Source organism: Enoplosus armatus, chromosome 6 (genome assembly GCF_043641665.1).
Source record: "Enoplosus armatus isolate fEnoArm2 chromosome 6, fEnoArm2.hap1, whole genome shotgun sequence".
In the NCBI taxonomy this organism is placed as follows: domain Eukaryota; kingdom Metazoa; phylum Chordata; class Actinopteri; order Centrarchiformes; family Enoplosidae; genus Enoplosus; species Enoplosus armatus.
The window spans coordinates 3,726,324-3,798,412 of NC_092185.1; the positions used below are offsets into that span (position 1 = coordinate 3,726,324).

Sequence of the window (72,089 nt, forward strand, 5' to 3'; positions counted from 1 at the left end):
TAACTGGTCAGCCGGGGGCACATGTGTTGTGCTCTAAAATATGCTTTATTATTGGATTAAAGCTTAAATACATCTCTCAAAACGAATTAGCTTTATGTAAGGCAATATTGAGTTTACACTTAGTATGTACAGAAGAGATAAAGTTAAATGAGGTCATTATACATGAAATAATGCATTAAATGATGTGTTTAGCTTCTTTGAAAATCTAACTGATATTGTTGTAAGTGCCACTTAATCACCAACTAGAGCTCATAGTTTACTGTTTGCTTTCCTCCCGCCTGTGGGCCTGTCTCACCTGAGCTCCGCACCCCGAGGAGCCGCAGCGGCACCTGGACGCGTCACCGGGTTTGGAGAGAAAGGGGCGGAGCTTTACGCGCCACGGAGCTGCGACGTGAGAGCGGCAGCAGCGGCGGCGGCAGCAGCGGCGGCAGCGTGTTCCTGCGGGATGCAGTCCGTCAGTCAGTGTTGAGCCTCACAGGTTTCAGCTGGAGAGCGACGAACTCGAGTTTAACTGCTGGAAAACAAGCGAAGTCAGACTGAGAAAAAAACATCTGACCACTTTTTCTGGGAGTTTTTATTTTCGGAGAGGCGAAGAGAAAATCTACAGCGATCAGTTCTGACTTTGGAAAGTCTAGAAGTCCCGCTCTTGGAGAGACCAGCGGAATATGATTTGAATCAAAGCAACGTACAGCACTGCTGCTCGCTAACAGGTGAGTTTGTTATCGACACATCTTCTCCCAGTTTCTTTACTTTGCTCTTTTATCATTTTACTCGAATTGTATTTTCACGCGTAAAAACGCAGAGACCCTGACCCCGAAACTCCTGACCCTCTCCTCCTCCTCCTCCTCTGGATATCACCGCCTGTTTTGAAATGTTTTTTCTGGCTCCTAACACCATTTCACCAACTTCCCATTTGTGTTTTCTGAGACCTTTCGCCATGAGTCACTTTCCTCTGAAAATGAAAATATTGTCACTGTTTTCCCACCGCCTTTTGTCCTTTGAAGAAAGCAGCCGTGCGATGAGGCTGTAAATGTATTGTGTTTGGTGCAGGTGCGCAATAACGTGTTACTCATAAATTACAACCAAAACAAGACGATACTCATCTCACCATGCTAAAGAAAAGAAAACTGGCTCTTATTCTGTGTAATATTCTATAACAATCTAAACGTGTGTTTTGGGTCCTTTTTCATCTCCATTTTCTACTAAATCGCGATGATCCTCCTTCGGTGTTGCCTCACACTCTTATATTATGTCTTTGGCACTTATTAGTGATGTTTTCTGCTCTTAACTTTCACAGGAGTTTGACTACAAGCACCTGTTAGATCTGTCCGTATTTAAACCTCCCGATAATATGAAAAACTGAGCTTTCTCCCTCAGACTTGCTCTAAAAAAAAGAAAAGAAGAGCTTTTAACAGTGAGACATCAGTCATGATTCAGTCAAAATGTGCACGCAGGGAATCTGAGATACTTTATGCATCACTGTGGGCATGCGTGCAGAAACGAACCTGCTGTTCTGGATGTTATTGCCTTGTTTTGGTTTACATCTGGGGATCGTGTTAAAACCACATCCAGATAGAGAGCATGCAAGTGCGCATTTGGCAAATTCTCTGGTGCTCTCTCTCCACCCCTCCCACCTCTAAATGCATCTCCCAGTGGATTACCACTTAGTTGCTAGGGTTATTTATCATTTTGGAGGATCCCCCCTCCTTGCCTTCTCCCTCCAGCCTCTTTTGTTTTAATTGAGTTTATCTCCGCTCCCTTGGGCCCTTGCTGTCTAAACTTAGGCCCGTGGTTGCATCGCGCTGCAGAGCGGCCTGCTCTCTGGGTGATTCACTGCTTTGCCTTTCGCTGTGGTCACTGGGGAGCAGAGCTGAGCACCACAGAAGTGCTCACCCAGGTCTCACATGCTGGCTTGTCTAAGGTCAGTGGAGTCAGAAGGAGATGATGATTAGAAGGCTGATATTAGAGCTCTGTGTCACCATAAAGCCTCCAGTTACTTCAGTATGAATGGTTTCACTGCTTGTGGTGAAGTGAGTAAACCCTGGTTTTATACCCTGACACTGTTCCATTTATGAGTCTAAAAAGGGATTTCGATGGCCCCCTTGTTTCTCCTCAGCACAGACTGCCCCTTTTTTCACACATTCAGCTCCAAACAATTGAGGCCACCTATTCAAAGATATCTATGATGAATGATTTTGAGTTCTTTGTGTTGCTGCAGGGATGTTTTACCAACTCATTTCTCATGTCTCTTATTTCTGGAACAGGATGAATCTCCACTCGCTTCATGGCATCATGCTGCTGTGGGCTTTGTGTCCCAGCGCGCAGGGCCAGTGTGATAAATCACCCGAGACCAACAAGCTCAACCTCTCAGTCTCCTACAAGCTCCCAACGTTCACTGCAGACTTCCCCATCCAGAACATGGTGACGCTGGACGGGATCATCTACGTCGGGGCTGTAAACAGAATCTACGCCTTGGCCCTGAACCTCACGAAGCTGTCGGAGTACCACACGGGGCCGCTGCTCGCCAACGAGACCTGCGGCCAAAAACCGAGCAGCACGAGCCGCGGCGGCAGGGTGGACAACCACAACATTGCCTTGGTGGTGGAGAACATTTACGATAAGGGGTTGTACAGCTGCGGCTCGGCAGACAACGGTGTCTGCCGCCGTCACGTCCTGGATGACGACATCAGCCCGAAAACCGTAGACGAACAGGTCTACTGCTTCGGTGACAAGGTGAGGCAAGGCAAAGGTCAACCCAGCAACTCGGATGTTGTGGTCAGCCCTTCAGGCTCTCAGGTGCTCAATGTGGAGAGCAACGTCATCAAGTTTTTTGTTGGGAACTCTGAGATCCCAGGCTTCGGAAACATATCAAGCAGTGCAACACACCCCCATACCATCTCTCTGCGGAAGATGAAGACAAGCCAAAACGGATTCACTTTCTTCTCCGACCGCTCATACATGGACCTGATTCCATCTCTACGTGGAAACTACTACCTGCGATATGTTTACTCCTTCCACAGTGGACCTTTCACCTACTTCCTCACAGTGCAGCGGGTGAACAGGGACTCCCAGGCCTACCACACCCGCATAGTGCGCATGTGCTCCTCGGACCCCGTGATCCGCCGTTACGTGGAGATGCCCCTTGAATGCATCAGCACAGATAAAAGGCGACGACGCTCCACGGAAGATGTGAAAGTATTCAACATCCTCCAGGCAGCCCATGTCACCAAGGTGGGCACTGACGTTGAGCTGCAGAAGCAGCTGAAAGTGGAGGAGGGCGACGACGTGCTCTTCGCCGCCTTTGCCCGGGGAAAGCCGAACTCTCCGGAGCCGACCGCTAACTCAGCCGTCTGCATCATGTCCCTGAAACACATCAACAACATGTTCAAGATGTACATGCAGCGGTGCAACACAGTAGACCCGTATCACTTCACTGGATCAGACAAGAAGTCCTGCTACAATGTGGTAAGACCTGGGAGGGGGCTGGGGTCACTGTGTAGAGGAAGCCATTGTACAACTCCTACTTTGCATTTGTATTTTTTGGAGGGAAATGCAAATATTGCTCTTTTCTCAACAGTCAAAAAAGCACAATGAATTTTTAAAGCCATGACTTTATTTAAGAAAGATGGAAAGACATTTGTCCTCCAAATCCAAATCCTTCAAAAATAGGACCAGATTGGTTTAAACTTGTTGCACACTGATAAGTTCCCAGCGTGTCCTTTTAATTAAAACAGAAGTAATTAGTCCAAATTATATCAGTTCTGCAGCTATGTGTCAAGGCAACCTCTACAATGGCTAATGCTGTATTAATATGTACATTTTTACACATTTCATTAGTCAACTGAGAGATTTCTCTTGAAGGAGCTCAGTTAAAAGTGTACAGCCTGCACAAACTTGGTAGGTTTAAAAAAACAAATGTTTTATTTATAATGAATTCCAGGTCAAATATTCATTTATTTGTAGTTTTTTTCTGCACAAGGAAGCTGATGCCAAATCCAGCAGTAAATTGCTAAATGTGTTGCTCAACAACGGTATTTTAGACATTCAAGTCATAACTTTTTATCCCGTGATGTTGATTGAATCCAAAAGACGAAAGATCAGCATCTAAGTTTGAGCATCGCCATGATGTGGTTTTACGATGTCTCTTATAGACACATAAAATAAGCCTCTGTTGTATATGCGTGGCTTGGTTTTTATCTTTTAGAGTTATAGGCCTCGGCTGTTTGTTCACTGCAGGCAGGTTAGCTTGCTGGCTGGAGAGACTGTCTCACTAACTGGGTGGTCTCAGGTTCAGGCAGCCAGTGTGTCTACTGGATCTCTGTCCTTGTGTCATTGTCTTCAAGTGTCCTTGAGCAAGACGTTGAAGCATGACCTGCTCCTGACTTGTCCCTGCTGACCGCTGACCCCTCTGGTTAAGAGCATACATGCGGGTCTGCGTCACACGCACATGCAAAGAAACAAATTCTTGATTATAGTGTGTTTGAGGGCTCACTTCCTTAAAGTGGCACATTCGTCATTGTTTTGGCTCTGAGCTGCAGCACATTGGATTTGACATGAAACGATGACTTTGAGGTTAAAGAGTCGACTCTCAGCTTTAATTTGAGGGCTGTTTACACACATATTTGGCGAACAGTGTGGGACTCTTAGCCAAGTATCAGGACAATGATCCTAAACATACAGACAAGAACAGTGAAAAGGTCTTGACTGGTTGAGTCAGTCACCTGACCCCAGTCCAGCTGATCATGCAGAGCGTCGCCAGGGAGGATACCAAGTGTCTGCTGATGTATTTGAGTTGAAGACTTCAAACTGTTATTGTTGGATAATATAATTATTGTTTGGAATACTGAATGGTGATGATTTTAATGTTGTTCTATACATTTTATACATATGTATAAATAGGGACTACAGTTCCAGATGACTTTCACTGGTCATCTGTTGTCATTGCTTCAATTCATACACATTGTACCCTCATGCTTCTGCAAGCCAGTTGTTACCTTGCCTGTGTTAACTCACCTCCAATCCATCACCATTGATTGAATCAATTGGTTGAATCACCTGATCAATAATGACATGAAGTTAACTGCCGACCACCCAGCCAAAGGGTCTGCCCCCTCTGACTTCCTCTTTACTCAACCTCAGCATCAGTCAGTACTGTATATCACCAGTCAGCCAGTACCTCAGTCTCTGAATAAGTTGTCAAAGGGCAAGCACGTACAGGAGTGATTCCAGAGTTCGTGTGCAAACACCGAGCACGCTCCTGGGGAAGACTTCTGTCAAAACACTGGGCGTGTGCTTCTATGCAGGCTATTTTGTTGTATTATGAACTAGTTGGAACATCGCTGCATGCGTCTTCATTGTAGGAACATTTATTGCTGCTGTTGCTTGGCAGCAAACCACAACCGTGCACCGTAGCGCTGTGGATGAAAAAAACATCTCAGATTGGTTACAACATGTACTATAAACTATATACACTTTACATCCCAGCTAATCATTTTAATTAATTCCAGGCATTCATTGGTTTCCATTCATTTTTCAACTATTGAAACTTTAAGTGGAATAATCAAGCCTGCATTAATGTCCCCTGTTGAGTTTTCTTCTTTATCTCTCGGACACACACTTGTGTTTACATTCAGTCTCATCATTTTGTGTCCTTGAAACCTAACACGCACGTTGAATGCATTTCATAAAAATATTTACATTTACGTGTAACTAGAGCTCCAGATACAAAATAAACGGGGATCTGTGCAAACAAAATATTGCTCCATAGTGCCACTAGGGGTCAAAAACAACAGAGGGTACCTTTAACTTTTGTCAGTTACATCATTGTTAGAAGCTAACGTCAGATTTAAAGAGGTAACCCTTTAAATCCGTCTAGTCAATGATTTTCATTCTGCACAGAAAATGATGGAAACCGAACGCTGCATGGAAAGATGATAAGCATCTAAAACTTCACAGCATGCGTTGCAGATTGGTTGGCAAAAGTGTAACGTGTACAGGATTTGTCCTTTAAGTTCAGAACTGTATGTAGTGACAGGACAAGACAAAGGCTGCAGTGAAGAGATCAGACGGACATGAAGAGTGACGTGTGGTTCAAAGCTCTTAAAACAGATTCAAACCAGCTTTGCAAATACATGCAAATACATGGTGGGTGGGTGTTTGGGTACATCAGCACGGCCCTGACAGCTATCAGCGGCGGAGATCCACGGGGGAAAGTGAGGAATGCTGGGAGCTGGTGGTGGGGGGGGGGGGGGGGGGGGGGGTTCGGGGGCAGCGCATATCTGACTCTCAGCGAGCCGTGATGAATGGCTCGGGGATAACAGGGCATCAGCAGCTGGGCGGAAGATGATCCCCTGACCCGCTGTGGCAGCCGGCCGCTCTGGCGAGGCCTCTTCCCGGCTCCCCTCGACCCCACCCCACCTCTTACCAGCACCTGTGGGAAAGTGGAAGCCGCTTCAGGAACACCAAAGAGCCCTTTTTATCTGGGTTCATGGGTGATAATTTGGTATGATCTTTTATCGACTCTCTGAAGAATCATATCCTGATATGATCACAAAAGTCTTCTGTTTGACAAAATTCTGTGATGCAATTTAGAGCCTAGTGACGCAACCCAGGAGAAACCTTTTCCAACTCAACATATTTCAATGTGGCTAGATTTTGGACACATCTTTGTCATGGAGCTTGATGTAGAAATAAGTTGAAAAGAGTTCAGCATTTGGAGACCTTCTGACAGATCTCCTGGCTCTTTTGCGTCTCTGGTGAGCAGATGTGAAAAGTCCGTTTGTCTGATGTAATGCTCGACACTGAACAAAGTTTGTGCAAAAAGTCAGAAGCAGTCCTCAGCTGTAAACTCACAGAGCCTGTTGAGCTACTGTGCACAGGATCAAAGCAAAAATGATCCTGTTAGAAATCAAACAGCTAACACCTCATGCTACTCTGGCTTCCATTTAACAAGAGTTGTATTGTACCAAGTGATGAACGCTGAGAAAAACCTTCCTTTCCTGAAACCCCAAACAGTAATTGTCTGTTTCCACCTCTTGACAGTGACTGGCGGTATGAAAACTATTGTTTCGATCGCTCCGAGTGAGAGTGTAGACATTCTTTCCTCTTGACTCACTTGATTACGGGGTCGACGTGAGGCATGACATCAGTTTTGCGAGAGGTACAGGAGCATCTCTGTGCTGTACAACTATCACAGAGTCCTTAGTTTTCATATGTCTGGCAAACAATTTGATTTAAAGGTTGAAATTAAATGATGCTGACTTCATTCTTTTGCTGCTGCAATACTTTCCTCACTCAGTCATCCCCTTTTTAGTCTCCCCAACTCAAACACACACACACACACACACACTCAAAACCAGAACATTAACTTTTTTTTTTCTCTCTGCAGAGACAAATGGCACAAAAATCTGCTGTTTCAAAAGTTGTTTGAGTTTGAAACACGCAGACGCAGCAGGTCAAGTGCTGAATCGCTGCAGCCAAAAGAGCTTTTATCTCGTTTTCCTATTCCTCTTTTATTGCTGACAGTCTTGAATCCACTTGTCCTCAGCTGCCAGGTTAAGAAACAAGCTGTAACGACAAAAGACCATTGAACAACTGCCCATCTGATGCTCGTGCTGTAAGCCTGTAGTTGAATGATCTAATCATAGCACTGCTTAATAGATTTATGAGTTGTATTCAGTGGCATATGGCGGGTAGACTCTCTGTTATCATGAGGTTTGGGAGAGATAAGCGTGGCCATAAATTCATAAAAGGTGTAAACACTCAGAGGAGGCATATTTTAGCACAGAGGAGGTTATTTTTGTCGTTTGCTGCACCAAACTGTGTATTTCTGGAGGGAAAACTCCCAATAGGGATCTGGAGGAGGTTTAAAGCTGAGCGTAAGAGCAAGTTTGAAGTTTTTAAGTGGTGGTTGTCAGCTCAGACGTGCCTCTTAACTCCGGTTTAGGCAGAAAGATATGATAAATGTTGTAATGATGAGTGGCTCTCTTTTGGGCTGTCTAAGTGATGGAGCAGATCTGCCGTTCTTGTTTCTGCGGGGCCATTTCTGTCTTCAGGCTGCTCTTAGTTACATGAAGAAATAATTACTATTCTTCACCGAGAGACGTTGAGTATAACTACTGATTACTTTGCTTTAGGACGTTTTTTTTTTTTATTATGCTACTCTTCTAGGTACAGTTTAGAATATAGCAGCAGTTCCTATCAAAAAGGCTTCAGTTGACTCAGTTGTTTTGAGCAAAAGGAGGAATGATATTAAACAGTTGAACTGATAGTGAGTCCATTCTAATATTTACAAAGGCCACACAGAAATGAGTAAGCACTACTCTTGGTGCACACACTACACATTTTTGAGCCAGTGTGATACTTTTAACTCATTATTTTCCAAACATTGAGTAAAGATTTAATGTAATTAACCACATTTTTCTTGCCATTTCAGTGGCTCTCCACCTCTCATATCAAAAGCACTCTTTAAACTATTGATCCGACCCCCAGAATGTGCTGTTCCCTGACAGTATTGCTTTAAAAAAAAGACATGTAAGGCCATTTTGCTGGGTAATGTAGTGTGCCGAGCCATGGCAGGGATTTGGAGCGCCCCCAACACGCCTGGCACCCATTCCCATAAGTCTATTGAGGGAGCAGGAACATTTGAGACTAAAAATAAAGAACAGCCACGGGTCAAAATTATCATCGGATTACTATTGATTCGAGAAAACCCACCAAATGCTGATTGCTTTTAAATTGAATCTTTGGCCTGATTGATTATAGTGTGTGTAATATAATTCCAGCTGGGAGATGCTTTTGACCGACAGTCATTTTAATTAGCCCGTCTGTTTTAATGAGCAAGCTTTAAATGCTGTCTTGAAAAAGTGCCATACGAGCAGCCGCAGAGGCCCATTGATTTTATGTTATTCTGTTAAGGAATTCCTAATAATTTCTGATTATGAAAAAGAATAAAGATCCAGTTATGTCACTTTCAAGATATCCTATAAGGTAGGATTTCATTTTATTTGCACATATGACATTTACACACAACACAGTGTAAAATAATGTAGAGTTGAGCGTGCAGCAGAGGGTTTGCAAGGACAAGAGAGGCTTTGTACAGCATGAATCAAGTCTCAAGTTTTGACCCAAAAAATCCCAAACAATAATAGAGTACCATGTAGGCCTTACACAACCAGGCAGGATGCATTGAAAGGGGCTAAAAATTTCCTTTTTAATGGTCAGAATTCAGGTACCTGCATCTTGACTTGGAATTTGACTTTACTTGTCTTTCCTTGAAGACCTTGAAACTCAACTTAGAAAAGCCTCAAAAACACCTCTGGAAATAGCTGCATCTGTCTCCAAATGTAGCTTTCTGTGGCATACTAAGTGAGTAAACTTTATTAACGTTGCACTTTTCAAAACAACAGTTACAAAGAACTTTACAGAAAGAGAAAGGAGGAAGAAGAGCATGATAAAAACATAAAACTACCAAATATAAAGCTATCATATGAAGAAAACACCACATAGGAAGTATGTAGAAACATTTAGCCTACTCTGCTAGTCTGAAACTATCATATAAAATGTACTATTTACTTTCTCAGACATGTTAAAGTTTGCACCAGATGCCTTACAGCTAAAACACTGCAGACGTCAAAAGCCTTAAAATCTATATGTCCTACTGTGATGTGCTGTAATAACAGTTTAGCATCAGTTTAAGTGTCTCTGATATTTCATGCCTTCATTGTAGTTTTCCAGTGGCAAACGATGAGATCGGCAGCAGCCTGACAATGGATGGACTTAATACTGTGAACCTCTCAGTAATGCTGCTGATTCAATGGGTTCTGTTGTGGATCTCTGTTTTTAGCCCCGCATGCCCGAGCCTGCTCATGCCATCACTAAGCTGGTATTTGTTCGCTTGAACTCTCCCTCTGCATGAGCCAGATGTACAGAACAGTGGGCTTTACTGGAGCTGGTACACACAACAATACCATCATCTAGAAGTAATACTCTGGAGTTACTTCTTTTGCTGCTGGAAAGCAGATGTATAAGATGAATGATAATAATGAGATTTTTATGTTATTGGCAGCCAGAAAATGCATTACCATTTACTGCTGTTTTTAACTCACTGTGGTGGATTAAGCTCTCAAGATATTTTCCATTTCATTTCTAGGACAGACAGACATACAACACACAGAGTAGACAGAAGTAACTGTGGTAGATTTACATTATGGAGGAACATAATAACAATATTTAGTAATCAAAGTACACAACAAAGTGTAAATATGTAAAGACTGTGGATGGAAGAGAAAACAAACTCACATATGAACTTTTCAAAAACGCTTAGAGACTTAATAAAGAATATAAATCTTGATATATAGAAGTCTGTTGTTGAGTGCTATAGTAAGATTCCCTCATTTCCAGACTCGGGATCAGACGCAGTTGTTGATGGATGTAAAGGTTTTGTTTTCCGTGTGATGGGGAAATCATGTGTCACATTTTATGTCCGTGCCATGCCACACAAGAAGCTAATCCCTCCTAAAGTAAGATGAACATAAACATGAAAATGATGAAAATTAGCATAGAGGTTTTTCACCACAGATGTCACAGATTGTGTCCCACATGCCCGAGCCTGTCCATGCCATCGCTAAGGCGGGTGCAGAACCCAGTGGTGCTCTCAGCAGCGTACGGGAATCAGCAAAAGAATGAAAATACTACGTTCTTGTCCTGTCCTGTCCTTCTCATTTTACTCCTCATAAGCCTCGTTTGTTCTGATGAAGAAGATTGTGTGTGTGTTTGTAATGAAAATGAGATTAGATCTGCTGTGTTTTGATGACCTGCATCCCTCTCAAAACACACACTGTCACACAGATCTTCACACAGCAGAGTAAGACAAGTTGTTTACGGGTCAAGCTGTTTTTTTAGGTGTCAGATCAGGAAATATATATATCAGCAAATTTAATTTAAAAATTAGTCAATTAATCTATTAGTCCATCGACTGGAAATTTATCAGACATAAAAATGTCCACTGATTCCAGCCTCTCAAATGTGTATCTTCAGGTTTTTAACTAAACAATTGATTAATTGAGAAAGTAATCAACTGATTATTCAATAATAAATAAAGTTGCAGCCCTAAAATACTAATTTCAGTGTTAATTTCCAGGTTTCATCTGAGAGTTTTACTGTTGAAAAAAGCAACAAAAGAAGTTCAAAATAAAAATACAGTAACTGGCAGCTTCAGTGCAACAATCAGCCATATCAGTGAGTTCAAAACAAGGTTCAGGCCGGTGCGAGCTACTGTTCATATGTCATAACATCATGGAGAACAGTCTTGTGCCCTGACTGGCCATCATGGCGATGTGTTTTCAGTGAGAGCTGCCAGCTGTGTGCCCTCCGCCCCTCCACCCTCAGGTGGGCCGATGCATCACCTGGCAGCCGTGTCCAGGCAGGTCCTTCTGCGTGACGAGAGGCTCGGTCAGCACCCACATACAGCTGCACAGCACATCAGGCTAAAAACACGCATCTTATCCAGTGTAATGTAATGATACAGAAGCCCTTGAAATAGCCTCACCTGAAGCTGTGCCAACCGTGACAAGCCACATGTTGATTCGTGTGACAATAGATCATTAATTCCCATTGATTTTTTTTACTAATGATCACCTTACAGAATAACAGATTGCATAATAGTTTGATGGTAGAAGATGAAACTGCCATGCATGGATTGCAGCAACTTTATTTCAACACTACCCGTCCACCTCGGCAGTATTGGGTCAATGTGAGCCCGTTCGTGTCTGCAGGCATTTCCTGGACGATTTTCTACATGATTTCACATTCACTCAGAGTTAATGATTAGTCCAGGAGTTTGGTTTCTTGTTTTGCTAGAAAGCTGGAAGCATGTGTAAATCCTTTTGCATGGGCTTTTGTATGCACATCTTATCTTTGTTCCCTAGATAAGTAGAGTAGAGTAGTAAATATGCAAACCGCCGGTGCCTGCAAGCTGTCTTCCAATAAGCAGGGTGGGAAATTACCACCAGCCACCATCAGCCAAATACTGTTAAATTTAGGCCACGGCTGATAAGGTTTTTAGTGCTAACCTCCACCCTGTCAGAGAAAGAACCATCCAACCACCAACCAACCACAACCATCATCATCATCAGTTGTTTTTTCTCTTCTCTTCTCTTCTCGGTTGTTGCTTGTTCAGTTTCTCAAATGTGACATTTTGCTGCTTTTCTCCGTTTCATGTCATTGTCAATTGAATATCTTTTTGGATGTTAGTGGGACAAAACCAGCAATTTAACAATGTCAATTAGGCCTCATGTCATCAGTTGCAACTTTACTGCACACTTTTCAAAAATAGCTGGTAAATTTTGAAATCTATCCTTCGCTGTGGTTGGCTGATGGATAAAAGACTCCAGCCAATTACACGCAGTGCCTTGGTGATCATTGAGTCTTGTCATCTTTTTGTTTTGACACCGTCTTGCAAATGAGATACTTTCCTCAAATATCATCCTGCTGACAGACTCAGCTCTGATTGGATTTCTTAAATGCTTTCCTTACCAGCATGGAGGCGTTTGCCAGCAGTGCCAGAAGCCATTCGTGATACACTTGTTTAGTGTCAAATATGGAGGAGCTTTGCTCCGCTGAGCTTATGAGTCAAGGCCCCCGAGCTATTTCCTAATCAGTGGCATGCCTCCTACTCTTCTATTTCACCACATGGTGATATCCTGCTCTCTACTGAAATAAGGCGAGTGGATGCTTATCTGTCAGCCCCCACGCTTTAAATGAGGGACCAAAAGCAATCTCCTTTTCTCCTGCTGCTGTCCTGAGCAGCGGCCTCACCTTGACCCCATTACTCTCATTTCCTTGGCTGTGGATCCTTCAAGCTTTGTCATAAGGTCTGAGTCCGGCCCTTTGAAACGCTCCTAATCGAAAGGCCACTAGAGCAGCAAATGGTCCCGGCAGGCCCGCGGCCACAGACGTTGGGACGGCACATTAAACCTCATCTCCATATTTCTCAAGACTCAGTACTTGAAGTAAGGAGTAGATGAAAAATGCAGTGTGCAGATGGTGTACATGGTCTGGCTGATGACCTGCTCGATACCACAAAGAAACATGGCCAGCTCATACTGGAGATGCATGTTTAATTGTAATTTTATGGGATTTTTAAGCAAAAATCTCAGACACAAAGAGAACCAAAACCATCTGCATGGCTTTGTACCACCACAGGTAAGTAAGAACTGACCCTTTAAGTCTCTTCTGATGTGAGCAATCTGCTCTCCCTCTGTCAACCATTTCAACATACTTTCTAAATACACAGATATCAAACAAGTAACCTACATTTTTTAGCCCAATGGAAGTGGACAACATGTCATTCCAGGGGAGGGTCTCACCTCGGATGAGGACTAATCCCCCCCAATTCCATTCAATCAGTAATCCCCACACAATGCAAGCAAAGGATTGTGCCTGACTGTGTACTCAAGTAATGGAGGCAAATAGAGAAGACACCCTCGTCCCCATCTCTCTTGTATAGCTCTTATCACCCTGCTGCGCTCCCAAACAATGCACCACAAACAGAGAAGCTATCTAGTCAATCCCTGGGACACCGCAGACATTGTCTTTTGCAGACTTTGATCTTATCCTCCTCATCGGTGATCCTGGCTTGAATCATATTGCATGAGGAAGGCAAGCTCACACCTGAGAGGGCTGAGTAGCTTTTCTGGGAACTGAATGATGCGTTTTACGGGTAAACTAACTGACTCTGTCAGCAGCTGGACTCTGCCAAGAGTGTTTTGGTTTAAGGAGAGACAAGAAAGTCTTAAAAATAACTTTAAAATGCAGCAGCTAGTGGCTATTTTTAGTTTTATGGGAAGAAAGAATTAGTTTTTGTTAGGTTTGCAAACCTGACTAAATTGTTGTTTTTATTGTTTTGGGGAAAGTGATTACCAGTTTGCTTTCAGGTCAAGAAACCATTGTTATTGTGAGGTTGCATCACACACCTTCCAGCCTGCACATTTTTCAAAGTAAAACATGGAAATGCGCCCTCATCATGAAGTCAGTACACTGAGCTCCTCCAGTCCTGATCATTTACAATTCTGGCTTCGGGCCTGGCGGCTCAGTAAGTGAGAGCAAGCAGATGCAGCAAAATTATTCAGAGCAGGATCCCCGAAGATCTTTGATATATGTGTACAAGTGTGTGAAAAGGAGGTTGAGCAACACTGCAAAGCCAGATGCCAACTTCCAGGAGAAGTTTGTGGAGTGTGAAAAAGCATCACAGTGATGCATTGTTGCACTCGTGGTCAGCTCTCTGAGGACAGAGGCAATGCTGATTTGTCTTTCGCTTGCTTCGTCATGCAGTATGGAGACTCTGAAGCGCACGAATGGCTGCCACCTGCAAGCTGTCACGACATGCAGTGAAATATTTTATGGTGACTTCATAAAGATCTGCTTCTATAAAAACCACGTCTGTTTTTTTGATGAGGTTTTGGCTGTTTGTGTTTCCATGGGATTTCACGAATATATTTAGCTCTGTCGGTTTCTATGCAAAGCTGCTGGAATATTACATTTGCTTTTCTGTGTCACTTGGTGAAAAGGGACACATATGAAAGACCGTGCAGCTGAGCAATAAAAAGCAGATTCCCTGTGAAGAACATTTTCTTCCACGTCGCTGCATTTCAGATTCCACTGTCGCCGTCGCTCTGCAGTTGTATTTGTTTGGTTTTCTTCATCTGGCTCTGATCTGAGATCTACTATGGCGTTTCTGCCAGCACAACGCCTGCCAGTGATCTCATCCCGTCCGGGGCCGTGCTGAGATGAGGAGGCCCGCGTGTTCAGACCTTGTGTTGACCCTCGGTTGATAAGCTGCCTCGCTGCTGAGGCGCAGGCCAGTGCTGTTTACAACCTGAGGTTATCTGGCTGCTGCTCAACGGCTGCTGTTGGGCTGCAGCTCTCCAGCTGCTGTTTCCCTGCCTTACCTCATGTATGAGCCCCCACAGTTCAATCTGTCTCCAAGATAGAAAATCGCTTCTCAGATTGGAAAAAAAGGAGAAGCAGAGAGAGCCACTTGCAGTCGTGAAGGCAGTATGCTTTAAATGGTAACGAGAAGGCCTGAAGAGCTGTTTTTGGCAATTTCTGCTCGCAGTGAAATCTTCACTGTGAAGATTCTGCCAAGTGTCTGCACCGGTGGATGGATTTGATTATACCAGACTGCTAGGAAGCAGGAATTCTGGGAAAAAAATAAAAGAGATTTGGCTGAATAACTTTGAAAAATGTCAGTTTGTATCTTTAAGCTTATGTGCAAATCAAATGTAGTCCTCCTTAGGAGCATGAAGGGCCAACTATTCTGACGTTTTCAGTGAAGCTGTTATGGCTGTGCACAGCAGAACAGCTGTACTTTTAAGCCCCCCTTTGACTGCAGTAATCAATGGGAGAGGGAAACGCTAATGCTAATAAAGTCATGCAAGTAGATGATTGGTGCTAACTCTCTGAAGCAGCCTCAACAATAAATCCCCCCCCCCCCCGCCTTTTTACATTCATGTGCCTCTATAATGAAGAGCACATGTAGGAATGGCAGCTGCTTTAGTAAATACGACTGATTGCTCCGCTTAGCTGTCAGATGGGAGATTGATCTCACCTCAGAAAGACATTAATGCTCTAAAATAATGTTCTGAGTGAATAATATCCAGGCTGAAAAAGCAAAGCATGGTGATTATTACCCCGTTTCATTTGTCATTTCGTTACAGTCAGAAAGTATTAAGACAGGGTGTTTGGGGCTGTTGACATCCATATTCATCCACATTATACATACAGCCTTTTTCACCCTTGGGGACAATAGATAAAAAGCACTGCAATAAAGACACCGTTCACCTGATGTGAATGTAAACTCCCTAAAATGAAAAGTTTGGGTTCACTCAAATGGCCAAAAACATACTTTCTCACATACCCTTGGTGATGTCTAACCATTCAGGTTGTCCAGGTTTTGAGATTTTTGAATACAATGGAGGCGAATGGAGTTTTGTTCGTGGTTTACTGTCAAAAAATCAACAGCAGCGTGTCATGGGACTACTTTCTACCTCGAAGTTTTCCTTATGAAGTCCTCTCACAGTGAGGACAGTGGATTATTCAGAGTAGCGAGGACACGTTTCCCCAATTTATTGTGCTGAAGGCAGAAATATCAGAGACGTATGTCTCAAAACCTGGACGAATGAATCCAAACTATCTGCATGGCTAGATACCACCAATATAAGCAGGAAAGTATGAGCTTTTCTGGGTGCACTGATCCTTTTAAGGCACTGAAACCTCAAATTCAATCTGCTGGTTCCCAACCCCCGGGCCGTGGACCGCCTTTGGGCTACGGAGCATTTGCTATTGGGCCGTGAGGAAGTTATACGACTCAGCAGAAAAAGATGAGTAACAATTCTGCAACTTTACTTGGCAATTTAGTGCGGAAATTACCTTGAACTTGGAGCAGTCTTTGTGCTGGATCTTTCCTCATCGCTCACAGGATACAAGGCAACTAGCTTGCTATATGAGTGGGAAAAAAACGTCGAAAGAGTGAGAGTCTCTTCGCAGGAGGTAGGGGAGGTAAAATGACTTAGTCTTAATTACAGCCAAACCCTTATTTCAGTAGTTATACCCCAACCCCCTCAACCACACCGCCACCCAGCGTCCGTAACACTGTTGATATAAAAGCAACCTACAAAGCAAAGAAATGGTTGTGAAGCCGTGCGCTGGATAAATGAAGACAAAACAAATCGGATTATCTGATAATACAAATACAAAGAATTCAATTGGTGCTTCTGGGCATCTTAATATAAGTGCGATTGTAGATTAAGCTTACAATCCTGCCTCGCTTACATTACAAGCAGCCAGTAATAACCATCACGAGGGTCCCTGCCACAGCATCCTCACAGCAGATGTCACAAATATCGACGTGACCTCAGTATTTAAACAAATAAAAGTCAGGTAGAAAAGTGTGAGTCCAGTGGGACTGTTTTACTGTATGTTTCATGCGGAAAGTGGAAGCCAAGCATGACAAGGCTGGGTTTATATGGTGTAATGTATCTCATGTGTCAGAAGCTTTTATGAAACACCTAGGATAAGAGCTGCATGGATATAACATCAATCATCAATGGAAAAACGACCCATCTGTTATCTACATACCACAGAAATTGGCCTTATTGAATAATTTTAGAAACGTTCCCATGTGAAAAGTATTCTCTCTTAATATCTCATCTCTATTTGTTAATGTAAGAATGTATTAAGGAGTTGACCTATCGAATTCCCTTTGATCTGCAGGCTGTAACTTTAGCTACTGTGTCAGTCTGACCGAAATGTGGATTTGCAGGGCAACTCTGGAAAGCTCATCTGAAGAATGTGCTGTTGTCGTTTAGCAGAAGTGGAATCAAAGAAGTTCTCAGACAGAGCAGAAATAGTGTCTTTTGGCCCCCGAACATCGAACTCAGCAGTCCGTCATTCTTCCTGTATGTTTTGAATCGCATAAATCCCCGATCTCCGAGAAGAAGAGGAGGAAAATGTGTTGATTCATGCAAGGCAAGAAGTGCGCTGTGTCAAGCAGTAATGAAAAATCATCCCCAACTGTGTTCTCAGAGATGATATTTTAGTCCCTTATTGGAGGCAGAGGAGACGGAGGATGCCGGATCATCATTCACCCAGCCAGGTTTCATACAGTTCTGGTAATTTAGTGGCGCTGAGAGGCCGGGAGCTGCATTGTTCCTCTGTGGGAGAAGCCTGGAGAACACACACAAACAGATTATTTAGCTGTTAGAGTGGACCGTGTGTGTGTGTGTGTGTGTGTGTGCAGGGAGGTAAAGGAAATAGAAAAAAGAGAGGAAGGTGGTTAATCAAGAGAAGAATTGAAGGGGGGTCAGGAGAGTAGGTGTGCGAAAGGGCAAAATTTAACTCAAGGCTGGCTGGAGGACAGACACAGACTTCAAGACACCATTTAAGATTTTCATGAAACAATAAGATCTTATTTTAACAGAATAACAGAATATCCTTCTGACAGCCGTGAAGGGGTCAAAGAAAAAGAAAGAAAAATATTGCGCTGTGATCTGTGAGCTGTTTCGGATGGTTGAAGTTTGTGGTCAACAAATAAAACAAAGTTGAGGATTGAGGAAGATCTTTCCCACTTCTTCCCTGGGAAAGACTTTCTCAACACGGGCTCAAAAATGTTCATGAAGTAAGCGTAAAATCTGAAATGTAAATTACATGTTGTGAGCATGAATAATGTAAAGACTGCATTCCATCACAGGTCAGTATCTCTACATGGACACTATAGTTTTCTTCTGTGTGGAAAGCCAGCTAACGGTTAAAGTTCGGGGACTCTTGAGAAACACATTTTATTTTGACAATAAGTCAAAATCGCGTTATCCTTACTTTTAGTCCCTGGTGATCCAAAAACACTGGAAAGTGCTGCAAAGTGGATAGTTTGCACATCGCAGTTGAGTACAGATGCATGGGAGGAGAAAGCAGGCCTTTTCTTCACATGGATTGGTTTGCCTGATGATGACTTTATAGGTTGAAATGTCACTTTTGGGGAGCGTGCAAAATTCAGTGCCTCGACAGTTGTGGAATTTTACATGAAGGATGTCTTTTGGAAACCAGTGATCCCAGAAACCTCCGGTTTGCTGCATCGCTGCACCGAGACAGCCTGAGTGAGTGACACCATGATGACTGTCATTTCCAGAACAGCGTCTATTTTGGAACATTTTCATACATGCTAACTGAAGTTCCCATTTTTTGGCCACACAGAGTGACCGTTATCTGTGGATGTAACAAGCCGTATGCTGCGAAGCATCAGATGAAACAGAACGTTAAAAAAAATGCCGTTATGAGATGTGTCCCTATCGATCAACCTGAAAAAAAGAGCACGTGTTTTGTCTCTTTCGTTCAAAAGCTGGAGGTCCAAGTTTGGAATTAAATGTGTCAAAGGGTTTTGAAATAGTGTTTCCAAAACTACAGTGTGTCTGAGGAAAATGTCCACGGTCTCGTCTGCAATCTTTATCTATTAGACTAAAAAAATTACAACATCGTGATTACAACATAATAAATCAATATTATCAGTATCAATAATTTTACTACAATCTTCACATATTATTCCCCCTGTTTTCTGTTGGACCTGTTAATGTGTGAGGCCATTTTTCTGCCTTTGCCCACCTCAGGGCCCCATTGTAAACAAAAGTCCTGCCTGGCGTCTGGGGGGGGCCACTCGAGGGCGAGGCCAGCTGCACTGTGAGTGCCTCGCACTATTGTCAGCTTCTCTCACTCCCTTAACTATCCCTAACACCCTGACAGTCCCCTACTGCACACACACACGCAAACACACATTAACACATGACTGCATGTGCTTGGAGCGACCAGCCACCTGTGTACTTAAACATACACACACACACACTCACACGTCACGGTCATTACAGCTACTGAGGGTCAGATTCCAGAGTAACGTGCCCCCGAAATCCAGGTGGAGTACTGTAATGTGTGTCCCAAAATTACGGCAACAATACACTCCCCCCAACACGCACGCATATGCACACACACACACACACACAAACACAGAGACTTATATATGCACTTCACATTCCTTTGCATTTCACTTTCTCTAAAAAATGCATTTCCACACACCCCGACGACAACCAAACCTCTCCGCTGTCTCGAGTGCACAATATCACATGCAATCCGGAGGTCAAAGGTCTGTTATTCCAGTGAGAGAGCCAGCTGAGCGTCCAGCAACGAGACAGACTCCACGGGTTTGTGCATGTGTGCAAGTCTGCTAACTCGGGCTAAGCCTCCGCAACATGGTGTGTATTTTTGTACATTAGCAAGAGCCCTATTTTTACACGACAGTGACAGTGTTTGTATCCAAATCCTCTGTCTCCTGCCAGTAACCCAGTCCATGGTTTATAATTCAGGCATTAGTGTGTCTATTCAAACAGGACCCAGGGGCCACAGTGAGAGTTTGAAAACGACATTAGACCACGCGGATCACCTTTCACCCCCCTCTTGACTCTCCTGAGCAGTGCCGCAGGGTTCAGGAGCTCCAAAACACCGAAACCCTATCGGCATGCTGTTGTTTTGGGGACAATGGCTGCTGGTTAAGTATGGGGCAAAAGGTGTACAATATTTCACATATCTGCCCCACGGTGCCTGTTCTCCGGCTGAAAGACACGTTCACAAAATGGCCTGAAAGATGTAGAACATCAGGAGCACTTGCCAACACCATAAATCTTCCCAAAGATGAATGTAAAAAAAAAAAATGTATTCAGTATTGTAATCAGTATTAATAGACATTTATGGGGTTACTGATTAATTATTCAATGTTTAATCCTCCGTGAGGGCTGAGTATCAAACCTTAAAACTTCTGATAATGTATTGTGGAGGTGGGGCTATGTTCAGGCTGACCTCCACAGTGTGAAATTGTAAAAGTGCAATTTTGACCTGGAAACATGCAGAGAGTACGCAGCGAACACACAGACTTTAGACAACTGTGGATTTTATGGGGGGGGGTTTTGTTGAAGCAGCTGATACCAGCAAATCCTTGAACATGTGGTTTTGGTGACTTGCAGGTGCAAAGATGTCTTGATCTATCAAAACTGGACTGCATTTCAGGAAAGTTGACAAGATTATAAGCTTTTATTTTAATCGCATTAAAAAATGGGGCCTGTTTGCCTCCTCGATACGTGCCTCTTCTCCGTGTCGACCGTTTAAAACTCTTGTAGCTCTGATTTAGAAACTGCTGCCACATTACAAAGTTTTAAGGTCAATAAAACGTTGTCGATAAAGGTTGGTTTAAACTCGTCATTAATTACTTAATTCTTCTTTAATTAAAAAGACTTGACTTTCTTGAGGAACCTGTTTGCCTCCTTGGCAGCGTCAGTCCGACGTCCTCTAAAAGTCTGTCTCCATGCCAAGAAACAGCCAAGGATAACAGCAGCGGAGCTTCAAACAAAGCTTGTCAAAACAGCCTTTCCACTGTCCAATTTCATTGCCTTGATCCTCAGGAATACCTCAGCAGAGGCAGAGGAATGCCTCCAAGACCCTTCAAGTCCCCCCCTCCCATCGTCCAGCTCCGCTTCAACAAACACCCCAAATTCCTGTTTGTTTGCTCTGAAAATAATCAACCCAGGGCCTGTTTTTTGAGCCGCGTGGCATAATCTCTACGGCGATCACGTCTATCTGCTGTAGTTTTGAGGAGAGAGAAGAGTTTTGGCAGAATCCCATGTTTTTTCATATGCGCTCAGTGCTAGCCGGTCTGTCCAAACAGTGCAAACAGGAGTTACAACGGATCATATTTTACACAGAATCTTTGGGTAAATGTAGACATCGCGAAGGTGCACGCGCACAAACACACACAGATTCACACATTAAAGGCAATCTGTCCATCATGTTTGGGGAAGAGGAGATGTTTCTTCTGCCTTAGCTCTCGGACTTTGTCAGACCCTCGTCTTTACCTACGTGGCCATATCTTTATCCAATCTCAAATCAATTTCAGTCCCAAACTGTCGCTTCTTATCTGGGCTGCACTCTCTTTAACACAGAGTAATTCAGTGCAGATCAGCTGGCTGCACCACGTCACAGCTGCGCGTTTGGCATAAAAACATCCAACCGTTCTGCCAGCTTTCAATTTCCTCCACATTTTCCCTGCGTTTGACTTAACCATTGTGTCTCTAACTGCAGCCACTAGCCTTGAGGACATTTCATTTAGCCAAGGTTTGTTGCTGCGTGCTTGTCAGTTCGCCAGGTTTCTCTACTTTCCCCCGCTTTCCTCTTCGTGCGGTCCCGTTCGTCTCAGCTATGTAATGTCACCAAGAAAGAAACGTTCCTGATTTATTACTCCACCATTGTTCTCTTCATCTTCAAAGCTTGCATTTGACATCTACGCTAAACAAATGATGTAGCATGTTTCACACAAACAACAAATAATGGCCTTATGACCCAGGCAGTGCTTTAGGTCGAGGCAGAAGAGATTGTGGGTCTGTAAGTGATTAAAACCAACTTTGTCTGATGCAACAAGTTTTTACCCTTCGAGTCACAATAAAAGGTCAAAACTAAGGTCACAAACATCTTCGTGAGGAATGCAAGGCGTTCAGTTTCCTGCTAAAACTGGATGCATTAATGGCATTGAAGCACTGAAGGCGTCCACAGGATGTCATAACCATTCTACCTGTACCCCCCCCCCCTCCCGCCCCTCCTTGTGACTCCAGTGAAGAGGTCATCATCCACTGAAGCTGAGAAAACAACAGAAAGCTCAGGCCTGGTCAGCCAGCCAGGTCAAGGACCTTAAGAGCCACAAGAGGCCCGCCACCTTCTGGGTCATTAATAATTAATGAAACCTGAGGCTGGGACAGGAGGCCATGACTAAACACAAAAAGAGCCGGATCACTGAGAGAGCAGGGCTGGGCAGTAAGGGGAGAGGAGGGGGGGGGCGGGTATTGATAGAGAAAAGGCCCTGAATCCAACACTGGCTACAGTCTGTGCTTTCACTGTATGCTCCAAAGGCTCCAGACACAACAATCTGCACAAGCCAGCGACGTTTGAAAACCAAAGAGGGGAGCTGGAGTGACAGATTTTGGTCTCAAACTCAAGTGAGGAGACAGAAGAAGAGAAAGAGAAGGGTGGAGAAAAAAGTGGGGGGGGGGGTGTTGCCCAGTTGCCCAGTTGGAGAGGGAAAAAGCAGTTCATGGAATGAAAAACAGCATGAAAGTCTCTTCGCTGTTTCCCATGAAATCCTGCCGTCCCCCAACTTCTATTCAACAAAGCGTGTACTTGCCCTAGAGGTACTATCACGCCGAGACCTCCATTACGAGCACAGCCTGATGAAAGAGTAGCTAAGGGGAGCTTAGGAGGTTTGGCTCTTAACCCTCCCCCATCAGGCCAGATATGAAAGAAGATAGTTCAACATGATATTATATAATGAGTCGTTTTTAGGAGAGCAATGTGTTTGGATAAAGTGATCCAATCTTGTTGACGATTCCCAGGAAGTGTGATACACAGTGCATTAACTAATATTCGTGGCAATCAGCAGTCTTTACTTTTTGCTCCAGGTTTTTATTATTACGCAAGTTTACTTCTTTGAAGTGGATGTTCTTCACTGTTAAACATGACCACAATGATGTTGCTGACATTTCTTGGCTGCGCTTTATGTCATATCAATATCATGCCTGTAACCACATGAAGAAGAACTCTCCCCACTATTATTCTCGCTGTATATTTCGTTATTCTTGGAGCACACCACTGGGGCTTTTTTCTAACTGATGTGTTTGGTTTTCTTGCAGAGTTCATCAGACGACTGCGACCCACATGAGGGAATCCACGAAGGGAAAGAGGGCGAGTATCGCCTCCAGGTGACCCAGTTTGTCCAAAGGTTGGAGTACTGGCACAAAGAGTTGACAAACACCTTGGTTACCTCTATCACTGTGGTGCCAGTCCATGGCCGTGCAGTGGCGTACCTGGGCACCGCCGACGGACGCCACATACAGGTAAAGAAGTCACGTTGTTCTGTCCTTAGTACTTTTTTAGAGTAAATGTCTTTAAAAGACTGGCAGGAACCTAATTTGCATGGAAAATACTCGCAGTTAGGCATAAACAGAGAGCCTGAGGCTACAGTGGCCAGTGTGGTTTCCCTCTCTCATTGCTCATGTAAATGCAGCAGGATGTTGGTGCAGGAGGACCTGAAAGCGTCCCTGCTGGAGAAGACAACACACAGTCAGCTGCAGGTGCTTCTGCTAGAGGCACGTTGGGGGAAGCTATGACCAAGCAACAGGACCTTTCTGTTTGCTCAATTTGCTTACCTTTGACCTGCGCTCAGTGAGCCTCCAAAAAGCCCACGTTCCAGCCTGCCATCTGAGCAAACACAGTCCGTTTTGCCTATCATTGTGCAAACCAACAGTGGATTCCACCCTCCTGATCGTTCGTTAGCTGCTTTCAATGTCTCATGCATGACCTGTCAATACAGCTTGTGGGGGATTTTAGTCATGGGATAACTTGAATTAAGGCAGGACAGGGACTGGAGGCTCCTAGTAGTCTCATTTGCTTTTGCTTTCGCATATGTTGAGGACAGTTTTAGAGAATACTTGGCGGGCTACAATGGAAATCAGACCCGAGCTTTTTGTTAACAACACAGAAAACCTTGGCTGTCACAGTTGAACTACTCACAGGAGGGGATTCATTTTATGACTCTGAATCACGTGGAGCAATAATTAGATTTTGTTTTGAGCTATTTTCATTTGCATTTAAATTAATCATAAAGACTAAAATAGAATCGGACTCACCTCTTCTGTAATCAGAGTCAGCCATTTTTCCTGGTGACACTGGTGGAGTGAAAGTGGAGTTTAGCACATTACGTTTCTCTGGTACACGATACAGGGACAAGACCTCACATACGAGCACATGACATAGACTTTGGACTGTCCCACGCTACTTTGTAACATGGACTAAATAATGGAAACGCTTAACAAGGTCTGAATATCAAATACCACGCACAGCGAAGGGACCACTCCTTAACCCTCTTGCTTTCTTCCAATTCTCTTCCTCCTTCCGTAAAGGTTAAGTGCTATTAAGCCAAGATATGCATCCCGGAGCGCTGGCCCTGATTTGTAGCACCGACATTAATACTTTTCTGAATATGTTTCCATGACTTTCCAGACTAAGACCTGGCACATGAAATGATTTTGTAGCTTTGCAGTGCACCTGCAGTTTAAATATGGATTTGGTCTGTTGGAGGTCCATTAGTTGCATTATTTTGTTTTGGAGAGTCACACAAGTGCTGATCATCAGGATGAACTTAATTAACTCAGTATGACGAGCTGCACATCAGACTGTGACTCAGTGCAGTCACTTTCCCTCCCTTTTCATGTGGCGTTTAAGTTATTTTGTCCATCCACTCTAACAGTGCAACTGAATGCATGCAATGGTTACAGCTGCAGAGTAAAGCGCACCGAGTGACATTGTGTTGGTTCATCAGTCCGGTGCTGAACCAAAAACTATGACGAATGGAATGAAATACATAAAGTAAACGCTGAATTACCTCACGTGTTTTTGAAACACAAGAATGAAAAGACACGCATGGAAAAAAAAAAGGCAAGACAGACGCGGAAAAAAGGGTCGACAGCTGCACGGAAAGGGAGGGAGGGATGGAAGGGGGCTGGGGGGGTAGAGACGGTGGTAGTGGGCTGCGAGGGGGGCTTACAAGCTGAACGGCACGTTAATGGTGAGCGGCGGGCTTCGCTGACACGTTCCCTCGCACGGCATTTTCTACTCACTGAGCGTCCCATGCAGCTGTTGCTGTGTGTTTCTCGACCATCAACCCCCCCCCCCCCCCCCAAGCCCTCCTTCAGTTTTTTTGTTTGTTTTGTTTTTTTGTGGTTGGCTGAATTGGCAGAAGTTCATTGTTTTAGCTGAAGGGTTTAAGAAGGTCTGAAGAGGAGAGCAGCTGTCCTGCCCTGCAAAACTCTCCATTTTATCAACCATCATTGACACGACGGCATGGTGGCGCAGTGGTTAGCACTGTCGCATGGGAGGTAGAGCAGGCTAGAGTGGGTTGGGGATTCGAGCCCTGGTTCCCCCCGTCATGTCGAAGTAAGACACTGAACCCTAAGTTGCTCCCATTGAAAAAAACTTGCTTTCGAAGAAAAGTAAAGCAAGAAGATGACGCCCAGGTCAGCCAAACTTATTGGAAGAGAAAACGAAGGCGAAGATTTTTACAACAAACATCCGTCACAGACCGACTTCCTGGTTCACCTTTCACCTACTATACTTGCCGAAGAGGTGTGACGTGGGCACACAGTTTTCAAGTGAAATGAGGGATTATTACCTACATTTAAAGTGGGCTCACATTTGGTTTTACCTCCAACTAAAGTGGTTTAGATAATCTGGCTAAGCTTGTTTACAACCCGAGTCTGACGCTTTGTGTTTTTTGCCCTGTACTTCCGCCTCGTTCCCAGATCGCAGCACTAACTTTGTTGAGTCAAATGTTATCATAACTGATAGAAATGAGGCCTAAAGAAAATGAAAATAAGACCCAAGTTGTAATAAACTGGAATAATAAGCTAATTCAACGCCTTGCTCAAAGGTATCCGGGTGTGACTGCAGCGTCTCATTCACTTTCCCTGCCCTGATTTTTCAATGCGTGCATTTGAACTGACGACCCTGTGACCACCTGCTCTCACTGAAAGCTCAGCTACAATAAGAATCTGTGAGAGGTGGTCGTCTTTGCTCTCGCAGCTCATTTCATTGTTAGTACGATAAAAAGAACCTGTCAACTTTTCATGTATTTCAGTTTCCTGGTCGCTCCCAGAGGACGGGGCAAGAGGGAACATGGAGTTGAGGCAGTGAAAGAAAAAGAGCGTTGTTCCCCCCAATGGACTCCATTCTGGCTCAGGAAGTGTTTCCCTCGGCTTCAGTTGGGGCACTGTGGGAATAACACAGGGGCCGTGTTTATAGGCCAAACTTCCCCCCGCCTGCTTAATACAATAAGCTGTAATTTACACCGCTATTACCTCCAGAGAGATGCCTGTTGTATGGCCTCGTCCCCAGCGGAAAGCCACCCATTATACTCACTGTTACAAAGCTAACGTTGATCATGAGGCTCAAACAGTGGGAGGAATGATGCTGGAAAACAAGGCATTTCTGAGGGTGAGGCGGGGGCAAGCGGCGCATCGGCCAACCAACGAAATCCCATTTAAAGTGTGTTACAGGACGCTCTGACGCACAGTTATTTATATGAAGGGGATGGAGAAAAAAAAGCTTTAAGTGCATTGTATGGTGTTTTGTCAATCACAATAAATCACACAGATACCATAACTCCCATACCTGCAGTGTGTCGTCAGTGTGTTACAGGCAGCCAGGTGTGTGCTGGACTGTATGTGAGTGTGTGATTTGTGTTAGTTGTTTTCAGTGCTTTGTTTTTGGAGGACACATCGCATTGCAGCTCCATCTTGACATGGCAGAGAGATAGTGTGTCCATGGACTATATCTAGTTGTGTGTGTGTGTGTGTGTGTGTGTGTGTGATAGAAGGAATGGTATAATTTAGAGGGCCTCATGTAACTGGAGCAACCACACACCCCATTAGAGACCCTGTTCTGTTCTGTTTGCTCCCAGGCCTGTAATTGCAGTGTAACCGCAAATGATGAATGCTGTTCCAGGTGTGTTGACTGCATGTGTGTGTGTGTGTGTGTGTGTGTGTGTGTGATAGAGAGAGAACAAGTGGGAACAGTGTGATCGTCACTCTGGGTGTGTGTGTGTGTGTGTGTGTGTGTGTGTGTGTGTGTGTATCTGTGTTTATGGTTGAATATGTGTGTATATGACGTGTGCGTTTTTTATGAAAGTGTGTGCACAGTGAGTCCTGCATGTGCGAGAGTCTGCAGCGACAAAACAGAGTGTGTGTGTGTGTGTGTGTGTGTGTGAAAAAGTGCATGTATGCGCGTTGCATACGTGCAGACTTGTGTGTGAGTGTGTATGCGTGTGTGTGTGTCTGAAACACCTCCCAACATGTCAGACTACACAATGTTTCCACCGGCGGCTGCATCCTCTTCTGTCATCTCTCTCTCAGCTATGCGAGAAGTTAACAGCTAGACTGAAAGTTAGCTACAAATTAGCTCTTAACTTCGTTGTAAGAAGTTGAACTGCAGATATTTAGTGCTTATTAGGATACAGGGAGCGATGTATTTCAAATAAAATACAGTTAATCATCACGATTTCATGACTGCAGGTAGAGTTCAGTTGTAAAGGCTGAAGCTGACCAATTTTATAGCTGTCAAATGCTGCTAGTTGCATGTAATCCAATATGAACCATTAAGAGTGTTTGTAATTGTGATTAAAGGAATACGTCACATCCTTCTTTTGAAAGGTCTTTATTTGCTGTCTTAAATTTATGTTTGTGTGTTGTCATGTTGCATCTTGTTAACTAGAATGTCGTCACAAATACATCCAACAGTCTGCTGAGTCAGAAAAGGTTTGTGAAACCATCAAGTTCATCATGAGAACAGGACTTTAGATATGTTGTGTGCAGAGTCCAGCTGTTGTTGGTCAACTAACATCTTGAAACACCACAATGTCTTGTTTTCTATTTTCTACACATGTTGAATACGCACGGAAACATGTCAGAAAGAGGTTTGGAGTTGTTTGAATTCACCTTCGCTCGCTGGCTGTTTCTGTTTCCAGTGTTTGTTAAGCTAGGGCTTCACAGGTCCTGGACCAGTTTGTTTTACTGAAGACACAGAGATTAAATGAATATTGATCTCTTCATCTAACTCTAGAAAACACTTCTTGGTCCTTGCTTTGGTGACAAATACGTCCAAATGATGGAAACTTTGTAAAAAATGAAACAAATGTCCAAAGCTCAAAAGTTAAGTTTGCCAAGCTGCTGAACATCTGAGCAAAACGTCCTGTTAAGTGACACATAGTCAGGGTTGCTTCTAAACCACCCCTAGATCTTTGATGGGGCGGACATTAAGCTAATGACATTAATAATGGCTGCATTCCAGTTCGGTGTACAAGGGCAAGAGCCCTGATATTGCATATGCAGGCTCACTGGTGTGGAGTACTGACACTTCATTAGTGGTGTTAGTTACACCTGTGATTCTCCTGCTATGCCAGTTCAAAATGTCTTCATTGAGGTCTTTCACACAATGTTTCAAGACTATGACACTTGACTAGACACCACTAAGAGGAAACGTTGTAATGAATGACTTCAATACAACTCGGCTTTAAGACAAACTCCGGTGAAGGCTTTACCCAGAAAAAGACGACACAATCTGGATCATATTCCTCCACCGACTCCCAGTCAAGGTGTGCTGGCGCAACGCCAAAAAACGTTTTCATCCTCGAGGCTTGGCTTGTCTCCAGGTGATGCAGATCTATTGTTATATATCCCAGGCTCCATATCATCTTTCCATCTTATTTAATTTATGGTGTGTATCAGAGTACAACATTGTGAAGCGCTCCAAATAAACACAGCAACAATGAGAAACAGTGATGACGAGTGAACAAAAACCTCCTAACCATGTGTCCTCAGCGGACCTGTGTGCTGGTTGCTTCAAAAAAAAACCTTTAATGGGGAACAAACATTAAATATCTTACAAGCCAGGTGCCTCTTGGCTCTCATTGATTTGATTTGATCATGCTGTATCTTTAGCAACAGATGTAGTCATTGTTTTATGGCTACTGGCATCCACAAGAAGCAGAAGTACTAGCTGGTGGAGAGAAAAATATTGATTATCTGTTGAGAAACTCAAAGGACTGACTGCAGCAGGCCATAGAGTAAAGAACAAATAGGCTTTAATAGATTTCTTTTGGTAGCACAGGTTATGTTTAAATGTATGAATGTTTCTATGATTTCTACCACTATATGTATATATATATGAGATGTTTTGGAGACTAATTATTAAAATTCTGCTGTCAAATATGTCCATAGGAAATGTAGGGCTGTTGATCAGTGCCAAGTAAAGAGTCTGGTGTCTGGTTACCTGTTTGCTTGATGTTTCTGTTGGCTAGCTTCTTGTTCTATTATGACCAAGTGACTTTATTATTCCTCTCAGTCTCATCTAATGATACTGAAAGCTGTGCCAGAGTCACGACAATGTTGTTGCCCCTGTAAGACACTTGCATTGACGTGTCCTCCTTCTTTCAGGTGTTGTTTTCCCGATTTGCCTCTCCTCATGTCAACATCCGCCTGGACTCCAGACCCGTCTCTGCCAGCGTGGCGCTGCTGGACGCTGACCACTCAGGCGGAGCCCTGCTAATGGCTACAGGAAACAAGGTGAGCTTGGAAGCACAGAGATTAAGGACAGAAATGCACCGCTGGTCCTTTTTGGTTCTTTCCTCAGCACAATGGGAAGAGGTTTGAGGAAAAAGTTGTGCCATGTAGAGAACACGTTGCTATTCTTCTGTCCTGTGTTCATCTCTGAACCATAACAAGAACATAATCCTTTCAAATTTGGTGCATTACTGAGATGATAAAAAACACTCTTTCACTGAAAGCAAATAAACAACAGTGGACAAAGACCAGAGCCAACAGATAAAACAGAATAATGTCTCTAGAGGCTTACCGCAAGGGTTCTGCCACCAAACATTTAGGTTTCTTCTCGTAATCTGTTTCTGTCTGACACGCTTTGTTCGCGTGTTAGACTTCTTAGGTGTCACATTATGCTTTCGGCCCTCCTCCTAGATCACTAAGGTCCCTCTGATCGGCCCGGGCTGTGCTCAGCTGACCACCTGTACCTCCTGTTTGCTGTCGTCGCGGGTGACAGAATGTGGCTGGTGCAATGGACGCTGCACCAGAGCCAACCAGTGTCCCCCCTCCTCCCTCTGGACCCAAGACTACTGCACACCAGTCATCACTAAGGTAACTACAGGCATGGGTCACCATGGTGATGATCAGGGCAGGAAGCTCACGTTTTTAGTCGTTCAAAATATATTTTCTGAATACACAACTGGATGTGAGAACTCTGAAACTCCATTTTTAAACCATCCGTGTTTAAACTTATCAGTTCTTCGTTTGCTCAGTTCACTGCTGTTTCAACACAAATGTGCAAATAACCTGAACCTAAAAGTGAACTTAAGTAACTTTGCGCTTCCTGCTGACTCAGTGTACTGGAACACCTATCATGTGACCACATCATGCCGGGTTCAAACTTTGTTCAAACTCTCTCTCTCACTCCTCACCTTCCAAAAACAGCTCACACAACCTGCTGAATCCGTGATCTGTATGTTTGCACTGTATTTGTCACTGCAGCGTGGTGTTTGTGAAGGTCATTGTTAGGGATGTCCCCATCAAGTTATTTTTGGCCCTGATCCAAGTCCTATTATTCCCAACTGATACTTCTATTTACTTAAATGTTAAATGTGCCCAAATACTTTTTCACATTCACACACTCTAATTGTCGCTCGTAAAAATGCAGCGGAAAGCTTGCAGTGCGGGCTGTCGTAAAGCACAGCAGTGTTGCAACACTAGCAGGCTGAGGTGGACAGAAAAAACAGATTGTGATCGGCTTTATTTTAGCAGATTCCGATCCTTTAATATATTCCCCAGATGGACCCTGATACCGGGACATCTCTAGTCATGGCCCTTCCTGAAATAGCAGAACCTTTTGCAGCAGCACCGTCCTATTTAACACTGCTGTGAGATTTTACTGAGCTCAGTGTGGGTGGTATTCATTCTTTCTGACTTTAATGCTGCACCATGCTGGTAGACTGTCTCCATATAAAAAAACAGCCACTTCCCTAAATGCAACAAAATGGGTTAATAGGACAAGAACTTGTAAAAACATCTCTTCCTTTCAGGCTGTTTTGACACGAAGAATTTTGAAAAGAGCTGTAATTCACTGCAGAAAGGTTGCATGCATGTTAATCTCCGGAGTGTCGTAGTTTACTTTTCTTAAATCTCATGACAGGATACTCACATCTGTTTCACTTCCTTGTAGTGTTGTTGGTCTAACAGGTAAATCACTAAATAAAGGTGAAATAAAACCTCTTCATTTAAGTATATATTAGAAATAACAAACTGCACAACACTGCTTTATTTTTAAGAAACAAAATCCATCTCCACCCTAAATCTTGGTGATCAAATGTATTGATTATGGCAGCTGTCAATCTAATTTTATCAGAAAGGGCCCTTGATTTACAGCACAAAACAGGCAGAGAGCACTGGAGTATCAGATCAAACAGGTTCAAAGATCCTTGCCATGGCAGATGGTGGAAGGAGTGAGAGGCTGAGGGAAAAGTCACATCCATAATGTTTAACCTGCCAGTACAAACGACGAGAAAACAAATACACCTGGAACAACAGCAGCGAGAGGCAGGTGGGGCAGCAACAACATCCTTTTCGAAACAGGAAGCAAAGCATTTATAAAAAAAGTTGTATTCATGTGGACAAACATTAGTTCTGCTGCACTGGCGTAGAACAAAATCTTTAGTTTATAGTCCAGAAAGGTCATACATGCTTTCCATTTTATGATTTTATGACTTTTTTTTATCTCAGACTGAGTAAATGTTTAAATTGTAAATGTTCCTTGTGCGTGCATTAGGTTTTCCCGACCTCTGGACCAATACGAGGCTCTACAGCGGTGACAATGTGCGGGCGCAACTTCGGCTTCGACAAGACGGAGAGCTTCAAGGCCTCTCTGGTAACGGTGGAGGTGGCGGGAGCTCCCTGCAAACTGCCCAGACAAGACAATATCAACAGGTTTGTGTGTTTGTTTTTGATTCAGGGAGAACGCAGCTTCCACGTCTGGCTACAGTACATCCCACGCCTGTGTGTGTGTGTGTGTGTGTTTTGTGGAAAGTTGTTGATTTTGTATTTTCGTCAGTGTGCATGTTATACTGGTGTACTTTGTGTGTGCATTTTGAAATGAAACACTGTTCCTGCGCAGTATCTGAGAGGAGTGCGTTAAGTGTTGGGTGTTTACGAGATAAAGGGACCCGTACACTGGCGTCCTATAGGGGCACAGCAGGTTTAATAGGGGTTATTGTGTTGAAGGAAGAATGTTAAGAAGCCCCCCACCCCCTCTCCTGCAGTCTGCCGCATTCAACACATGACTCCACTAACTGAAAAATTGCTGGGAAAAATCGCTGTTTCCAGACTTTCCTCTCTCCCAAGTCCACGGGGGCCCATGTCCCATTCAAAAGTCCCTTTTGCTACAAACAGCCTCCTTACAAATTGGTGAAAAAAATAAAAACACAGCCCACCCAATCCCAGATGAAGATGGCCTTGTGCATCACTGCAGGGCAGTAGATGATCATTGAATTAGGATAAATGCTGGGTGGCTGTGGCAGGGTATAATGCCTAGTCTGTGTGTTGTTTTGGGGGGGGTTGTGTTTAGGTGGACTGAGATGCAGTGTTCCCCAGTTTTCAGTGGGAACTTCACCCCGTCAGGACACACAGTGAAGGTCATCAGTGGCCACAAGGTAGCCAAGATGGAGGGCTTCACCTTTGTGGTAAGAATGGCACCCGTCCGTCTTTTTGGTTGCAGAAATCTGTGTAGTGGTTTATGAATCAATTTGTCTGAGATGATGTTTAAAAAAAGAAAACATAATGGCACACGCTTTACAGTGAGTCAGCGTGTATGCTCAGTTCATTTCAAAGCTGCTGTTGAAAACAGTCTATCCACGATTGATCTGTATTCTTCAATTCATGCTGTATTTGTGGTCAACACAGAGAAATGTCACTTTAACAAATTTAAATGAAGAACTAGTATCTAAACATTAGACACTGTTATTGAAAGTTTCTGGCGGTCTCTGCGTCCAGGACCCTGTGATCTACGAAATCTTCCCGACATTCGGGCCGAAGTCCGGAAACACCATGCTGACCATCAGAGGAGCCTTCCTGGATACTGGAAACAAGCGAGAGGTGACGATAGGGAAAGCAGCCTGTAAGATCCAGAGGTCGGTTCACTTTATTTGTGTTTCTTTTTCTTTTTTCTTCTCATTTTCCTGCACCCCACTGCATGAGAGGAAAAGCTCTTCAAATCACGTTAGCATGTCAAGCCTCTGCACTGGACATATGTACTGGAGAGGGATTGTTTTTGTTACACATTCTCAAACGTCCCATGACATTTCAGTAATTTTACAGAAAATGTTGTCTATGAACTGGAAGATTTGTTCAAGGTCACGGGTCTTTCTTTCTTTCTTTCTTTCTTTCTATCTTTTCCGCTTATTTTTCTCGCTCTTTTCCTCGTTCTGTCTCGTTTCCCGCTCAGGAATAATCAGGAGTCGTCTGCAGGACTAATGCAAGAGAAATGCATGAATAGGGGCTTGGACAATGGCTACCACTGTACATACTAACACAACAATATATCCTGTGTGTTTACTCATTCCCCTCACCACCACCCCCCTCCCCCACCTCCACCATCAGCTTGTCGTCCAGCATGCTGACCTGTAAGACGCCTCCACACGCTGTTCCCTCCGAGCAACCCGTGAAGCTGACGGTGGATTCGGTGGAGCGCCGCGCCCCAGTGCTGTTCACCTACAACCAAGATCCCATCATCAACAGCATCCAGCCTTCACGCTCCTTTGTCAGGTCAGAGTTATATTCACTCAGAACGGGGTTTTCAGTCTAATATTTCAGTGCCGATCCACATCTGCACGGTGGCCAGCACTGAACCGCTGAACTCATTTCCTTCAAATTGGAGCTGTTGCATGTTCCTTCGCCTGAAAAGGATGCACAAGAGAGAGAAAGCGAGGGCGAATTTGACTGAGAATACTTGTGGATGAGCCCAGACAGATTAATGCTTTAGTTTTACAGCAGGAGGAAACGAGTGGGAGGTGACGAGTGGCTAAACTGCTAACGCTAACAGCAGGTCCCTCCCAGCGGGGATCTACTGTGTCTCTGTCTGATGCTGACACCGACATCCGTTCTCATCCCCCTCACTGTAGCGGAGGCTGCACGGTGGCGGCTCATGGCTTCTTCCTCCAGTCCGGCCTCCAGCCCCAGATGGTCCTCACCACCGGTCAGGACGCTGAGGTGTTTCATGTGGTGAGTTCATATTCCAAAATGACATATCCATCATTTGGAATACAACGTTTGCGCCATCTGAGTCTAGTTTAAGCGAAAAACGACCCGTCTACAGTGGTCATGCTTTCTAGGTTAACAGGGAAGAGGCTGATAGGTCAGCCACAAACCTCATCGCCACAACATTGCTTTTAACATTGACACGACATTTGAGAGAGAAATAAGAGCGAGATAAATTATATGAAACTTAATTTGATTCACTAATCAAACCATGAAAAGATCATTTAGACTTTCCTTTCTGGCGTGTCAGTCTGTCTCTTGCATCGCTCCTTTCTAACACCTGTTCAAACATCAAAGCGACATTGTAAATAAAACCATTGTTTTAATCTTTGCGGTTCCTGAAATGCAGTTAAAACACATTATATCCTGGGTCTATATGGTTAAAAACAGACCCATTACAAATATCCCATGATGAACAGCAGGCAAAATGGATTTTTAGGGGGGATTTTTTTTTTTTTTCAAATACCTCGCTGTCCGATGTATGGTATTGTCATTATACATACTAACGCCTCCAAAAACCATCTAAAAGATAAAAGAGCTCTTGACAATGGAAAAGAGCTAAAATGTCAGACAAACATGAGAAGAAAGGAAATGGAAAATCCACAGTCTGATCTGTATGATCCAGCTGTCACCTCTGACACAGTAGCAGAGGCAGAACGAGGTCTTTAGGATGCTCTGGCTCGCCTCACCTCCGTCAGACTTTATTCTACTTATTGCACACACACACACGCATGCATGCTTGAAGCACGTCATCACTCCTTTAGACAGGCTGGCCTTTAAAGCGACGGCTCAGAGGTGTTTTATATTATGCGAACCTGACACTCACCACGCTGTCTGCAGGCCCTTAAAATGTCTGCGATTGATGTAGCTTAATTATAAAGGCCTTAAAAAGGTGTTAAATGCATATAAAATGTCACCCAGGTCATAAGTCAAATGGAACAGCGCTTGCTGTTTTTTGTCATGAAGACATTTTGAGGTTTCATCAGTGCTACTGACTGATCCCAGGCATTAGGACACCTGTAGCTTATATATTGCATTACCTGAACAGAAGGATCACAGAACGCTCCTCACTGCAAAAATCTATCAACTCATTGAGTTTTTAAAGTTTTATTTTCTTAAAACAGGTGATCTGCCAGTGCTTGGCAGAAGAAGACTTGTTTTCGCTGCAAAATGGCGTGTTTCAAGTATTTCAAGTTATATTTTTCTTGATTCTAGCACAGAGATCTCCCTTACACTTCAAATCAAGATACTGTTCACACAAGCTGATTTCTGTTGGCATCGGGTTGAAATAATCTTAATGCATTGTTGTATGAGACGGGGACTTTACCGTGCTTCCCTCTGTCTCTGTTTTTGGAACGACTTCAACAACAGAATATAAAACTTCATGGGACGAGCGAGACGTCCACTTCCTAACACAGACACAACATTCAGGAGAGAAAAACAAAAACAATATTCCTTTGGCCGGTGTTGTGCAACACTACTGACTAGAGTCAACGTCCGTCTGAAGTAATAATACTGACCACAGAAACTACCCACCATGGCTTCCCTCTATGTGAACTTACCTTCTGATCCACTCTTATAGTGCGCTTGGATAACGGTCTCACAGCTTGGGTTTCATTGCAGTTGTTGCTGAAATGATACCACATCCTTTGAAAGAAAAGAGAGAAATGGAGCCTTTTTTTTTATCAGTTGAACTGTACAATTCTCCCTTAAAGAAATCGTTTAACCTCTTATCAAGTCCTGAATATATACGGCAACAGGAAAAGTTGCTAAAACCTTTTCTCACGTGATTTTAAATATTTCCACTATTTTTGTTGGACTTAACAGCTTGTGTATGATTAGAAGTAGCTTCTTAGGAGAATATATTCTTTCATAGTGAAGGTGACATTTCTTAGTGAGTCATAACAAACAAAGTGTGTTGTTCTCCCTGTGTGTGTGTGTGTGTGTGTGTGTGTGTGTGTGTGTGTGTGTGTGTGTGTGTGTGTGTGTGATGTTTGCCTGTGAGGCGGTTTGAGAACAAGCATTGCTTTGTAATGATGTTATCTGTCAGCTCGAAGCACACGCTGCTGCAGGTTCAGTCAGGAGATGATAATAATAAGCTCAGTAAAAACACACACTGATACAGAACATGGAATAATGGAATAGGACTCCCATCTCACATCCCTTCATCGCTGATCTCTTTCTGCCCGTGTTTGTCTCTCTCCTGTCTTTCTCACACACACACACACACACACACACACACACACACACACACACACACACTCCTCGCAGTGTCTCGTCTTTCAGTTTCCCTTTCCCTGGTCATTGACCTGTGTTCAGGTCAGCGCTTGATGGGTCTCTGGGGAGCTCAGGCTTCGTTACGCACAAACAGCGCGAACAGACGCAGCTTGATGGCTCTGGAATCAGCTTTACGATCCAAAAATGTTGCTGTTTCGAATCCCTAGATTCATCTGGCAAGTATCTGGATTTGAATCTACCACCTCCCTTTTCCCTACGCAGCTGCTATCAAGGCATCTTTGAGCGCTTAACTTCCAACTGCTCCAGTGGAAATTCTGGATCAATAGTAGATGATCAACTCTCTCTCTCTGGATGAATAAAAGTAAAAAAGGCCATGCAAACTGCTTATTTTAAAGCTATGTAGTCGTTTATATTACATACAATGCTCTGGAATTGTCCTGATATACAAAAAAGTGAGACTTCTTTTGATATTTTATGTATTTCTTACACCATGGCCACTGAACACCAGCAAAAACAAGTGAAACTGCGTTTGAAGTGAAGTTTGTTCGTAGCAGAAGCACCGTCGCTGTGGTTACCTGCAGTTTGCTCACTGGTTGAGAACACAAGTTAACAGACTGGAACAGTGTTTCAGGTGACACCTGCCAGCCAATCAGAAACAAGTATTTTCTGTGTCAAAGGTATAATATAAGTTAACAAAACACTTTTTTATGGCTTTGAAAAATTACAAAAATTGAAAGTTCTATTGTCAAATTAAAAAATGATCAAAAATACGGTCTTCAGTTTTCGGCTTATTCTGAATTGTGCTTGAAAGTTACGGCTAAACTTACTGGGTGTAATTTCAGCTGTAATCTTAGAGGAGTATGGTCATTCAGTGAATTTTGTGTGTGTCACCTGCTGCTCCAGCGTGGTGAGTTTACTCCAGGGTAGTCAGGGTTTCACTTTCACGTCAATAACACACATGCTGTGACTGTGTTTAAAACCATGCAAACTGGGAGTCTTGAAAATGTTTTTAAACCCTCTTTTTTAAGATGTGATGAACGAACGGCTCCAGGAAGACTGAAATACAGCGTGTTGAAGCAAACCCTGATAGTTTATTGTTCATTTTAAACTGGAGTAACAGACCAGAGAGGAATGGCAAAAACAAATTTCTAGCTTCCTGGAGTGAAAGAAACAGCATGAAGCGAGCAGCCTGTATAAAATAAGGCTATCATTACTAATGATTTAGGATGGGATCATGCCCCGTAGGGCCCCAGCTGTCGCCTGTTAAATTCCTTCCAGTAAACGGGATGAGTTAAGGCTCAGCCTGGGAAGGGACAGTATAAGTGTCTTATTGTCTTAACCCCTCAAAATAGAGGCAAGGATCTTTCACAAACGGACATCCCAGAGGTTTCCAACGCCAGCGGAGCGGCACTCTGGGTAACGTGAGCCAGTCTGTCATGCCTCCAGAGCTGCGTTCATAAAGCTAAACGACGGGCGTGTGATCGGTTTATTCTCTCCGATGAGAAGCCACAGCAGCCGAATGATGTTCAGGTCAGTTGGTGAAATTTGTTCTCCAGTCAGACAAGAATCTATGAGATCTTCACACCAAAGCAGGTTGGGGAGAGGAAGAAACCAAGACTTGCTGAAAGTCAACAGCAGAGGTTCAGGGCTCTCAGCTGGAGCCAGAGGATGAAGAAAAGAAAAAACGCCCCGCATTGACTTGATATCTGCTTCTCAGATCTCCAGTAAAGCCTGGTCTCAGCCAATCTCAGCTTTCCCACAAACATGAAAGAGAGTTTTTTTTACGATCCGTTGTGAAAAGCTGGCATGGTCACAAAGCCAAAGGGGGGCTGCATATACACACAAAACAGCAAAAAAGTGACCTGTGAATTTTCACAGATCACTCACAAAGCTCAGGGAGTTCAGTTCTTCATTCCAGCGCTGCTTTGCCGGGTGGCCGCACCATCACAGATAGTTTGGTTTAACTGGAGGCTTCGCTGTAGCCAGACACCTGTCGCCTGCATTCACAATTTGGCTTGTTTGGTGTCAGAGTCCTCGTCCTATCTCATCCCAGTGGGCTAAGTCCAACCAGCTGACACCTGAACGTCTCATGAAGCCTCTTTTCTTTCCCATACCCACCACAGCTGGGAGGTATCTGAGAGAAGGAAGCGAATGAAAGTGAATAAGTTATGTTTTCCCGTCTGTCAGCAGTCAAGGTGCCTCAAAGCTCCACCTGCTTCCAGTAGAGCTGCTCGTTGGCAGTCAAAAGACAAGAAAATAACTGTATCAGTGTGAAACAGTACAGGTACCTGTTGTCATATTAACACATCAGACTGGCAGTGTTTTGTTGAAAGGTTACTTCTCGCTCTGAGGTTTAAGACATTTCTACCAAGTTTTAAATCCTTTCAAACCTGTTGAATAAATATTGCATAGTGGCATTAATATGAAAAACAAATGAATTACGTAAACTTTAATACGTCTGTCTAATCTAGATAAAAACGTGAAACATCATCACAGTGATGCAAAAATTCAGTGAATTCACTACTGATATAAATCAGTTATACTAAGTGATGTGCAACGTTGACAGCAATTACAAAATGGCAAAAGAGAGCGTTATCTCAGTATAAACGTCACAGCAAAATTCATCAATTTCCCCCCCAACCCTCATGTGCCGTGTAGTATTGTTATGTGCATATCATGAGAAGTCCTCATGGGACATTATTCCAGTTGATGAAAAAGTGGCTGTATGTTGTCAAACAAGGCCAAGCAAAGAATTACAGCTCGGAGATTTTGCAGATTTTTGATTAACACGTGACAAACTGAATGATAATGAATTCGCACGATGGTAAACGGAAGTGAAACGGAACAGAGGAAGCATAAAGTTATGAAAAAGATGCAAAACACATTATGTGCAGTTACAAAAACATCTGATGCGAGAGAGGAAAGAGTGAAATTTACACCTAAAAAATCAAGTTAATAAGCAAAGACGCAGCTGAACTGGAGAGCTTATATCCAAAGTAAATAATAATGCAACACAGCATGGTAGGAAACAGCAGAAAACTCCACTGGTATAAATCACTGTAGATTTGACAAGCACTTCTGTACGTGGGAGCTCCGTTATGACTTGGCTTTTTCGCAGGCTGTTACACTAATGATCCTTCGGGGACGGCGGAGGTTTTTGGGATCGCTGGTTCTCTCATCACCCCGCAGTAAACCTCTCGGCCCGCTCGCTGCCCAGCTCCTCGAGCGATTGTATTTACAGCTGCTCCCAACCTACAGCCCTTCACCTCCTCTCCCTTAAATAAGAGGAGACAGCCACTGAACAATGAAACTGACTGAGGTTTCCACTAATTCACAGGATATTTTTCCTTTCGCCGCCCCCCCTGGGAGAGGGGGTGGAGAAGGGGGGGATTTACCCTACAGTCCAGTTCCACTCGCTCCTTATTGGTGTGTGGAGGACGGAGGTTAATTGGATTGCTGTTGTTAGGCGACCCAGCGCTACCCTCACACACATGGACACGCGCATTCAATATGCATGCATGTGTGCGTTTCTAAATGTGTTTATGTCTTTATGCTTGTGTTGAGGCGTTGGCGGATGCGCGTAACTCTGAGTGTGTGTTCGTGTGTGTGTCCATCTGGGCTGCTATAGCTCACTGGGGAGTCAGATCGGGAAGTGTATGAGGAAGTTTCAGCAATACTTCGACAGAGCCGCTGCTGCTGCAGTCAGAGTGGCTCTCCGGGGAGTCAGATATCAGCCAATGTGTTGGAAGTCAGATTTCAACCAGTTTGTTGAGCTTTTTTTGGGGGCATAACAAACCTCACAGGCCGTAGTCCAAAGTGCAGAGGTTCCCAACTGGTCTAGCCTCAGGGCCACATTCCTCCTTTGTCATAAAGTCACGGTCCACATAGGCTGCCACCCAGTTTGCTTTATTTCACAAAATGAAAATAGAATGAAAATATAAATGAAGTGCAGTTGGGACTAAACCTAATGAAATGAGCAGTATTGGACAAGAAAGTGCAACCAACTAATATCAACTATTGGCATAAGAATTATTGCAACAGCAGGCAGATCAAATTAAATCGAATTAAGTTTTCCTTTATAACATTAAATAGTCAGTACAAAGTAAGCAACAATCAAAGTTTAAGTTAGCGATAAAACATCCTTAGTTATTTAGAGTTAAACATTTGAAAACCCAGCTCATCTGCATACACTGTGTGGGTGTGGTTTGATCAGATTACGTTGACAGTGACATCTCCCCAGTAACTTGGTGGTGTGTTCATGTAGGACCATATCACTCACAGTAAAGTAACTGAAAGGAAGCTACAGTAATTACAGCCACAGTCTGTCTTTAAGGCTGATTGTGGCTTCTATAACAGGGTTTTAGAAGACTAACAGTAGGTTTGCTGAGTATAAGGAGAAGGAAAGTTGTTTTCAAGCCTGGTCAGTGCTTTGCTGCATATAACACATTGAGGTTTTTGTCAATGTAAGTAAAACCAGGTTGCATGTTTTCGTGTCATACCACTCTAACTCTGCTACTAGAATGGGAGACTTTTGTCGGAGGTTTGCTAGTTAAGCTGCTTGTACGGCATGTCTCGGTGCTGCTAGTGGTTCTTCAGGGGAACACAGCTCTTCAGGACAAAATGACAAAAACTACATGAGTCTGTGCCTTTATTAATCTATGCTATAGCCAGTATGTCCAGAGGGATCCTAAACACCAAACCCCTCCCTCCCTGCTCTCTCAGTATCAGTCATGCTTTGTAAATGAGTCAATTAAATAACAACTATGTAAGCGCCCACTCACTAACCAGGAGTGTGAAGGTGGCATTTGTTGTGTTCAAAGGTTACAAGAGGCGCATTGATCTGAGCACCTTTTTTTTTCCCTACCTCCTGTCCTCATGGGACATTGACTCAAGGACACGTCTACCTTTGTAGCCCAGAAGACAAACACACACACTATCAATGGACACCGCAGCACAAACATCAACATTGATCTCTCATGTAAAGCCAAAATGACTCTGGTTTGTTCAGAGTGCACCTGTTCAGAGGAGTATGATGCCGTCACACATTTTAACGGTTTTTGTATCACTCACATTGATATTTGCTTTGCTTGATGAATAAACCACAATCTCCATAATTATAAAAACACATCCTCCTTTTATCCTCACCTCAGATTACACCACAGGAATATGGAACCTAAATCCTGGAGTCTGGATAAACTAAAATGGGAGGTGTCTGCTGTGAAGCATGAAACTGGTAGAAAAGAGGATAATAGATCATTTTATAATCACTATTAACTGCTCCAATTACTGCTGCTTGTCAAGGTATATCAACAACAGCTTTCAGATTAGTGTACCCATTTATTTTCCATATCCTGTTTGTCTGTCTATTGATTTGTTTTTTCTGGGAACATTGCCCCTGATCCGGATCCCAGTAACACCCCCATTTGGATTCTGTTCCCTTGCAAGACGGCTCCCTCCCCAAACTTCCTCCTACTCTCTGTTTGTATAACTGTGGACGGCTCAGTGACTTTACTACAGTGTGTAGGAGTGTGAGTTTTTTTTTTTGTTGAATTTCAAACCTTTCTCGACGCTGTATTTTGCATTTGTGTTGGAATACACAAGCCACAAATAACCTGGTTTGTACTTAAAGCTCTGATCTATTTCATTTTGATTTTTGATTTTGTTTCTGCCCAAAACTAAATGCAGATAATTTAGAAAGATATATTGTGGCGAGCCAGTTGATGAAATTCATATCATCATATCCTGATAAACTGTAAGGAGATTGTTTCAGACCAAATATTTCAATAAAACCACTGAGCTATTTGCTGGTATCCAACTGGTATCTGAGTGTCCTGCACACCAGCCTATACTTGCTCAGTGCTTACGTGACCTCTACCATACTTTGCTCTGCACAAGTTGTTTTCCCTTATGTGGCTCTGTGTCATCTAAACAGTGCATGCTGAATTGCCCCTAATAACTGCACAAACAAATGAGCAAACGCTGACATGAAGTCCAGATCTCACAGAGATGTTCCTCATGAGCAGCCAATACAAGGCCAATTCAAACCTGACTGTTGTGCCCTCCAGCCACATGTGTAAACACCTCAGTGACTAAGAACAGGTGGTGTCTCATATAATGTGTTGAGTATAAAAGAATCTGCCAAACTGAGGAGTACTGCGTGGTTGTTCTACTTCTGACTGAGTGAATAATGTGAGCAATAATGTGAATGCTTCTTCCCAACCCGGAGACACACCAAGAAGTTGGTCTGAGATCAGCGCCAGTTGAACTGCGATATGGTTTGTGCGCGCTCAAAATGCAATGCATACTCTCACAGGAAGTATATGTGTGCACATAGCATGACGTTATTAGTGGTGAAAGATACAAGGCCTCACTGAGGTATCATTCAGTAGTAGAAGATGGGTGCTCGTTCCTCACTTCAGGTGCAGCACCTACAGGTGTGACCACCCAGACATTGCTCTCCAACTTCCCTGCACACATCAAAACATCAAGTTCCTTTTAACGGTCGGTCTGTGTTGCCTCTCTTCTCTAGAGCTGTGTGTACGGTGAGAACCGGACGTCCATCCAGTGCACCACGCCCTCACTGGCCAAACTGGCCCTGCAGCCGCCCGTCGTCACCAAGGTGGCATTCGTCCTGGACGGCTACTCCACGGATCAGTGGGACCTGATCTACGTGGAGGACCCCCTCTTCCAGGACCCCAAGCTCACTTCCAAGGACAACAAGAGCATCGTGGAGCTCAAGGTGAGACTACAGTAAACATCCTCAGTCTTAGTCGCTGCATGATAATGCTAAAAAGGCTGACTTATTGCTGTAATTCCATTGTCTTTTATTTACTTTAATGTTTGAAATAAATACAGCAAAGGTTTAGAGAACTGTAAAGAAAGTCTAGCTCAGTCGAACTCCAGCAGACACCTGCAGGAACAGGTGCAGAAACTCAAGACACCAGCAGAAACTCTAATCGTCCAGTTTAAGGTTGTAAAGTAAGAAAATCTCTATTTATGTGCCGTAGCAAATTTCAAAAGAGTAAGTAAGAAGCGCCTCACAGAACAGCAAAACTGTAGGATTTGTGAGACTTTTTAACTCATTCCAGTTCAGAGATGTAAGTTACAGACCCTGGTTCATTCTGCTGGTTGCTGCACTTTGCCTCCCAGTCCACCCGTTCAGATGTACAGCCGTCCATAGTGCAGGTCAAGTTGGGAAGGAAACAATACTGAAAGAAAAACAGGAAGTGGCGTCTGTTTCCCATCGTTTACACCCCCCCCACCCGACCTCCCCATCCCTTCTCCACTGCTGTACCTCTCTATGTATTCTCTCTGTTGACTTGCATTGTTCTGGCTGCCGAGGTCAAAGCTCTTGACATATTAATGCCGCTTTTCAAACAAGCCACCACGTTCCCCAGAGCCTGTTTTAGAAACACAATGAAATGCATATTTCTCCTCTTTTCTTTCTTTCATTTTTTTGTTGACTGCAGTTCGACGGTTTGTGGCAGCTGTGCTGAGCCTCTCGCAGGGGATCCTGGCTGCTTTTTTTTTTTTTCTTCTTCTTTCTCTCTTTTCCCAGACGTGACCTTGGCCCCGATGCTAAATCCACCACCAACCCAACCTCTATCCCCCCTTCATCCCTCCCTTCAGCCCAGACAAACCCACAGTTTTTTACCCAGGGGGGATGGTACCAGGCATCGCACCGAAACAGGCCACATTTAACGCCATCTGATAACCCTGCCCTGCAACAGCCTCCAGTAAAGGGCAAATGCTGGGCTCATTTAGCACCATCTGATAACTCTAGCCCCAAAATGGCTGCTAATAACAGACAAATAAAGGAATATTTAGCTCTGACTGACACTATGGCGGCACATGAAGGACCCAGGCTGCTGACTTTGGCTTGTGGCCAGGCTCTTATCGCTGGTGATCACGTCACGAGAGACTGAGAAGCATCTCTCTTCCAACTATCACAGTTTTTAATAACTTTAATGACTCTCTTGTATGCACAGTATTGTCATGCCTACGGCCGGGAAACACACGGAATAAGGAAGTTTGAAGTTTGTGTGTGGCCTAATTGCAGGCAAATGGGTGAATTTACGTTGCTGTGTTTGTAGACTGCCACGGGGCTGTTTGTGTGTGTGTGTGTGTGTGTGTGTGTGTGTGTGAGAGAGAGAGAGAGAGAGAGAGAGAGAGTGCAGGAACAGGTGCGAGCCTCCACTCTGTGTCAAATTGGAAAATCCCAAGCTGTCACGCAAGGAATGTGATCATTCTCTTTATTGCCTTCTGCTGCACTCAAACAAGTGTGTTTATGTATGTGTGTGTGTGTGTGTGTGTGTGTGTGTGTGTGAGAGAGAGATGGAATCAGAGAAACAAAAATGAACGAGAAGCAAAAGCAAGGGAACAAGAACACGTCTGAGAGTGCAGAAAAAGAACAAATTAGGCCGCTTTGTTCTTTCACAGCTTCCCGTCAAACAACACACACTCATTAACTCAGTTACACACACTCACGTGGGGTAAATTTCTGTGTGTGTGCTTCCAGTCAGATCTCAGAGGGGGTGTTTGTTGTCCTCCCACTAGGGGTCACGAGACCAGAAAATAAGTCGCTCTGTCTTGCTCATGTCAGCAGCAACCATCTAGATTCATGCTCGGTCTTCTCGATCACCGTGAATCATGATGAACTCAAGAGGCGAGACCTTCCTCTACAGCCTGGTGCACCCAATCTGCTTCAGTGTGACCTCACTGAGGATGTTTTCTACACTCATTCAACACATTTGAAGCCGTCTGTTTCCAAACTCCAGTCCTAAAGAAGCCATGAGATTGATGAGAGAACATACGGCTTCAGACAATAAACATTTATATCATTTTGTCACCCGTACGCCCATCTCACTTACTGGGCTTTTAAAAGTCCTATAAATAGTTTAAAAGCTGCACGAGGAAACTTTGAAGAGTGTGAATGTTCAGGACTCCAGCATGGAGGTCTGTGAATTGAGAAAGAAGAACACACTCGTGTGGCCTGTGATTGATTTATAATGAAGTACAGGGCCAGATTAAACTCCCAGGGGGGTCTTGGTAAAAACAAAAAAAAAGAAAAACAGCCTCCCACTCTGCCATCCTCACCAGCAGTTAGCACCTTCACATCTGAACTGTGTATGTCCATATAAAATGAAATACTGGGCCTCACGTAATGTAAATTCTTGTGCCACTTAGTCTGTTGTAATTTGATTAAATGCAAATCTTTTTAGGAATGCGCGCCATACAGACACAGTATCCACACATTAAGGGCCCTACAGGGTCCCACTACATAACAGTGACTCAAGGCCGGCCAGTAACACAGAGCTCCTCCTAAGGCTTTGTCTGGTCACTCTTTGCTCCGTGATTTTTTATTCTTTTCCATCTCACCCTCTCCCTCTCTTCCCTCCACCGCAGGGTGACCGGATGGACAGGGAGGCGATGAAGTGTCAGGTCCTGACTGTGTCCAACCACAGCTGTGAGAGTCTGATTCTGGTTGGAAACACCCTGGAGTGCACCGTTCCCACCGAGCTGCAGGCCGCCACCGCCAAGGAGCTGCAGGTGGAGGTGAGACGCAGCTGCAGTTTACAGATACCGAGACACTTCGGTTTGCATTACAAGCAGAAAACGGTCTGTTTGTCCTTCAGTTCTTCAGCAGCTCTTTGTGGTCAGTTTTGAATATTAATTTATTTCCTCTCTTTAGGTTAAGATCTGCACTTTGACACAAACACAAAAAGAAGGACGTCGATGTCGACTCAAACACATTAACATACTCACACATACAAACTATATGTATAGATAGATTCATACACAGGTGCACATACAAAGGTGTACGCACTTACACACTCACACCTGTGCAGCAGTTGGTCAACAAAGACACTTTCTTTAATTAAGACTTTTGTTTATAGAGACACCCAGCCCACCCCAAATACACATCCACACCCAACCAACACACACACACACACACACACCCTCTTCTCTCCACTCAATAGATGTCTTGTTCCAGCTTCTCTGTATGTTGACAGCAGAGAAAAGCTTCAGTGTGTTTGAAGTGGTGCGGTGAACTGTTTAATTTAATTTAATTTAAGTAGCATGTTAGTGAATTAGTTCATTATCCCTCTGAAGAGAAGAACAAAGAAAAGAAACGGTATGCAAATAGTTGACGGATGACTCTTGCAGCGATGGCGTTTGCATTTACCTTTTGTAAACTCTATGAATGCCAAGAATGATCATGTCTGAAAGCGAGGCAGATATTCTGTATCAAACATCTGATCTGAGACAAGTGGATGTGATACAGCAGAGAGCCATAAAGCCGCTTATAATGCATTTATATGAAAATTCCCCTCTGTTTGTATTATCAGGCTCACAGAAGGAATTTTAGCAATAAAAGGTATCATCGTACCGCAGCACCTGCTTCTGAGGAGGAAGAGGCCGACTCGCCACACAGCAACAACATAACACAGTGATGACAGATGGATGGAGTATGTGCAAGACCTAGTTAGTTAGTCATGGTTATTTTTTTAGTTTTAAATTGATAACATCTTATCACTTTTGTTCAATTTGTTTCCTGTTTTTTTATTTATTCAGGCAAAAATGAAACAGAAAGTTCAGACAGACTTGACTCTATGAGTTTAGGATCACTCACATACAGAGCTCTTCATTCTGCGCTCTGGGAAATACGTGGAAAACACCACATTCCTTCAGCGTTCCAGATCATTTACAGGAGACTTCAATACCTCTCCTGTCCTAATGCAGTCCCTTATAAAACCAGCGCAGGGAGAATTTATTACACAGTGTGTTGAGTGAAAGGGCTCAGCATCCAGCTGTCTTGTCACTTGAATATAAGTCAAGCGTCCTCTAAGTCGTGAGAAGGGGACGTAAGGTATACCCCCCCCACACACACACACATAATGATGATAATGATAAAACAGGATAGATTTAACGCCTGTGACTCACATTGTGAAAAGATGTCAGTGATCATACAACACGTAAAAAATAAGTTAAAAAAAGTAAAATGTTAGGTGATGCACAAGTGTACTCCAGGACCCCGTGACGTCATTGTTGGGTGTGGTTACAAGGCAAGGCAACTTTATTTGTAGGGTGTTACACTTTAAAAAGCTTAACAAGTTTAAAGAATTTAAAATCTAACAGCACCATTAAATGTATTATAAGTCACTAAATACATGTAACCATACTGGCGTTATAGCTTGTGGTTCGTACTCCGTAAAAAAAATTCCAGTCGGGGGATAAAAAAGCGAATTGCCTTTCGTCCATTTCTTTGTTTGGTGTATTTTAATTCTTTTTGTGGATAACTGGCCCACACCGCACCACACCGTAGCCCCATGTCAACATCCCAGCAGCTAAAGCGCAGTTTGACAGTGTTTCATCTAGAACATCAACAGTGAATATCAGGTTTTTTGGACCGATATTCAACAATTGTCGAGAGAGAAATCCATCGTAGAAGAGGTACAAAGACCCATTTCTATACACAAAGTACACAGAATGCTGTGCTCACTGCAAGACTACTTGTATTTTGAGTGGGTCATTTCACATCTGCAACAGACTTCACACATTGATTATATGCGCTGTTAAATCTCTCACATCACAGATTTCCTTTCTCTCAAACCAAAAATGCAACTCATATTTTGTGTTCTGGGAGTTCCTCAAGAAATGTAGCATCCTTGTTTGCGACAACACACCATCCACGCATCCTGGTTGGTTGTAAGAGTTTGATAAGAGAAATGTCTCACCCTCATGATGCAGACTAATATTAGACGCTCCAGACCAGACGTTATCTGCCTCATCGCTGTTGACTTGTGAACTGGTCTTCAGAGGAAAGCCTTTATCTCAGGGGACTGTCAGCCAATATCCCTCAGCTCCACAAACCTACACCACACACACATTCATATATCCCCTACCTCTGCAGACATGCCCAAATACACACACACACACACACACACACACCATCCCATCTGCAGCAGCAGGCAGCAGTAGAAACCTCATTTCCACTAAACTTAATAATGGCAGAAGCAATATCACTGATGTAATCTGCCTCCAGACTGTGGCAACAGACCCCTGTGTGTGTGTGTGTGTGTGTGTGTGTGTGTGTGTGTGTGTGTGTGTGTGATTGCATACCATATGTCTGAATGCCAGTTTCATGCCTTTTAAATGCTTGCGTGGGCACCACCACATATGTCGTGCGTGACATACTGTACGTGTCATGTATGCAGTTGTTACATATAGTGCAGTCTGTAAGAGCTCAGACAGTGACACAGTGTTTTGGCTCTGTGCTACAGAGTAATACAATTTTAGGTAAACAGGCAACCCATATCTAACCATCCTTCTGCAATAAGGCGGCCTAATTCCAGCTGTAATGCACTTGATTGCTCTCAGAGTGGTAACACTGCTGCTCACGGCATGACTGCTCACCATTTCACATTTTATCGGACAACACTTGTTGCTATCGCTGCTGGCAAGTCCTGACCTGCTCATGTCATTCATGCAGCACATGTTTCAGTTAAATATTTTAAGCAATACTTAATATTAAGATTCAGTGTTAAAATTCTAATTTATATTTGGGACCCAAATCTACTTTATGCCCACATCTCAACCCAGTCCAAATCAGTCAGACCTCTACACTGAATGTTTGCCAGGTACCTCTGACCTCCCTATGGCTGGAGGGTAGTTCAATAGTAATCATTAGCGTTATTAAAATGATCTTTCTTCATTCTATGACACCCCAAACCCCTTCACTTCTTTCAGTGGCGGCAGGCGGACTCCATCAGGCATCTGGGCAAGGTGACGCTGGCCCAGGAGCAGGACTACACAGGCCTCATCGTGGGCTGCGTGTGTGTCAGCCTGCTGCTGCTGCTGCTGGGATCGCTGCTCATGTGGAGGAGGAATAAACACATTGATGGTAAGAGAGGGGACGGTAGGTTGGGGGTGATGGGGTCAAAGGTCAGTTCACTTCTGACATCCTAAACTCAGCTTTAATCTTAGACAGTGACAGACTGGCATTGATTTCACAGTCCTTCGTAATGTTATCTGCTCTCAAATATTATGTTAATCAGACTCTCCAGGCAGGTCCAGTCCGGTTAGAATATTTGCAAATTGAGCGAATATTAAATAGCTTGCCATCAGGCAAATGTGAACAGAGGAGAATATGTAAATTATAACCAAAAAGACTAAAAAGTCAGAATGAACTATACACCTAATTTTACCTCTCACAAATAAGAGGAAAAGATATATATATATATAACAGAGAGAGATTAAACTATAAAATATAATATACATTATGTAGTGTATCAATGATAAGTCAATCGTAGTTTCAAGTTTTCATATTTTGAACAATTTGAATTAAAAGTGAATTGACCCCAGCCCTGGTGTGTTATCCTTAATGTGTGTGTTTGTGTGTGAGTGTGTGTGTGTGTGTGTGTGTGTGTGTGTGTGTGTGTGTGTGTGTGTGTGTGTGTGTGTGTGTGTTGTACATTTGCATACTTGCAACTGGAGTTCAGTGTGTCTTTTCTAACCTGTGTGCATGTGTGTCTGCTGGGTTTTGTTTTGGGGTTTTTGCTGGTGGGTTTACAGTAAGTTCGTGTGTGGGGCGCACTGGTGAAACGCTTTGCCTTTCTTAGTAATTCTCTCACCCCCCCCCCCCCCCGTCTCACTCTCTCTCCATCACTTGCTCTCTGTCTCATCATTCTGTCTCTCTCTCTTTCCTTCTACGCACTTCCTATCCCCTTATGTCTCTATCGTTCCTTCTTCACCCCCCTCCCTCTACTTCTAGATCTGTCTGAGGTGTGGTATGATGGCCGGGGTCACATCCAGCATCTGGACAGGCTGGCTAACGCAAGGAGCGTCAGCCCCACTAACGAAATGGTCTCCCACGAGTCAGTCGACTATAGAACAACCCTGCTGGAGGGTAGGTCAACCAGATAAGCCCCTCCCCAACCCCACCTGACATCTTCTTACCCACATCCCACCTCCCTCCCTCCCATCTACCTGCTGCCCTCCCTGCGCGGCTGAACACTATGCTAGCCAGCATGCCTTCCATGTTCTGAACTAACACTTGTAGCCTTAAAGAAATGCACGTTTTCATCACCATCACAATATACTAAAAAAGGGTAAAAAAGCTCCATGTAGCTGCAGAATAAATGATAATTCTCTGTGGTTTTGTCCGTGCCAGTGAACCCTTTCACCTTACATGTAGTGATTTGATTAATTACTAGAAAAATACTAACTAGTGGAACTTTGCAGATGTTAAATTATAAAAGGCTACCAGCACGATGCAAAGATAGATAGATGGTAATAACAGGTTTTGCGTAATGTGGCCTGTCGATGCAGAGCGATTGATAGCTGAAGACAGTCTCCTGTCACTTCACTTCCTGAGGAAAGGAAAAGCATTTCCGATGTTCAACTGTCATGTCGTATTTAATGTAGTTTTGACGTGTTCCAACACAAATCACTCGAGTGTGAGAAAAACTGGCGGTGAGACGTGGATGATTTTGGAGTCTGTGTTCTCGTCACAGATATGCTGACCAACAGGCCAATCTTCCAAAACTTTGATGGACTCTTTAGAGTCACCTGTAGTTCCAGTTTCCTAAGCTTGAATCCTGAGGGCGTGAGGGGGGGCTCCATGTATTATGATCCTGAGTGTGATGGGCAAAGCAATTTTCCTGCTGCTAAAAAGTGACTTGAAAGGCTTAAAATCTGAGAAGGTTGACTTACTAATGAACTGACGCTTGTCCTCAGGGAGAGTTGGGGTGTAGGATCAGTGGCTGGAAATTCATATATAAATATGAATATATAAATTCATATTTGAGCTCACCATTATGTCTGCAAGTCCTCTCTGTCTTCTGTTTTTGGAATAATATTTAGATATTTTTGCATGCGGTTTCTTTGCATTTATTTTCGCTCCACTAACAGCATCAGAGGAGAAATCAGAAACGTTGTTTTTCCAGCTCAGCTACGCTCCATCACAGTGTCAAGTTGCTCTCTGCCTTTGTAGCTGTCCCTTTCTGATCATGTAACACACCTTGACCTCTGGAGGCCCCGCTGATACAGTCGTTGACCTTTGACCCCCTCCATCTCCTTTGCGTCTCCAGATCAGGGCACCGACAGGCCCGAGACATGCCGGGCTCCTCCCATCTACGGGGGCAACGGGGAGCTGCTGTCTCCCAGACTAGGGGCACTGGGAGGTGGGATGGGTCTGGGAATGGAGGGCGAGCTGGTGTCACCCCTACTGATGGCCCCGGTACACATCGACCCGTCTTGCCTCCACCCAGACCTGCTAACTGAGGTGCAGCACGTGGTGATCGCCAGGGAGCAGCTGCTTCTCCACCTCAACCAGGTCATCGGCAGAGGTCAGTCACAGAGATAATTTCTTTACTGATCATTTTTAAATATTATATATATCACTTGGTCTGTCAAATGGTAATGTTTTTTTATTTTGGTAAGATATTTGAGGTTCATTGGACTTCACTGCAGTGTTTTAGCACTGCTCTAAACAAGGGGAAATGTTTGTCCTGTGCATTTCCTGGCAAAAAAGGAGTTTTTCCAGGAAGGAGCTAGTGGCTGCTAATGTGGAAAATAAAGTAACAAAGCAGACATTTATTTAGTTGAAAATGTTATATATAAAGATCCAGTCAAAACAAACTGCTGTGTCAAAGCTTTTAAAGCATATATGCAGAACAGAAAAATTCATGTTTGTGACTTCTGACCTATGAGGAATAATAACAACATTATTTCTTTGCAAGCAGTTCATGATGGGACTGTAGCTGATGTCTGAGTGATACTATCATCCAGCGAGCTTAGATTAAATTTGGGATTTATGTAGAGCTATACAAAAGCTAAAGTCGCCCACTAAGAGCTTAATCGCCTGCTTTATCAAACCACAAGCTTGACATGAGGACACAAAATCAGCTCATATTGTGCTGTTTAAGTAGGCGGGTCATACCCACAGATCAAATTCAACATTAAGAGGAGAAAGACCCGAAACCCCTCTGCCCCCCTCGGCTGAATTATCCCCTGAAGAAAAGAGCCTGGATTTTGAGGCAGGATTTTTAAAGTGGCGTAGGGTGATTTGTTCACAGCTAGTATTCCCAGGGTCCATTGTTGGGTGTCGTAATCCAACACCCTCAGCCATCTGGGAGGACGTGATAGGAGAACGCCGCGCTCATTTTATTCCTGCACCCCTCCTAGTTTGGGGCAAGCTCTCATGTTTTAAGAGATATAATTCAATAAAATGCACAATAACTCAAGGGGGTTTGGCATAGGCTATTAGCTCGCGTGGGGTATTAATGAATAAAGCTTCATACTGGGTTACTTGAGGGGGCAGATTTAGTGTGAACATGATGGTAATTTAAGATAATCAGAATTAGCTGTTAACGGTGTCCAAACAGGCAAAACACACATAGAAGAGTCAGACATACTTGTTTTCAAACCAGCCAGTTGTTTTCCATGCAGCAGTGTGCTTAAAGAGCTGCATGCACTAAATGAAATCAGCTTCATTCTTCTGCTCCAAACTTTAATTTGTATGTGTCAGCAGTGGACAGAAAATATTTTTATCTGATTTCTGGAGCTGCTGTGATCACAGAGCCAACTGGCAGGACGCATGATCTTAATCATAGTGGCTCTGTCGAGAAGAAGGCCTCAACAAGCCAAGATATAAATGAAGGATGCTGATTGCACAAAATCCAAAAATCGGCAGCAATGTCTTCCCGCAAACTAAGTTGGTTATTTGAATGGTGCATGCAGTTGTTACCATTTATGGGCAAGATTTAGAAACTTTGAGTACATTAAGCAACAGGTCGTGGAAGATATGATCAGAATCAGATTCAAGTTTATTGGCCAAGTATGTTCACGCATGCAAGGAATTGGAAGCTGGTTGTCGGTAGCTCTCAGCGTACCTCTGTGCAGTGCCAAAATAAATGTACATGCTCTAGTGATGTTTCTTTGTCATGATGAAATTCAGATGGTGGTGCTGCAGTGTCACCAACAAAGCGTAAAACAGTCTATTCTGCTTGGGCCTCAAGAGTTCCAGTAAGCCATTACAGTATCATCACATTTAACAAACAATGGAAATGTTTTCCAGGTTTGTGATTAAATCATTGGTTTATGGGGTGCACAGGTGCCTCGTATTGGTTGGTCAGGACACCTGCATGGAGGGCAACTCCTTACTGACAGGTACTCAGTAGAAAAACCTCTGCATCACACAGGGAAAAACAAAGCAAGAAATCGGCGGTTAACATCCGGAAGTATCAACTGATTCTTGCCAACTGACTGGCTGCCACTTGCTTCACACCTGGACCTCTTTAAGACTGGAAGTAGTGCATCTCGTGTGTCTAAAATGGACCTCTTTAAGAGAGGTTTATTTTGTGTGGGGTGAAGAAATGTTATAGAAAGGACTTCACAGGTTTGAACACGAGCTTTTCAACTCAACGATGCTGACTGAATTCTGACTAATACATCATGTTGTAACCTGCAGGTCACTTTGGTTGTGTTTTCCATGGAACTCTGCTTGAGCCAGACGGGCAGAAGCAGCACTGTGCCGTCAAGTCCCTGAACCGTAAGTACAATCCCCTTTTTCAGCCAGACCCTGCAGAGATAAGGAAAGTGACATTTTTCCCCTTAACTTATTACAAGACCAGCTACGTAAAAAATCAGCATCACAAAACCTCTTCAGCTTCACCCCCAGACATCTCCAGTAAAGCTGCTAAAGCTGGTGTTGTACTGGGATAAATGTGAGTAAAAAATATATAAATGTGAAGCAGAGTGTTGCTGAAGAACTGCTTTTATGCTCAGAGTGCTGCTGCTTCCACTGGAAAAAATGGGATTTTAAATCATGACATCCTAAAAATCTAACTTGCCGTCTTTGTTGACTGTTGGACAGCCATGTTTATGTAACTTGAGCTAAGTTTGAACAAAGTGCGCCTGACCTCCTGACGTTAAGGTTCAATGTTTTGTTTTTAGATGGAGGGATGCAGCACTCCCTCAGAACGCACACACTCGACACGTACTCTCCTCGTCCAAACATATCCACATCCAACCGTAATCATTCCATCCTACGTCTGCTTATATTGCATACTTTTCGTATGATATCACAATGCTCCAATAGCATTAAGGATCTCATCTCATCAGAGCCCTGAATCCTTTCTGGCTGAGTTGATGGTGATGAATGAGTGTCTGATGGTGAGGACGGCATTAGGGTCCCCCCTAATCGTGTAACCTGTCAGTTGGACCTGGGAGATTGATGCTGGAGTAATATGGAGGAAAGCTCAATGCAGTCAGGAGCTACCAACACAGTGGGATGAGGTTTTGTCCTCTGGGATTTGGACCTTTTTATTAGGTTTAGTGATTTCTCAGGGCACCATGTCATTGTTTTTTATTGTTCTTTTGTTATATTTGAGACCTTGAGTTGATGCTTTTATTAACTATTACTAAGACAAACAGTTGAAAGTAGAAGAGCCAAAGACACATACTGTGTTTCCAGAATGATTTGCGTATGATAGAGAAAGGAATAGCCGTCCTCCACTCAGCAGTAATGTCATTTTCATCTTTAACTTTCAAATTGAGGCTATTGAAATCAAATGTCATCTCTTTCTATCTTTGGGGTCTAATCTCAGTCGAAGGCCAGTCAGCTGGCTTCTCCAGGCCTAAAGAGCTTCCATCTCTAACCAGATTACAGCAGAGTCAGTGGGGCTAAAGTGCGGGACATCAGAGGCAGGGATGCAATTGGCAAATGGGAGTTTGTTGTGGGTCAGGTCTGGGTGAGGATATTCGGGGAGGGCTTTCTTGATTACCATCATCGTCCTTTTTTCCCAGAGGTATACCAGGAATGACCTTCTTGCTGATGTCAGTGCAGCAGAGTTGCTCTTTGCCTTCCACTGCAGCCTGAGGTCTTTTCAATAAAAGCACCACCTCTTCCTGCCCTTTACTTGCTCTAGAACGTAACTGTTTCTTTATCTCCAAAATTGGTCATGTGTTTTGTTTTGTTTTTTTCTGTGAAGGCATCACAGATCTGGAGGAGGTGTCCCAGTTCCTGAAGGAGGGGATCATCATGAAGGACTTCAGCCACCCGAACGTTCTCTCTCTGCTGGGAATCTGCCTGCCGCCAGAGGGCTCGCCGCTGGTGGTTCTGCCCTACATGAAGCACGGCGACCTGCGCAACTTCATCCGCGATGAGGGACATGTACGGGCACACACAAGATAGATGCATGCATGTTGTGATTTATTCGCAGGCTCTTGCAGAACATATTGAGACATATATTCAAGCTATGGTGAAATTTGCATCTGCATAGATCGCAGCACAAGCTGATATAAAAATGACTTCAAACCAAGTCAGCCGTTGTTTGTCTCCCGGTCGTCTGATGGTTGTGTTTCCTACAGAACCCAACAGTAAAGGATCTGATGGGCTTCGGGCTGCAGGTGGCCAGAGGAATGGAGTATCTGGCCAGCAAGAAGTTTGTCCACAGAGACCTAGCTGCCAGGAACTGCATGTGAGTTCACATTTATTCATTCAATATCAAGACTAAAATATAACTGAGGCATAGTACTGCATATTCATATACTTAGAAAGAATACAAGAGAATGCTAAAGAATAGAAAGTCAAGTTTAAGAGGGTGAGAAAGAGATCATTGTTCTGGAAAAGAACTGAAGAGAAAAGGAAAGAATTGGTCTGAGTTGATTAGTTGTAAAAACAAAGTTAAGGAGTCGTTTCTTCTTTGTCCTGACAGGCTGGATGAGAGCTACACAGTGAAGGTGGCGGACTTCGGCCTGGCTCGAGACGTTTATGATAAAGAATATTACAGTGTCCACAACAAGAGTGGAGTCAAGCTGCCCGTCAAATGGATGGCTCTGGAGAGTCTGCAGACACACAAGTTCACCACCAAGTCTGACGTGGTGAGGGGTCACATTGTAACGGAGAATTGTGATATTATCTCACTTCTGTAAATAACGTCATAAAAGTGTGCTATAAGACAGTAGTGAGATAAGGAGTTCATTTTCTTGTTTTATCCCAATAGTGGTCATTTGGCGTGTTGCTATGGGAACTCATGACCCGTGGCGCCCCACCATATTCTGATGTGAACTCCTTCGACATCACCGTGTTCCTCCTGCAGGGGAGGAGGCTGCTGCAGCCCGAGTTCTGCCCTGACGCCCTGTAAGTGCACACACACACACACACACACACACACACACACACACTGACACTCACATATATACTTTTCACCTGTCATTCACCTCCTCAGTTAGTGCGAGTGATAAACTGTGGAGCTGCACTTAAATACATCGTGAGTCTGAAATCAGGAGAGAGCAACAGGGAAAAAAACTGTGAGGGTGAAACAGCTGCATAAGCAATGGAAGTCATAAATAAAAACCACTCAAGTTTATATCATCCATCCTCTACCTCAGCAAGTCTCAAACACACAGCTCCTCAGTCTCTTAGGTGGAGCGTGACATCTCATCACAGCTGTGGGTCAAATAAAAGTCACTTTTCTTGCTTTACCACAAAACACAAAGCAAGTTTTAAATGGAAAATGTATTTATTTTTTGTCTCTTTTTGTTGCTAAGCACTTGTTGCTCTGGTAGCTAAGTGCTGCTGCTACAGAGCACCCGTCCTACAGGAGACTGTTGGCAGTGCTGAGATGTGCTCTTTTTCCTCTTGAGTTTTCTGTCAACATAGTTTGGGTTTTTTTTTTATTTTCATTGGATCTGTTCATATCAGAGGTTGCCAGGCAAAATCTACTGACCTGCTGTGGTGAGACCAGACTTTTTGGTATTGAAAGTAGTGGTAGCTCTGAACAGAACTTCATTCACAATCTTTAGAAAAATGTATATAAGATGCTGCCACTACCTGATGTTCCTAAAACAAGAGCAACCTCTATTGTGTGCGTAATGAGTGATAGAAAGAAGCAAAACACACAGTTATTTATATAAAAATGTCACATCAAGTCACAGGAAAGTACTTCAGTGTCAATACAGCACACACATCAACTGACTTAACACTACGGTGTCTGAATTGTTCTTATCCATTAACCTCTGACCCACTGGTCCTGTGAAACGAATGCCAAGCGTGATCTCATACCGTACAGATGACATCACGTTACACTGCATGTGGAGTGGGAGTGTTCAGGTGCGGGAGGCAGAGGCTGTAAATTAAACAGAGACATCAGGGGGTGATGCATGTCTGCAAACATTCCCGCAATTCTTCACTCCTGATGGTTCACAGTATGTTGCGATGTTAGCAGTCGCTGGCAGAAAACGTCGGATGTGTAGTAATGGGGTCATTTTTCTTCATCGTTAACCGTGATAGGGTGGCTCTGCCAAGTCAGGGGAAGAAAACAATAATGGCAATATCAGAGGTGTCAACTTCTGACAGGGTGAAGAGTTCTGTTGCAAAAAATGATAAAAAAAGATTGATTGTTGGTGTGAAAGTCAAACTTATCTTGAGACACATTGAAATAATTAGTAGTTGATATGCATAACAGCGGTTGGGGAGGAATAACTTACAGTACGCTTGTGGACTACTGGGTGATTAAATGAACTATTAATATCTATTGCGGCATGAATGAAGCACGTCTGATAAAGTTGAAAACATAAAGTTGTTTCCAGGTTCAAATGGTGGCTAATAGATGATTTATTGTGACACGGAAAAACTATACTATAAGAGGAGAGCAGAAGCAGAACTTCATGCTGCGACAGGAAAACTAAAAGTCAAAACATATCTCAAATGAAAGTAAGAGAAAATACAGAACATAGTGAAACTCAACAGGAGGAAAACAGACATTATTCATAAATGAATCGATTCATTGACTCATTTTAGTGTTGCGTTCGGTCTAAGTTGCTATTTCAGAAGCAAAATTGCTAAAGTGCTTCACAAAAAGTAAGACTTGTCAATGAAATGCCCTTATGAAATGAACCCATATGAGTACCGCTGTTACTTACCTATTAACCTGTGTAATTATTGAAATATGCCAAAGATATTTGGAAGCCGTTTTCTCCTCTGGTGTCCCTGCCTGCCTTTAGTCCTGACTCCTCTCCCCTCCCTCCAGCTACACGGTGATGATCGAGTGCTGGCATCCAAAGCCGGAGCGGCGGCCCTCCTTCACCGAGCTGGTGTCACGCATCTCCGCCATCTTCTCCAGCTTCAGCGGGGAGCACTACATCCTGCTCAACACCACCTACGTCAACATCGACAAGATGAGCCCTTACCCCTCCCTCCTCGCACCTTCCTCCACCACCACCACCACTTCCTCCTCTTCGTCTTCCTCATCCGACCCCTCCACTTCGACGTCCCTGCCAACCCAATCCCCCCTCTTTTGCCACGTGGAGCGAGACTGCTGCACCTGAGAGAGGAAAATGGAGGGAAGAATGGCGGGTGGAAAAAGACTCTGAAATTGAGAGAAAGAGCAAAGAAGAAAGCCGTGAGGTGATGAAGGACTACTGTATGTACTTGCCAAACACTGGACTGTTCACTCAATGTACATAGATCATCAATCTTTGACCTTCTCAAGCATCGCCAAACGACGGGGTCCTCCGTGAACTATAGGGCTGACCTTATCGACTTCGGCCAACCTTTCTGACCTGTCATCGACCCGGGGGAGCACGAGGCCAGCCTTCCTGCGTCCTCAACAAGACAATAACAAGGCACAGGAACTCCACCGAAGCACAACACTATCGTTCAAACACCCAAATAGTCTCACTGACTGCTGTACCCACACGGGGGGGAGGATAGATTTCATGTTTCCGCTCTCCTCTGGGTGGCATGTGCTTCGATACGCGGATGTGGCTCGGACCTTTTCGCTGTCTGTAATGTGAATGTTTGACAAACGGCCACGTATTGTGTCGTATAGAAAATGTCACACCTCCACACACCATCGACAAGACTATATGCCACCCTTGCATGCCCTGCGCCTGCACTCAGAGAGAATGAAGCCTGTTGTGATAGATTGTGGCGCCTCGGGTAAGTAAACCGAGGCTCTCTGGAGGTCGGTAACAGGGGAAGGGCAGTGTAGGTGTGAGGTGGGATGTGGAAAAAAAAACCTGCTGCCTGTGTGCATTTCACTGGATGCTTTATTTGTATAATTATCTTTGGACGAATAGCTTTTGAAGTGCTTGGGAAAAAAAAACTTCTTGCAGACTCACCAGTGTGAAAGCCCCAGATGTTTCCGAGATATTTTCCCTCCTTTTTTTTTTTTTTCTTTCTTTTTCTTTTTTTAAATCTGTAACGCCCCGTCATGTCAAGACAGTACAACATGCACACACTTGAAAGCTTTGAAAGAACAAGGAGAACAAATGAGAACCGTGTCCTGAGTTTTTTCTGTCAGTTGATGAACTGTACAAGTCGCTTACTGTACGTCCGATCTGTGTCTGTTTTTGTATAACAGAGAACAGGCTGCACCTGATAAAATGATATCTAGACAAAGGACATGAGGGTTTGCAGCACAGAAGGTTTTTAGCTCAAAATTGGTTCATTTAATCAGACATTTAAAAATTCATCTTCAACATTTTATTAATTAAATAACGTTTGGTCAAAATTTCAAGGAAGAGCTTGTTTCCCCTAAAAGATTTCACTACAAGCCTCAAGGAAAACTTTTACCTCAAAGGGTCCCTGTGTTCATCTGGCTATCAGTGACAGCTGTATATCACTGTATCTTTATCATGAGTGGGTTTTGCAAATTTTAGCTTCTCAAACACAACTCGTGTACAATTTACACTTTTTGTTGACCATTTTTAAAAGCATGCTATACAGTTTTTTATACTACTTTTCTTCAGGCAGCCACTGGCTTCCATTCATTTTTCTACAGTATGAAAATCAGATTCTTTAAACTTGCTTGAGTTGTGTAATCGATCACGGTCAACATCGAGTCTTTGTAGAGTTTTGTCAATGACATGTTGTGTGGTAATGCTGTTAAAGTGCAGATAGACTATGTGTGCTACATTACATCATACTGTAATGTAAAGATGTGCTATTTGATGGCCATATTGACTATATAGACGATTTAATAGACAAATGCCAATTGCCAGAGGATTTATTTAGGGGTATATATTCATAAAGTGTAGAATCAGTTTGCTGTACTTATTTACAAAATATGAGTTTGACAAATATGCAATAGAAAATAGCCAAACATCCGCTTCCTTCAGCACCTTTTCCATATGTGATGTACTATGATGGATTTCACAACTCAAGCAAGTTTCAAGAGTCTGATTTTAATTTTGCACAGAAATGAATGGAAACTAACGGCTGCTATGAACGATAGAAAAAAAAAATTCTAAAATACAGAAGCATGACTTGCAAAGTGGTTAGCAGTGACGCAAAGTAAACTAATTTGTCGCAAATGGGCTAAAAATGTCAAACCACTGATGTGGCCGATTTTCTCTTTGCTTTGTGTAGCAGATTACGTTTTGTTTTTCTCTGAATGGCTGCTGATGTGACTGGGCCATTGACGGACAGGTATGAATGTTTGCTATGACAAGAAAATTGCTGTACTATATTTTTATATTGACGATGAGCTTCTTCTTTAAATCTGGTCCAATTGGAAGACCAGTGGTGAGTGAATAGTGCCACAAACAACGAACAAAGCCACCTAATTAACCCTTTGTTTTCGAGACGAACCACTGCCATTTTGTAAATAAAGAGAAGAGATAGTAGGGGTCTGTGTGGGTTTGCTGCATGCAGTTTATCTGTCTGCGGATGCTCATTTAGCTTCTGATCCTTACTGCTAGGTCATTGTGCAAACAGTAAAGAACATTAAGTTGAACAAACTGGAGCCTTCTCACCCCCCACACGATACCCCAACACTGCTGTCACTTTGGTCATGTTATTCTCCACCACTTTGTCTGTGCTTAACACTGTCTGTTCTGTGTGTGGGTGTATGTATGATTTTGTTGTCCATAAAAAAAAAATCCTGAAGGTACATGTTCCTATGTAATGTCAAATCAACTTTGTCAGTGTAATAAAGCTATACTATCAGAGTTATCTCCTACCTTTACATCCTTTTAACAGCCACGTAAATCTTTTGTATTGAACAAACCTGCCCTCGAGGCAAACAGGAAGCACGGCTGCATGGAACTGTAATTACAAGTACTCGCTGTTGAAATTACTACCTGCTCACATGTTAGTCCTGCATCATACTTTCCATATGGTGGGTATTGTGCAATTGTGTGACAATGAACAATAAGACTCGAAAACTCTAAATGCCTTTAAACCTTCAACCTCTAAAAGGTTTAAAGGTCTAACACAAACGGTCATCATTTAGACAAAGATAGATGATTGTTCGTCCTCACACTGCGTCGACACACTCCATGCTTGCACAACATATTCAGTACACAGTCCTTGTCTTTTGTGTCTGCCTTTGTTAACAGAAATTCACCCTTTTTTGTTCCCATTGGTTGGCGGTAACCTCTGACCCTTCACCTCTAGCTCCCCTCACTTCTTTTGATCCCTGTAAGTACTGTGGTCTAGACTCCCCCCCCCCCCCTCCTATTCTGTCGAGCTGAGACATGACCATGGCTATGAGGACAGGTTGTCCTTTCGCAGCTGCTTGGCGATCCAGGAGTTTTGGAAAGTCACACCATATAGTATACGACTCTGAGGATGACCCTCCCAAACTGTTGTGAAAAAGAGATTTTAAAGGTGCTACATGTGGCATGTTAGCATCAATAAATCATTACAACGTAAAGAGAAGAAGATAAAATACAATTAGGATCGTTTACAATACATTTTTCACATTGTGTGCCATCAAGCTATATGGTTCCTGTACGGCACAAAGTAAACTAAGGAATCAAAATTGATTTGAATGGATATTGGTGTTTTAGAGATGTTTTTTTTAATGCTTTTAGCTAAAGTACCTCAGTGCTTTCACAATATCTTTCATGACTGGAATCATCACTCAAAGTGCTATGAAAATAAATATTATGATGAAGAAGAAGAAGATAGGAGGTGTAATAAGACAGACAGTATTATATTTTATTCTTATGCAAACAAGCAGGCAAAAAGAGAAGAGGGGGGGGGATTACTCAGTTTGCAAGATCTTTGGTGTGTTAAAAGTTTGATGTCATGACCCCCCGGGGGATTTTAAACCTCCACTGTACACAATGAAAACCTTAATTCCAGAGAAACGTACTTTTTGATTGTAAAGTATGTGGTTTTTACTGCCTGCAGCAATATAGAAGGTTTGGCCAACAGTGTCTCCTTTGATAAGGTGAGTCAAAGAATCTACTGTAGTGACGTCTGTATTTAAGGCGGCCAGAGATCGAAAGCAGCAAATAATCACCTCATGTACTGATCTTTTGGGTGAATTTTATTTAAAATTTACAGGCTGTCAAAATCTGCTGACATGTTTTGGCATGAAGCCTTTATCTCTTTTTAAAGGACGCATCAAGTCATTATCGATCAACAGAAAGCGACTGCACCTGCACACCAGAGATCATCCACAATTCATAAGCAGAGTCCTTTCTGCACAGTTTTCTACCCATTTATAGTTTCAGAACGTCTTATTTCAATAATATTGTTGTTAGTTTGTTGTCATCGTCTTTTGTCTTCATTTATATAACATAATAATAATCTTTAACAATAACGTGGTTTTCTCAGCCCTGAAGATCCCATAAGTGAGACTGTAGCGAGGCTGAGAGAAACAGATAAAGGTAAGAAGGCTGCGGTGGAATTTTCCAGGACAACCAGGACTATCAGACGTAGTTATCTTCCACCTCGCTGAAGTATCTTTGTCCAGAGGCTTAAATGATCCCAGTAAAATCCATGTTAAGCCCCAGCTAACACGAGCATGAGGCATGTCTGTCTTTGCATCTCAGTCTAAGCATCCATCTCGCCTGCCTCACCAGGCTTGTCTTGTCTGTCATCCCCCTTCACTCTCAGTCCTTCACTCAGCCGCCTCCAGAGCTACTGCTCTCCTCTGATCATGAGTGCAAGACTGTGTTTTGACACAGTAAAGCCTTATGTATGCATGTACATCACTTAATGAAGTCACAAATGTTGTAACTTAAGTAATAAGAAGAGAGAGAATGAGAGAAAGAGAATGCACTTTTTCTACTAAAACTGTTCTAGAAGCGCATCAAACTCTATGAAAAATCAAAGAAACAACATTGTAATTGAAAAAGTGGCAAATACTAACTGATTATAATCATTTAAAAAATTATAATGTAATCAGAGTATTCATTACATGGTAACACAAACACATAAACACTCTCAAGTCAACCTCTCCACTCCCTTTTCCTAATCCCCTCTAAAGTCAACACCAGGAGCCTTTAATTCCCCCCCCCCCCCGTCCTCTACCTGTGTCTCCTGTTGTAAGCGATACATACTGAAAACATGGCCACACGCGTGTTCAAAGAGGGGACAGGTGCGGCTGTTGATAGGATCACAGTAAAAAGTTAAACTGGATGTCGGTTTTTGTACGGGAGTCATCAGGTGATTCAGCAGCACTGGTATGCGGGTCAGAGGGGCTGCTGAACCCGAACACACACACACACACTCACACTCACCTCTCACAGGCTCACTTTACACACACACACACACACACACACACACACACACACACATAAGTACACACACATATGTGCAAGCATGTAGTCCACCTAAAAATTAGCTTTTGAGTATCAAACACCGACCCCCTGCAGGTTTGAAAGGTGGCTGTTAAGCGTTTCAAGTTTCCTGTCGGAGGGAGAACAGGGACTGTGGTCAGTTAACAGTGGAACAAGTTTTCACAGTTTAAAAAAAAGTGACAAAATGTTCATAAACAAATCTGTTTGAAGAGCAATCATTATCAGAACTTGATAGCACAACACAGAAGCAATATTTTCATCCAAAATGATATGATATGATGATATGCCACAGTCTACTTGTACTCCACTACATTTCAGAGGGAAATATGACTTTTTATTTCACTACTTTTATCTGACAGCTGTAGTAAATACTTGCAAGAGACACGACGCAGCAGAGGCCAAAATAACCTGACTTCAAGTCTGTAGTATGCTTCAGATGCATCGGATCCTACATTACCCACAATGCAGCGCAATAGCATCTTTTGTTAAGCCCTCCCTAGCAGATAAATGCCAAGATTGTTTAAACTTTGGAAAGCTCCCTCCAGAGCCATGGACGATACCTTTACTTGTAATGAAGCAGTTGTACTTTGTGGTACTTGTCACTTTTACTTACATAAAAGATTTCTGTCTACTGAACACACAGATGGGCAGTCTTTAAATATTTTTATGTGCGTCAGGAGTGGTTTGAAAAGTTTCTATGAACATTTTGATATAAAACTTGTCATCATCAGAATCAGTTGTAAGTGACGTGAATTTGGGCCGATACTGGTCAATCTGTGATAGAGGAAACTGCAAAATCAACAGCCACCTTTCCAGCCTACCGGGGGGTCAGTGTTTGAGACTTGAAAGTTCTTGAGTGAGTATCATTGTGTCGCACACACACACACACACACACACACACAACCTTATCATCTGATAAAGCAACCAAAGTCAGTCAGTACCATTCTGACCTGCTGAGTCAACTCACACTCATTAAACTGATAATGACTTTTGGCCTCTGAGAAACCAGGGAGGTAGATGGCACCGGGTGGTAAAGTACACCCACCACCCCCGAAAACACACACACACACAGACACACCACAGATACCTTGGGTGCCTCCATTAAGGATTCTCACCAGCTATAATATAGTTATGTTACTATTGAATCTATCAGGATGAAACTTTAACGCCACAGCAGAGGGGCTTGTTTTTGGATTGTTGGCGCCCCCTATTGACCCTGCATTGTTTCTGCACCTACATTGGACACTTCATCCATCACATGGGTACTGGACAAAATAATGGGAACACCACATGAAAGAGAAGCACTTTAACTTTGAAGTATTGTTGCACTGCAGCTGCAACAGTGAGTCATAGATTGGCTGCCAAAAGCAGCACTTATCAGTTATAAAAGATCACAATTAGTGCTTGACTTCATAAGTGAGTTCATAAAACAACAAGCGGCAAATTACAGAGTTCCAAAGAGGTAAAAGTCAGTGTCCACAAGTGAGGAGAACCCCCTTTTTTGACTCTCTTGCAGATGTTGTCCATTTCAGGAGCACCTGCTTTGTTATTTTGAACTCTATCCAAGTACTGTGTCACTCTCTCTGCTGTGCTGTAAATTGGAAATGACTGAATTTCCGGTGCAGCGATCTAATGACAATCTTACAGCTAACAAGATTATTTCTAAATGCCACAGAAGCCTCAGTGATCATGACAGATTTGGTTCAGCATCTCTGTGAACCATCAAAACTTAGCATCACAGCACACAGAGACACCCAACCTGGTGTAAAGAGCACAAAAACTGGAGCCTTGTGCAATAGAGAAAAGGGAGCAGATGATTCATCCTTCACGCTGTTTATGGACACATTTATACTGGGATAAAACCAATGGGTGCCTTCAGCCCAGAATGTCTGCTGTCAACTGTTGAAGCATTTTTTGAATGATTTATGTTTCCATATTCCAGGCTTATAATACACAAACTGGAGCAACACGTGTAAATATATACCTCTTGTGTCCCAATAAAAACCGGGAGATTTTCCTCTTGAAGATCCATGCAGCACCCCGAGCTACATATTTCATGAATGGTATGATAACATTTGAAGACAAATGCATGCTTTTCTGGAGGCTTAGTGTTTTTCCTTCGTACACCCAGAAGAAGAAGAAAAAGAAGAGGACCCAGTTGTGACGCTTGACCTTTGACAGTTTTCTCCCATGTGACCTGGATGGAGTTGTATTTAATACATTTTGTTTAAAAATATTATGTTTGTGTCAATATTTCTAAACTGTGTGTTTATGAACATTTCTTCTTTCCTTGTTAGACAATGTTTATCACAGATTGACCTGTTTCTACGTTCAACAACTCAAATGTGAGCTTCACCTTCAGCTGCAACATGTGTGTGTGAGTGAGGCCTAAATCCATAATTCAACATGCGGTCCAGGTACTTTATGGTGAGTACATCTTAAATTTTGGCTTGTTGGCTGAGGATGTTCATTCCAACATCGAATCTCCTCCGAGGTCAGCGGATCTTACTGTATGACCCTGTGGACGAGTTGAGATTTTCTTTTTCACCTGCTGGGACTGTATGTCTGTTGCTCACCAGTTTGCAGATTCAACATATTTAAAAGAGGAGAAAACTAATACATCCAGTATTTGACAGAGGAGGACTTTAGCATAAAACTCATTTCATCATAACTTGCATGTTTCTGAGAAGTTAATCTAGAAATGTAAACTTGAATTCTCACATTTCTCATTGACTAACCAGTCTGGTTTGAAGCCTCCTCACCAGAACAACTCCACAATCACTCAGACAAAAATGTAATCAACCGTGAAAGGACTGATAATCAGGACTGGGAGTGCTGGTGTACCGAATTCCAGGGGAGTGCGATCACAGCCAGGCTGGCGTTGAAAGCCCATATCTGAGGCTTAGTGGGGCACCAGAGTCCCAGAGGGCCATGTGGAGGGTTGGAGGTGGAGGAAAAGTCAGAGGATCACCAAAGTCTTTAGAATTCATGCTCTGGGGACCATGGATATCTGTACCAAATTTAATGGCAATCAATCCAATAGCTGTTGAGACATTTCACAAAAAAAAAAAAAAAAAAAAACCCCAGGAATGTCAATGTCATGGTGGCAGCAGAGGAAAGTCAAAGGATCACCAAAGTCAGTTGGACTCCTGAATGTCTGCACAAAACTTCATGACAATTCATCCAAGAGTTGGTGAGATATTTTAGTCTGATAGACACGCCTACATTACTAGCCGTATCAAACAGCTTGCATATATCATCTCACAATTGCCCAAAACCACATCCTGACTTCGGCCAGAGGTCCCGACCTGCAGGTTTAAACCCCCCACTTGAGCTCAACTGTGCAAAACCCTCATCCATCCTTCGCCATTGCTGCTGCCTGCATTTCAACACGGCAGCTATTGAACTGGCACAAAGCAGACTACACCAGATACTGTCAGGAGGTGAGGAAATACAGTGTCACTCGTCGTCATGGAGCTGCCTCCTTCGACTTTGATGCTCTGCCAAGGAGACATTTCTCACACTGATACTCAGATGGCCGGAGAACAGAGAGGGACGCAATCACTCAGCACGGTATAACCAAACTGATACTCGCAACACAAAAGTTGTGCTACTTTTCTATCTTAACACTTCATCATTCTGCATCTTTAATACCTCAACGTTTTTTGTGTCTTCTGGGTGATTATTGTCTAAGTGGGAACAGTGTAACGAGTATCCGAGGTGACTAACCACTGGCTTGGGGTGAGTCACAGAGCAGTCCCCTTTTCAGATGCAGAGAAACAGAGTTCTCAATGCCCCCTTTGGTCCCTGGAGGTGATGAGTAGCTCCAGTGTCAACACAATGGCAGCACTGCGGGCCATTCAGGTTCTTGGCAGATTATAGGGCTTTTAAATTCCCCTGGTTTGATCCTCCAGCATGCCTCATCATCCCAAATCTGAAGCAGCACAATTATTCAGCCATTTGTGCTGATGGCGGGGCCTCACTAAGGAGGGAGATAAAGACTCAGTGATCATTTTGGGCTTCATCAATCATAATTTATGTCTCTATGTGAAAAGCACAAGGTATGTTAAGCATAACAAAGACTACCAAGACCTGTATTTGATGGGATCTTCTCAAGTGAAATGAAAATGACACAAGTGAGAAACGGCTTTGTGCAACAAATAAAGAAGAAGAGGCCCTGGAAACATTGGAAATGCGTCAGACTCAAATTGGGTGCCGTCATGGATGAAAGAGACGGTTAAGGATGGACAAAGTCAGGCTTCTTGTTAAACATGGATTACTATCATCGTTTCACCCCTGTAAGAGTGGAATAATAGAGTGGCAACATGAGTACTGAAGTGACCCCACCTAAACAAACGCGGAGCTGCAATGGTGGCATCACACGAAGACCAAGTCTTTTCAAAGGAGGTATAAATTACAGTCTTGGAGGGAGAGGGAAAGGGCAAAGCATTGAGGAAGAACTTAGCCGTGAGGGAGCAGTTTAGTTTGAAGTGTTCATTCTGGGGCTCAATGGAGGCTTAACAGTTACCTCACGAATCTGCCTGTGAATAACAACCTTGCTAGAAAAACAGAGATACCTGCAAAAAAAAAAGCTTTTTTTAGGGCTAACCCTAACCCTAACCCAATAATTTCCATTTAATTTTTCGTCCTAATTCTATTTCACTATATTTCTTTCACAACATTATTTTACTACATAAGTAAAGTATGCAGGATTTTTACTTGTAATGGGGTATTTTATTCGTTGTTGTAATGTGGTACTATTTTTCCCTTAGTGAAGGATCTGAACATTTCTTCCACAACTGAATGCAACAAATACATTGGAACTAGGTTTGTGTGTTTCTGCACATGTAGACGTGTCATACTGCACGGATCAGGAAGATGCAATGAACAAGACTTCCGTGAGTAAATTCCTTTCAATCAGACTTCCTTATCCTTCCATCTGTGATAATATTTAACAAACCTCTGTCTCTCTTTCTTCCTCTGTCTCTGTGTGGCCTTGGGCTTTTTGCATTGAGTATTAAGTTACATGTAATATTTTTTTTACTGGCAGTGTGAAAGGGAATGAGTCAGACACTGAAACTGATCTAATTCCTCTTACAAATGTCTTTTTAAAAAAGCTTTAGAAAATGGTCTTAGCTCGCCACCTAGTGGTGGAATAATGGCATACACAATGTGACAGTATCTCTGGGTAATCACAGGGCTTCCCCTGATTTCTGTGCTGAAGATGAATATATAGGTATACCTTAAAACATTACATTTTCTTCGTGGATAGAAGAGGAATGCTCTTGTCAAGTCCACATAATGCCAAGGTGCCCTTGGCAAAACACTTAAACTCAGGTGTAAATGTGAGGGACTACATTAACATAAAAAAGATATTGCCGTGAAAGAGCATGCATGCTTAGTCAGATTACTCTTGGCAAAGAAGCTTAATAGTGATAACCATATATTTAATACAAAATTAAAGGCACTTCAATATGCTTAATTGTACTGACAGGTTGAGTAAGACGCCTTGACACACATTAATATTTAAGACTGCACAATGTACTCTACTAGAGGACTCCAATGATGAAATCCTGAAAGACAGGTCCCTACTGGGGTCCTGAACATGATGGATTGAAACTATACAAGCTCTGTAACTCTTATGCTACAAGTGAGAAGCAAACAGAAGACAATGTTCCTTGTTTTATATCCAAATTCTGTACAAAAAATAGAATTTGCCATGATGAGGAAATAAGATTATATATTTATTTTTTCAGGAGGAAAATTTTGCAGCAGCACAATAAAAAGACCAGAGGGATGGATAGGAACAGGATACAAATAAGAACAAGGTTAGAAAGTGAGAAAGCTATACAGTAAATTACACTAGACTGGTGTGCATAAATTAAATGTGTGTGTGTGTGTGTGCAAAACTAATAGTGCAGTTATTCATTTTGCAATATACCTTTTTGAATTAGGCCTTGAATCACGCTTTATGTGGCAACACAACTGCCGCTACCTGCTACAGTCACCACAGGGACGGACAGTGGGCATCACTCAGAACCAGGAGCACTCAGCTGAGCCAAGCTGGGAATCCACCCATGTCATGACGTCACGGGGCTCTGACAAGCTGGTGGTGCCGGAAGAAAAGATGGCGGATCATGAGGAGCAGCTATCCGACGAGGAAAAGGTAAGATGCCAATTTAATCACTAGATAAACTCCAGCGGGGGACGTTATTGCTCGAATTTTGAGTTGCATTTGAGTCCGTGTGTTTGTACATCCCGGCGTCGATTGGCGTAATTAAATGGGGAGAAAACCCCCCAGGCCTCAGCACAACCGCTGCTGCTTCTGCTCTTATTATTTTTAGCTCAACTTCCGCTCATTTGCGAATCTCAAACGGAGGCTCCTTGTACGGTCCTGACTCAAAATAGGAACCGTGTACATATTATAAATTCACCTGAGCTTTCCTACCACACCTTTTTTCGTCCCGTGGACATGTCGTTTGTCCCCCGTGTCTCTGGTTGTTTGTGTTATGGAAGTTTTCATACACCAAAGATCGCTAGCCAGTTAGTTTAGCATAGCCGCAGCCTGCTAACAGATAGCTAGACTTACTAACACGCCCTTTTCTCTGTTTGATACCGTTTAATTGTCGTCACCCTAAATATTGGAAGTGGTGGATTGTCAGATTATTTTACGCAGAGCAGGATTTAATTCGCTTTATGACAGCAACCACAGCCATCTACAAGCTAGCTTGTTCTGCACTGTACCTCTAATAAATAGCGCTTTCAGTCAGTAAAAATATGTAGGAACTATGAGCTCCGGTTGATCAACGACATGATGGAAACGACCCAACATGTAACGTTACGTTAAGCGATTATAGTTCATGTATTCACATGTGCTCTTCCCATTTAAAAGTCTCACACCAACATTTATTGTTTTAAAAACGGCGTAACCCGGAAACTGTTGCAAAATAGGTAGTGAAGCAAATACTGTAAGCAGGGTTTCTACCCCATTACACCCCTGCTAGTGTCTGGCAGTACTAGCACTGTCTTCTCATTTCCTTAAAAGACCACATACAGACACACACACACACACACACAGCCAATACTATGAGACAACATGAGCGTTCAGCTGCATGTCTGAGCTGTCTGCACGAATCCTACTTGCAATTTATTTTAATCTCCTGCTAAATGGGTTGACTTTGCAACCTTAGATTCATAGCACATAGTAGTCTCCTTTAAACTGTGTCTGTCTTTTGGTTAGGCACATTGGAAACTGCTTTGGGGCAGGCACATCAGTGTGATATATATATATGTATATATATATATGTATACTACTTTTAGCACTACTGCTGTAACTATTTATCAGTTAATTGACAATTTGGTAATTGTTTTTATTATTTCAGTCAGTTAAAAATGCCAAGAATTGAATGTTTACAGTTGTACAAATGTGAAGATTTACTTGACTTTCTTTTGTTTTTAACTTGCATGTTTAACAGTTTAACTTAAATGATTCAACAATTAAATACAAAAATAGCCAGTAAATGAATAAATAGTATAAACAAGCCAAGGCCACATCCTTTATATCATTCTTAATGGGTTTACATAGATGCAGGTTTGTGTATACATGTGTACCTGATACTGTCTTGTCTATCCTGACCTTGCAGTCAAAATTCCTACCAAGCTTGTTAATATCACAGTAAACCGTTATGAGCATTCCTCCTTTATAAATGGTTGCAAACTCTTCTGTAGGTTATGTAATACACCATTCAGAGTTAGAACAAGGCCTGGTTTTATTTCCCTCTGTTCCACATCAGCCTGAGTAAGAAG

The 72,089-nt window shown here is 43.2% G+C and overlaps 2 protein-coding genes across 2 annotated transcripts in view; both read left to right on the forward strand.

Moving 5' to 3' along the window:
* Positions 1–2,265: 2,265 nt before the first annotated feature.
* met (MET proto-oncogene, receptor tyrosine kinase) lies at positions 2,266–59,072 on the forward strand. The gene is made up of 20 exons (XM_070907339.1): positions 2,266–3,465; positions 23,268–23,471; positions 29,622–29,750; positions 30,159–30,335; positions 32,017–32,174; positions 32,812–32,926; positions 33,237–33,373; positions 33,843–34,007; positions 34,364–34,463; positions 43,267–43,476; positions 46,143–46,292; positions 49,488–49,641; positions 50,512–50,646; positions 51,830–52,087; positions 54,211–54,291; positions 55,733–55,914; positions 56,112–56,221; positions 56,459–56,624; positions 56,747–56,883; positions 58,775–59,072. Exons 1-20 carry the CDS (start codon positions 2,266–2,268, stop codon positions 59,070–59,072), a joined length of 4,266 nt encoding a protein of 1,421 aa, XP_070763440.1.
* Positions 59,073–70,365: 11,293 nt separating this feature from the next.
* LOC139286145 (F-actin-capping protein subunit alpha-2) overlaps positions 70,366–72,089 on the forward strand; it is a 20,553-nt gene continuing 18,829 nt past the window's right edge. The window contains exon 1 of the mRNA XM_070906848.1: positions 70,366–70,449. Within this exon, the coding sequence (XP_070762949.1) occupies positions 70,366–70,449 (84 nt within the window). The remainder of the gene's footprint in view (positions 70,450–72,089) is intronic.

Coding starts and splice junctions, on each gene's coding strand:
- met (XM_070907339.1), top strand. CDS start 2,266: ATGAATCTCCACTCGCTTCATGGCATCATGCTGCTGTGGGCTTTGTGT. Junction 32,175..32,811: donor AGACAAGACAATATCAACAG/GTTTGTGTGTTT, acceptor GGTTGTGTTTAG/GTGGACTGAGATGCAGTGTT. Junction 32,927..33,236: donor TGGAGGGCTTCACCTTTGTG/GTAAGAATGGCA, acceptor CTCTGCGTCCAG/GACCCTGTGATCTACGAAAT.